We start from the raw sequence: 72,089 nt of genomic DNA, 5'->3' as shown, positions 1-72,089 counted from the left end.
TAAGCTACCCCAAAATGTTTCTGATGATTCAGTTGCGGGTATGGAATTCATAGAATGTATTTTTTAGAAGGACAAGCTAAATTACTTTATTCTCAACTATACAGCCTGGATTATGCATGTCTTAAATTTGGCTTTGACTTTCACAACAAAATTTGTATCTGAACACAATTTTTAAAAGAACAAATACTATTCCGACTACTAGTAATTAAATGTAAAAACAGCTTTCTTATGTTGCTAAAGAATCGATAGAATAGACAAATCTGGCACAGATGTTCAAAAGCTGCCACAAAGCATTAGAATAAATGTAGGGGTTATGAATATATCTAAGAGTCAAATGCTAGTAAGCAGTAGTTTGTGTTAAAAGAAAGGAGTGACATGGCATTACTCACCCAAGTAGTCCTCACTCCTTTATTGCCGTTTGCAGTTCAACAAACCACGCTGTTGCGGTGTTGTGGGGCTGAAGGGGGAAACTGCTGCGAAATGTGGTAGTCCCACACACACAGCAACTCAGTGTCGGGAAAACACAGTTCACAACTGACTTTTACTGTTTTTCTCAAGCGTTAGTAGCTAGTTGCAACTACTACATATCCAGCAGCGCACTCAGTCTGCCACAGAGCATGAGCTACCTTGGCCTCGCTGTTCCCCTCCTTCTCTCTCCTTCAGCTCATCCCAGAGAACCAACCAGTCAGGGTTTGCGAAACATACCCTGTCTCACTGTTAACTAATCTCAGATAAATATACAAACTAGTGCTGTCAATAGATTAAAAAAACAACAACTAATTAATCGCACAATTTCCTTTAATTAATCGCAATTAATCGCAATTACTTGATCAATAGCGTGGTTGCAATTACATTTTCAACTTTATATTTAAGCTTGTAACCGACATTTATGCAATATAATGAAGTAAATGCAGAATAAACACAAAGAATATATGCTTAAATTCAAAGAGAATTTGAATAGTTTTCTTCAGTCTTTTAGCACAGGTTCTCTCCTGTGAAATACAACTTTTTAAAAAACCTATATACTAACAGATCAACTGCCTATTTGCACATATGCGAAGGTAACTCTACTTGGACAAACTGCCTGAAATGCGTTGACAGAAACATTTCAGGGATTTTGAGTCATTCTGCATTCTGGATGTGTTAATTGCGTTAAAAAATTTAATTGCGTTGACCGTGATGGCGGATTATTTTGCGTTAACGCGTTAATTTTGACAGCACTAATTGAGTCACTTGTTATTAATTAACAATTTTACTGCTATTTATATACACAGCTGGGTGCTTGTTTGGCTGTTCTATATACAAAACAACATAATATAAACTGTCAGATAAAGTAAAAGTAAAAGTAAAATATAAAATAATGTGAAGCTGCAATAGAGAGATGCATAAAAGAATAGAATAAACCTTTATTATCCCGCGAATGAGAAATTTGGGTGTTACACAGCTCTTAGAGGAATATAGACATAAAGTAGTCCTATATATGTGTAAGCAACCAAAATTTGTATGTGTAAATAAAAATGTACAGTGATATATATAAAAGTGAACCTCAGCAGGTGTGCCCTTCACTTAGTTTTGTGTTGACATTGCTGTTTTATTGCATTGATTTCAGGCTGCTGTTTTATGATATTGGTCCTGGAAACATAATTTTCATCTTGCGTGGTTTGAGACCAAAGCCTTTAGCACAGTGTGGACATGTGAAATGTTTCTAAACACATACTGATTATTAGAAAAGGCATTATAAAAATAAACCTTATTTTTTTGATGAGACCACCACAGCTGTCACAGTTTTCTGTTACTAAACTTCACTTACATTGACTGTTAATTGATCTATTGTATAATACTCATATAATCTTCCAGACAAATTTAATAGTTGTAACATCAGCTAAGAAGCTTGTGATGTAATTAAGGGTCACCATCCACATCAACTAGGTCTAATGCATCTTCTGTTATTAACTTTTTTTTGCTTTCATGTACACTTTTGTATGCATTTTGTTACTGAAATTCTAGCAAAGGTGTGCACCGATAGCTTAATTAAAGTTGTTGAAATTTGGTTAAGCACCTTTAATTGATATGTGCATATTATAATTTAGTTCAGCAAGTTTTTCTTTCAGATGTGAAAACAATCTTACTCTGCAGCTGATTAAACATCAACATCCCACATAGCAAGCAGGTCTGGCCCGGATCTGGTATCAAGCCGGCACTGCTGGTTGACTTCTGGCATGATAAGACATATGTCATCCAGATATGGGGCAGGCCTGGCATAGATGGCACTGTCTATGTGATGGCATGCCACACCTGGCCCGATTGTAGTTTGGTTTATGTGGCGCAGGCCCATAGAAAGCAGGTCTGGCCCGGATCTGGCATCAAGCTGGCTCTTCTGACTGACCAATGTCAGGGCAGGGTGTATGTCAACGAGATGTGGGCCATGCATGAAGTTTTTTTTTTTTTTTTAATGTATTTCATTTAATGTTTAACGTTTTAATGTTTTCACTGTTATATTGTTTTCTTATTTATGGATATATTTGTGCTGTGATTGGGGGTCTGGCAATGACGGCGCTATTTATGTTCCTATTTTAGTTAGAAGACCCAAATGCCATGGTGCAACACTATACTGCTATGGTAGCCAACGTTTCAAATGCAGGTTTGACAGGTTTGTGAGTGTACATTTTATCTAAAACCTAGCAACGGTTTACTCATTTTTGTCAGCCGGTGGCTGTAGCTCTGGAGGTAGAGCGGCTTCTTGACAGGTTGGAAGGTTAGTGGTTCGATTCCTGGCTCGTCCAGTCTGCGTGTCGTGAATGTGTATGAATGTAGTTAGGAAGCACTCAGGTTAGAGAAAGTGTGTGATTGGGACAATGTGGCATGTTGTATAGAGCACTTTAATTAATCTGGGACAGTAGAAAAGTGCTATATGAGAATCAGTCCATTCACTGTCTGAACAGTTACTTTGCACTATTATGTTCTGGCACATGTTGTTATTACTTGATTAAGGTACACATTAGGTTGACATCTGGGGCCAGAGCTGAAACTGTTCTGGGCCAGTACAGGACCACCTGTGTGTCTGCAACTGGCCCGTGGCTGCACACAATTTACACATGACCCACATACCACAAAGAATGACGCCCCTTTGGTGGCCCAGATTAGGTTTGCTTTTTTTTTTTTTTTTGCCTGTCCCGTTTGGCTCTTTTGCCATCAGAATTATTGTCTAAAGGCAAAGAAAGATGCCCAACGGATTTACTTTACCAAATTGACCATCCCAGCCTTGCCGTAATGGTCCATTTGATTCACCTTTTATTGTTTATTTTATTTTCACTTGCTGAATACGGGACAGACTTGACTGGGGAAAGAAGGGGAGAAAGAAAGAGGGAAAGAGAAACAGCTGAGAAGAGGGACGGGGAAAAAGGACAAAAAACAAAAGAAAAAGAAAATGCATCTATCGATCACCTGGATCACCTGTTGAGAAAGAAAAAAGAAAACAAGCAGAAGAGAACAAGAGTAATAGAATAAACAACATCACAATGATATATGGGAATATGACAGTAAATACTAAATATTAAACATTATTGTGCAGCACATAAGATCAACAGAACACAGTGTGCTTTGAGGTAGGAGCCAAAAAGGGTGTAGTTTGTGGGTGTGATCACCCATGTGTACACCTGTGAGCATGGACGCGCTTGTTTTTTTAAAAGGTTCCTTCATGTAATGATCTGCTAGAGGGTGTGGGGGGCCACAGCCCCGTCCTCCAGGGCATGAAGCAGGTATGGAGGAGATCAAAACTCCAGACATCCAGAGGCCCCCAGAACACAAGAGACCAAGGAAGACCAACAGAGGGGCAGCCGCGCCACTGTCCCAGAAAGAGCTGAGGAGAGTCCCAGTGAGGGCTCACTCAGCAGCCGCGGAGCAGAAGCCAGGGGGAGTTGCAGTGACGCGCCCGTGTGCTCCGCCGGCAGCCAGCTGTGCCTGAGTGACCGAGCCCCAGGCCGAGAGGCCGGGGGCACCCCACCTCCGAAGTGGCCCGAGCGAGCCCCAGGCTCCAGGCCCCGATAAGCTGCCGCCAAGGAGTGAGCCGGTGTGTACCTGGACGCCCATCCCCAGACACAAAGAACCACCAACGCACCGATGTCTGAGGGAGTCCGCCACTGGCAGGGGAAGTGGTGGTGGGGGGAGATAGGCCTCCAAACCTTGGAGGGCCTGAGATGTCCCCAGAGAGGTGGCGTCTGATACCCAACCTGACATATAGACACAGACATACAGGCACACACAGATACAAACATCCATTCCCACCCTCATGCTCTCATATGCACTTACTCCACACTCAACCAACGTGGAGACAGACATAAAGAGACGCTGTACACACCAGATTAGGTTTGCTAAAGGTAATCCACACATGGGCCAGCACAGGACCACCAGTGTGTCTGCAACTGGCCTTGTGCTGGCCCAATTTGTGGGCCAACTCTGGTAAACCAGATCTGGGCCACCAAAGGGCCGTCATTCTTTGCAGTATGTGGGCCATGTGTAAGCACATTGTGTGGGCCACATCTGGGCCATACCAATTTTGTTACGTGGGATGATGTGAAAAGTAGCAATGCAGTGGGAGGGGACGTAAGATATGAGTAATGAGCATGTGACAAAGCCTTTTAAGATTGATATCATGAATGATTTGTCAGTGCAGGTATTCATTTCAGTACTCTGAAAGAAGTCACTTAACATTTTTAATTCTGCTGTAATTTAAATCTTAGTGTCTTTGATGATAGCTACTGTAGAAAAGGCAAACAGACAAACATGTTGGGAAGACACATTAGTAGCATTTAACTGCTATTATTAGTATTATTCTCAGTGTTTGTTCTATCATACTCATTCTCTAAGTTTCTTTATTAATTTAACTCTGTCATTTGAGTTTACTTTTTCTGGACTAGGATATTTCTGTTCTTTAAATCACGTAAATTAAAGCTGAATATTTCTATAAAACCGTAGTGATTTCGATCCAAAGCTCAGAGGAGTCAAGGTTTTCTGTGTAGTATTCGGTTTTAAGCCTTTGTTGTGTACAGGTTTGTTTTGAAAGTAAAGGAACTGTCTTTGTTGGAAGTTATGACTGCTGTATTTTTCCTTCATTTTGGCTCCAAGTGTTTATCCAGTGAGGATTGCAGGAGAGTTTATTCTCATCAGGATGCTCCAGCAGATGCTCTGCTTTGATTCTTTCCCTCCAAGAGGACACCTCTGGCCTGAACATAACATGAACTGAGCTCTTCTAATAACAGTGTTAATGGGCTTCACACTTGCAGGTGAAATGCTGCAGAGTGCTAATGAAATGCCCACACAAGCATAAAGCAGAAATTTTCAGATCATAAACAGATGGCCCTTTAAACAACTTGCAAAGCTGCCACCATGACAATATCAGAGCAGTGTAGTGGGTAACAGGTGCCACATGAGCCTCCTTTTATAATACTAAGTGCAATAATCCTTTCTGTCATCGTTGTATTTTTACTCAGTTGTATATAGTATTTGTATTTGTATTCTATTTTTATTTTTTATCTTATTGTATATTTATTTTATTTTATTCTACTGTATATAGTATTTTATTCTATTCTGTACAGTTGTGTACTGTATTTATTCTTATTGTATTCTAATTTTTGCCTCATAACTTTTGCACTGTCCACTTCCTGCTGTGACAAAACAAATTTCCCACGTGTGGGACTAATAAAGGTTATCTTATCTTATCTTATCTTTTCAATCACAGAAAACAAGGAAGCAGATTCTGCTGGGCACTATTCTTTACTTAAACAGTACATATAAGGCAAGGCAAGGCAAGTTTATTTGTATAGCACAATTCAACAACAAGGTGATTCAAAGTGCTTTACAGAGACATTAGAAACAAGAACAAATAAAAAGCATGATTTAAAATTGATTAAAACAAGCAAATAAACTAACTAACTAATTAACAAACAAACAAACAAACAAACAAACAACAGTATATAAAATCAAAACAGATAAAATCAGAACAGTAGATAAAATCAGTAGTTAAATGTAAGTTTTGAAATTTAAGCTTAAAGTGTGGATTTGGTGCTTTATTCAAATGCAGCTGAGAACAGGTGAGTCTTCAACCTGGATTTAAATAAACTGAGTGTTTCAGCTGATCTGAGGCTTTCTGGGAGTTTGTTCCAGATATAAGGAGCATAAAAGCTGAATGCAGCTTCTCCGTGTCTGGTTCTGACTCTGGAAACTGATAAAAGACCGGATCCAGATGACCTGAGGGATCTGGATGGTTCATACTGGGTCAGGAGGTCATTGATGTATTTTGGTCCTAAACCATTCAGAGCTTTATAGGCCAGCATCAGAACTTTAAAGTCTATCCTCTGATGGACAGGCAGCCAGTGTAAGGACCTCAGAGCTGGACTGATGTGGTCCACTTTTTTGGTCTTAGTGAGGACTCGAGCAGCAGAGTTCTGAATGAGCTGTAGTTGTCTGACTGATTTTTTAGGTAGACCTGTAAAGATGCTGTTACAGTAATCAAGCCTACTAAAGATGAATGCATGGACTAGTTTTTCCAGGTCCTGTTGAGACATCAGATCTTTTATCCTTGATATATTCTTGAGGTGATAGTAAGCTGACTTTGTTATTGTCTTAATGTGTTTTTCTAAGTTTAGGTCTGCATCCATCACTACACCCAAATTTCTCGCCTGGTTTGTGGTTTTTAGATGTATAGATTGAAGTTCTCTGGTGACCTGTAATCGTTTTTCTTTGGCGCCAAAGACTATTACCTCAGTTTTGTTTTTGTTTAGCTGGAGAAAATTGTGGCACAACCAGTCATTGATTTCCTCAATGCATTTACCAAGAGCCTGTACAGGGCCTCGGTCTCCTGGTGACATTGTGATATATATTTGTGTGTCATCTGCATAGCTGTGATAGTTTATTTTGTTGTTGTTTATAATCTGTGCCAGTGGGAGCATGTAGATGTTAAACAGAAGGGGTCCCAAGATGGAACCTTGGGGAACTCCACATGTGATACTTGTCTGCTCAGATGTGAAGTTACCTATTGATACAAAGTATTTCCTGTTTTCTACGTATGTTTTGAACCAGTTTAGTACAGTTCCTGAAAGACCTGTCCAGTTCTCCAGTCGTTTGAGTAATATGTTGTGGTCAACTGTATCAAATGCTGCACTGAGATCCAGTAAAACTAGGACTGACATTTTTCCACTGTCTGTATTCAGACATATGTCATTTAACACTTTGGTCAGAGCGGTTTCAGTGCTGTGGTTCTGTCTAAAACCTGACTGGAAGGCATCGTAGCAATTATTCTGTTTTAAGAAGTAACTGAGCTGTTGAGAAACTGCTTTTTCAATGATCTTACTTAAAAACGGGAAATTTGAGATCGGCCTGTAGTTGTTCATTTGTGTCTTGTCAAGATTGTCCTTTTTCAGTATAGGTTTGATTACAGCAGTTTTTAGTGATTCTGGAAACACACCTGATAATAAAGAAAAGTTGAGCATAATAATAAGCATAATATCCAACAGAATTAATTACCAGACAATGTCTCTCTCACTCCCTCACTCTCTCACACACCTACACACACATTCTCTTGTCTAAGCTTAAGATTTCTCAAGGTCAATGCTGAAGAGAAAGTGAGTGGGTGTATCTCACAGAGGCCATAGAGCAGCAGAGCAGATGATGAAGTATGCCAGTTGTTCTGCATATAATCATCTGTCGCATTTGCATACTGAGCTCATTGACTCTCACCCTTCAGTGTCTTTTTATGCATTGCACACTTATTTGAAAATATTTTTGATACATTGCAGTTTTTGAGTTTCACAGAACAGGCAGAGCGTTTTCTTCATAAGAAGAAATAATTTCAAAGGGAGTTGCAAGCAGAATGTTTTTGTAGAAATAACTCCAGACTCTGTGATCATTCATGTTATTATAAACTGCAGATGTGAGAGTTACACTATTTGGTGTTGCAGTGAAAGGTAACATTTTAATCCTGCACAAATGAACCATTCTCAAAGTTTGGGGAGCTCACCTTTAGGAATTATGTGTACTGGATCTTGGCAGTAGTGTTAGGCAAATATAATGCTAAAATATTATACTGTATAATATATTGTACTTGGAACAATAAAAAGAAAGAATGAAGAATGTGTTCATGCCTGGTTCCAGACTTGCTTCCAATATTTCAGCATCATCCTAAAACTGGATTAGGGCAAATGAATGATGAATGGTGATTGATAATTTGATTACCTTTGCTCCTCCCCTTTGTGAGTGTGGACGCTTCATCTCTTTGCTCTTGAATGCTTTGCTTCTTATATTGATTTTTATTGATTTTTATGCTGATTTTTTCCCTTTTTTCCATGTGAGCTTACCTGTGATAACTTCTGGACACTTGTAGATCATTAGGACTAGAGTGTTCTTAACAGAAACAGCAACATTTTATGGTTACCTTGTCCTCAGCGCTCCGTGTGTCTGTGGCCTAGACACAGCTGAAGCCTGATTACAGCGTCTGGGCACCGAGCAGCCTCAATAGCCTGGAAAGGTGCTAACCGCTAGGCTAACTAGCAACAAGATGCCTTCCCTCTCCACAGATGACTACCACAGCCTCCTGCAGAAGATTGCAGTACTGGAGACAAAAATTCATCGTTTAGAAGTAAACGTGGAGGTAAATGGACTGTGTGGAAATGAAACAACCTTGCCTTTGATTCAAAACAATGGCGATGAGCAAGCTAGTACACAGCTAAGGAGCACAGATAACATGACCAAGAAAGTAGACTCTGTGCATTATTATAAATCCTCAAGTGATAATCCCCCCTTAGACTGTCTTGGTGCAAAACCAAGACATAAATCATGTCTCCTGGAAGGGGGAGGACGTATCACAGGCAGGGCACAGCGAGCTGAAATCTCTGAAACCGACTGGCCTTCACTTCCTACGAGACAGAGAAGCTCTTCTACCCCTGTATACGGGAGGAAACAGGACTGGACAACCGTGAATAGGAAGGTTAACAACAAACCTCCAAAACAACTGAATGTGAAACTGCAGAACAGATTTGCTCCACTATCAAAGGACCCTGGATCTATATCGGACAACCATCCATCTAAAAGCAGCGAAATAAGGTCTGAAAATCTGTTGAAAAGTGAAAGGCCACAGAGAAAGCTAAAGGCTAGGCCTGAAACTCTGATTGTGGGTGACTCTGCCGTAAAGGATGTACAAAGGATGTGCGGTAAGAACACTAAAGTCCTCTGCTTTCCTAACGATATGGTCAACAACCTGAAGGAGAGAATTCTTCAAATTGCAGATGAATATCCAACTGTGACAAACATTGTTCTGCATACAGGGTCAAACGATGTGTCCAAACAACAGTCGGAGGTTCTGAAACGGGACTTTACTGGATTATTAAATACTGTAAACTCTCTGAATGCAGCTGTATTCATCAGTGGACCTGTACCGCCGGTCAGAGGAGGAGACGAGAGATTCAGCAGGTTGTTTACACTGAATAAATGGCTTATATCAGCATGTGCTGACCACTCAGTGCATTTTATCGACAACTTTAATATTTTTTGGGAACGCAGGCATCTGTTCAAAGCAAATGGATTTAATTTTAACAAGTCAGGGGTGAAACTGTTCACCTCCAACTTGTTTTATTCCATACGTCATCCATCCGTGCTTGGTGCCAAGGCTGAGATAAACGAGGAGTTATCTCATAAAGAGGAACAAACAGTACTCCAAGAACAGACAAAGCCCAGCAGAAACCTTGAGGAGGAGCTCCATTTGCCCCCACCCGGGAAGAGCCTCAGAAAGGAGAGACATCCATGGCATCTGAGGAAGAGCCTCAGAAAGGAGAGACATCTAAGGCAAGAAGAGGGGTCCCTATTTGCCTCCAACTCTCTCAACAACACCAACGACCAGGACAAGGGACCACGACCTTCCCCAGTCCCCCAAACCCCTGACAGGCCATCACCCTCCTCCCCCTCCCTTTCTCCCTCCTCCCCACACCTGAAATTCACTGAGGAGATGATGGAGCGGGTCAATGCTGGGCTCAGATCTACCCCCCGTCCCAATCCCTTTTTGTCCCCCATAAACCCCCCACCAGAGCGGCCAAAGGTTCGCCATCGAGCCCCACCCTCAACAGAGCAATCGAAGTCACATTGCCCAGCCTCGCCCCCCTTAGTTCCTCTTCATGCCCTGTCTCCGCAGTCTGATGCGTGATGTGTGAAGGGTCCGGGCTGTGAGGATTATGGCAGTGATGACTTTTCCCAGGAGAAGCTGGGACCCTGTTTACTAGAAGGTTTTAAAATTTCTGTACTTTTAGGTGACAGGAGACATGTGGCCTGGTCAAAACACAGAGAGCTGCACTCTAAAAGATCTTTAAACATAGTAAACATACCTTGTGTGCCACAGACTGCTCCCAAACACGAGGGGACAAGTAATACCTCTAAAACACTTAAGTTGGCTTTATTAAACATTAGATCTCTAGCTGGGAAAACATTTTTAATTAATGATTTAATCACTGAGCACAGCCTTGATTTTATGTTTTTAACTGAAACTTGGTTGGACCAAAGTAACAGTGGAGCTGTTCTCATCGAGACGACCCCTCCTAACTACAGTTTTATCAGTGAGGTCAGGGCGAGCAGGAGAGGAGGAGGGGTTGCTGTCTTATTTAATGAATCATTTCAATGTAAGCAGCTATCTCCTGGAAGTTTTCAGTCTTTTGAATATGTGGCTTTACAGCTGAAGGCCCCATCCAAAGTTGTGTTTCTTAATGTTTACAGGCCTCCCAAATACTGCACAGACTTTTTTAATGACCTCAGTGAACTGCTGTCTGTGATCTGTGTTGATTTTGACTGTGTAATTATTGCTGGGGATTTTAACATTCATGTGGACAACCCTCAGGACAAAGGGACTAAAGACCTGAGTAACACTCTGGGCAACTTTGGGCTGACTCAGCATGTAACAGAGGCCACACATAATAGAGGACACACTCTTGACCTACTGATCTCCAAAGGCCTGAGCATTTCAAAGGTTACTGTGTCTGATGTGGGCCTGTCTGATCATTACTGTGTTTTCTTTGAAAGTAAAATCTCAGCCCACACAAATATATCAACAACAGTGATCACAAAACGGTGTATAACTGAACACAGTAGTGCAATTTTTAACCAGGTCTTCCCATTAACACCTGACCTGTCCAGAGGGTCAGTCAATGAGCTCGTCAATAGCTTCAATGCTAACATGTTAAATGTAATGGACACTATTGCTCCCATTAAGGTGAAGGTTATCTCTGGAAGGAAAAAGTCTCCATGGAGAAACTCCACACTGGTGAAAAATGAAAAAAGAGAGTGTAGGAAAGCTGAGCGCAGATGGAGAAAAACAAACCTCCAGGTTCATTATGACATTTATAAAGAGAAACTTCACAATTATAATTTACAACTGAGGAATGCAAGGAGGTCCTACTTCTCTGACATCATCACTAAAAACAGCCATAATGCTCGGGTCTTATTTTCTACAGTTGACAGGCTAACGAACCCCCCTGTGTCAGTGGCAGCTGAACTTCATTCGACCATGGCCTGCAATGACTTTGCCAAATTCTTCACTGAAAAAATCCAAAAAATTAGACAAGCAATTGGTACATCAACAGCAGATCCAGGATATGTACTGTGTCCACCAAAAAACTGTTTAAACTCCATGAAACAGTTTCAACCTATTAACAGCAAAGACCTGGAGGACATCTTAGGTCAACTGAACTCCTCCTCCTGCTGTTTAGATGTCCTGCCAACAAGTTTTTTCAAAAAGGTCTCAAAGACTTTAGAGTCAGACCTGTTACAGATCGTCAACTTTTCTTTATTATCAGGTGTGTTTCCAGAATCACTAAAAACTGCTGTAATCAAACCTATACTGAAAAAGGACAATCTTGACAAGACACAAATGAACAACTACAGGCCAATCTCAAATCTCCCGTTTTTAAGTAAGATCATTGAAAAAGCAGTTTCTCAACAGCTCAGTTACTTCTTAAAACAGAATAATTGCTACGATGCCTTCCAGTCAGGTTTTAGACAGAACCACAGCACTGAAACCACTCTGACCAAAGTGTTTAATGACATATGTCTGAATACAGACAGTGGAAAAATGTCAGTCCTAGTTTTACTGGATCTCAGTGCAGCATTTGATACAGTTGACCACAACATATTACTCAAACGACTGGAGAACTGGACAGGTCTTTCAGGAACTGTACTAAACTGGTTCAAAACATACGTAGAAAACAGGAAATACTTTGTATCAATAGGTAACTTCACATCTGAGCAGACAAGTATCACATGTGGAGTTCCCCAAGGTTCCATCTTGGGACCCCTTCTGTTTAACATCTACATGCTCCCACTGGCACAGATTATAAACAACAACAAAATAAACTATCACAGCTATGCAGATGACACACAAATATATATCACAATGTCACCAGGAGACCGAGGCCCTGTACAGGCTCTTGGTAAATGCATTGAGGAAATCAATGACTGGTTGTGCCACAATTTTCTCCAGCTAAACAAAAACAAAACTGAGGTAATAGTCTTTGGCGCCAAAGAAAAACGATTACAGGTCACCAGAGAACTTCAATCTATACATCTAAAAACCACAAACCAGGCGAGAAATTTGGGTGTAGTGATGGATGCAGACCTAAACTTAGAAAAACACATTAAGACAATAACAAAGTCAGCTTACTATCACCTCAAGAATATATCAAGGATAAAAGATCTGATGTCTCAACAGGACCTGGAAAAACTAGTCCATGCATTCATCTTTAGTAGGCTTGATTACTGTAACAGCATCTTTACAGGTCTACCTAAAAAATCAGTCAGACAACTACAGCTCATTCAGAACTCTGCTGCTCGAGTCCTCACTAAGACCAAAAAAGTGGACCACATCAGTCCAGCTCTGAGGTCCTTACACTGGCTGCCTGTCCATCAGAGGATAGACTTTAAAGTTCTGATGCTGGCCTATAAAGCTCTGAATGGTTTAGGACCAAAATACATCAATGACCTCCTGACCCAGTATGAACCATCCAGATCCCTCAGGTCATCTGGATCCGGTCTTTTATCAGTTTCCAGAGTCAGAACCAGACACGGAGAAGCTGCATTCAGCTTTTATGCTCCTTATATCTGGAACAAACTCCCAGAAAGCCTCAGATCAGCTGAAACACTCAGTTTATTTAAATCCAGGTTGAAGACTCACCTGTTCTCAGCTGCATTTGAATAAAGCACCAAATCCACACTTTAAGCTTAAATTTCAAAACTTACATTTAACTACTGATTTTATCTACTGTTCTGATTTTATCTGTTTTGATTTTATATACTGTTGTTTGTTTGTTTGTTTGTTTGTTTGTTTGTTAATTAGTTAGTTAGTTTATTTGCTTGTTTTAATCAATTTTAAATCATGCTTTTTATTTGTTCTTGTTTCTAATGTCTCTGTAAAGCACTTTGAATCACCTTGTTGTTGAATTGTGCTATACAAATAAACTTGCCTTGCCTTGCCTTGCCTTGCCTTACCAATAGTATGTGGTGACAGCAAGAGAAAGAAAAGAGATGACCAAATACAGTGGGGCAAAAAAGTATTTAGTCAGCCACCGATTGTGCAAGTTCCCCCACCTAAAATGATGACAGAGGTCAGTAATTTGCACCAGAGGTACACTTCAACTGTGAGAGACAGAATGTGAAAAAAAAAATCCATGAATTCACATGGTAGGATTTGTAAAGAATTTATTCGTAAATTAGGGTGGAAAATAAGTTTTTGGTCACCTCAAACAAGGAAAATCTCTGGCTCTCACAGACCTGTAACGTCTTCTGTAAGAAGCTTTTCTGTTCCCCACTCGTTACCTGTATGAATGGCACCTGTTTGAACTCATCATCTGTATAAAAGACACCTGTCCACAGCCTCAAACAGTCAGACTCCAAACTCCGCCATGGCCAAGACCAAAGAGCTTTCGAAGGACACCAGGAAAAGTATTGTAGACCTGCACCAGACTGGGAAGAGTGAATCTACAATAGGCAAGCAGCTTGGTGTGAAAAAATCAACTGTGGGAGCAATCATCAGAAAATGGAAGACATACAAGACCACTGATAATCTCCCTCGATCTGGGGCTCCACGCAAGATCTCATCCCGTGGGGTCAAAATGATCATGAGAACGGTGAGCAAAGATCCCAGAACCACACGGGGGGACCTGGTGAATGACCTGCAGAGAGCTGGGACCAAAGTAACAAAGGTCACCATCAGTATAGAGCTGGGCGATACAACGATAACGATATGTATCGCGATATTAGATTAGATTAGATAGAATTTTATTAATCCCTCGGGTGGGTTCCTCTGGGAAATTCGATTTCCAAAAAAGCACAGCACCGACAGAAGTTACAGAGTTATACACACACACATATATATAAATACAGAGACAATATAAATAAAATATACGAAGGGGATAAATAGAATAAATAGGAATAAAAATAAAAATACAAGTGAATTGCACATTTCAAGTATTGAGTCTATTGCACCGTTGACTATTTACAAAAGTATTGCACAAAAGGTATTGCACAGTGAGGTGAAGAGGCACTACAGCTTAGTTGTTCCCCCCTCCTTTGTCCTCCTGTTTCCCCTCCCTCTCCCCTCCAGAGAGGAGTTAAACAGTCTGATGGCGTGTGGGACAAAGGAGTTTTTAAGTCTGTTAGTTCTTGTCTTTGGGAGAAGCAACCTGTCACTGAACAGACTCTTCTGGTTGTTAATGGCCGTGTGCAGAGGATGCCTGGCATTGTCCATAATGTCCATCAGTTTCTTTAATGTCCTTTTCTCTGCCACTGTCACCAGAGTGTCCAGCTTCATGCCGACCACAGAGCTAGCCCTCCTGATCAGTTTCTCCAGCCTGGATGAGTCCTTCTTTGCTGTGCTGCTCCCCCAGCACACCACAGCATAGAAAAGTACTCCAGCAACCACCGACTGGCAAAACATCCTCAGGAGTTTCCTGCAGATGTTAAAAGACCTCAGCCTCCTGAGGAAGTACAGTCGGCTTTGGGCTTTTTTATACAGGTGCTCTGTGTTGCATGACCAGTCCAGTTTATTGTCCACCCACAGCCCGAGGTACTTGTACTTGTTGACCACCTCCACCTCCTCCCCCTCTATCTGAACCGGCAGTGGACCTGCTCTAGACCTCCCGAAGTCCACAACCAGTTCCTTAGTCTTTGAGGTGTTGAGTTGCAGGTGGTTTGTGTGACTCCATGCGACAAAGTTCCTCACCAGACTTCTGTACTCCTCTTCCTGATCATCCCAGATACACCCCATGATGGCTGTGTCGTCTGCAAACTTCTGAATGTGGCATAATTCAGAGTTGTAGCAGAAGTCAGAGGTGTACAGGGTGAAGAGAAGAGGGGACAGCACAGTTCCCTGTGGTGCTCCTGTGCTGCTGACCACTGTGTCAGACGTGATGTCCTTCAGCCTGACGTACTGTGGTCTGTCGGTGAGGTAGTCGGAGATCCAAGCCACCAGGCGATATAACTTTTACTCGATAGAGAAATTAAGCTATCGCGATAGACCTCGCCGCTCTTGTCCTCTTAAAAAAAAAAAAAAAAGGTCAGCCAATCCAAATCAAGTAGCGCAGAGCCGAACCAATCACAGCCGCAGCGTCACGTTGCGTGACTTGTTACGTACAGCACAAGTGCCAAGCCGCATGTGTGTTTGTTTGGGAAGCAGCCAGCGAGTAATGGAGGAAATGAGTGTGCCGACTAGAAAAATCAACCAAGCGTGACCGAAGAGAAAACAGATGATGGTTCCAATGCCGGAGAGATTGTCGAACGGAAGAGCCATAGATGTTCCGTAGTGTGAAGGTATTTCGGCTATTTCAAGTCTGACAAAAAACAGAGTAGCGTGCACTGTAAATTATGCCGAAAGCAAGTCTGGAAATACTATAAACTGGTGCATGCGTCACACTGTGCGCCACGTTATTGTTTCGGTGAAATTAATTTCTACAATACTGTTAATTCTACTCTCTGCAGTGTTTAAATGCTTACATATACACACAGTTACTGTCCGTCCACACATACGACTGGGTTCTGCTTCTATGCCCCAGCTTTGTTTACTTTTTCCCACCGAGGCTTCTAGACTTCTGATTGGCCAACATTTCTGCACGGTTAGGAATATAGCGCCACCTGCTGCTTTGGCATGTTCATAGCAGCGTTTTCCTTCATTTCTGCATTTATGTGTGGACGGGATTATTTTTTAAAACGAAAACGGAAAATCTCCGTTTTCAAAAATACCCGTGTACGTGTGGACGTAGCCTCAGTCTCTGACTGGAAGCGCTAATTCGTCATTCGGCTTTTGTCAGACTAAAGTAACTGTTAAAACTGTTTGAAAAGCTAAGCTATACAACAAGGAGAGATTGAGAATTTCCTTTTAGTTCTCAGTTTATTTGATATTGACAAAAGTTAGTCAGTTTTGTCTGTTCTTCTGTAAAACAAACTAAGATTTATTTTTAGAATTAATATTTTGTTTCTAAGTGGAATTGACAATTTAGTAGTCTGTTTCGTTTGTTCTATTTTGAAACTTAAACGCTTTAGCGGCTGCCTTTTGTGTAGTTTGCAATATTTGCCTTTATTTATCTGAAAAAGTCTCATGTTCCTTAAGTACATCTACCCTGTTGAACTTATTATGGGAAATAAATATTTAAATAAAAACAAGCTGCTGATTATTTCACATTTTACTTGTGAGCAACGGCACATTTAAATCTTACAAATATAGTGATTTGGCTTATATCGTGATAGATATCGTTATCGCCTGAAATGAAAAAAACATATCGTGATATGAAAAAACCTCATATCGCCCAGCTCTACATCAGTAACACACTACAACGGCAGGGAATCAAATCCCGCAGTGCCAGACGTGTTCCACTGCTGAAGCCAGTGCATGTCCAGGCCCGTCTGAAGTTTGCCAGAGAGCACATGGATGATACAGCAGAGGATTGGGAGAATGTCATGTGGTCAGATGAAACCAAAGTAGAACTTTTTGGTATAAACTCAACTCGTCATGTTTGGAGGAAGAAGAATACTGAGTTGCATCCCAAGAACACCATACCTACTGTGAAACATGGGGGTGGAAACATCATGCTATGGGGCTGTTTTTCTGCCAAGGGGACAGGACGACTGATCCGTGTTAAGGACAGAATGGGGCCATGTATCGCGAGATTTTGAGCCAAAACCTCCTTCCATCAGTGAGAACTTTGAAGATGAAACGAGGCTGGGTCTTCCAACATGACAATGATCCAAAACACAACAAAGGAGTGGCTCCGTAAGAAGCATTTGAAAGTCCTGGAGTGGCCTAGCCAGTCTCCAGACCTCAACCCCATAGAAAATCTGTGACGGGAGTTGAAAGTCCGTGTTGCTCGGCGTTAGCCCCAAAACATCACTGCTCTCGAGAAGATCTGCATGGAGGAATGGGCCAAAATACCAGCTACTGTGTGTGCAAACCTGGTAAAGACCTATAGTAAACGTTTGACCTCTGTTATTGCCAACAAAGGTTATGTTACAAAGTATTGAGTTGTATTTTTGTTATTGACCAAATACTTATTTTCCACCCTGATTTACCAATAAATTCTTTACAAATCCTACCATGTGGATTCATGGATTTTTTTTCACATTCTGTCTCTCACAGTTGAAGTGTACCTCTGGTGCAAATTACTGACCTCTGTCATCATTTTAGGTGGGGGAACTTGCACAATCGGTGGCTGACTAAATACATTTTTGCCCCACTGTATACCCACAATAAGTAACAGCCCCAGAGGGTACATTTGAACTTTAAAGAATACATAAGTGTAACCATTAGGGGTAGAGGGCTAGGTATCTGTCTTTCTCCAGCTATTATAGCTGCAGAAAAGTATAACGAAGAAAAGGATGCCTAAGAAGTTGACCAAACTGTCCGTACCTGAGGCCTTAGATAGAAGCCAGGAGAATAATCCAGCTGTACAGTCCATAGCAAGCTTTCTTGAACAAGCTCCAGTAAACATCACAGTGGCAGACATGCAAGACACAGTCTCAAGCATGAAGAGTTGGACAGCACCAGGCCCAGACATGATTCACACTTTCTGGTTAAAGAAGCTAATTGCACTCTTTGAGCATCTGGCAGCACAAATGAACAAGCTGCTAGTGGATGAGATACACCTGAAATAGCTAAATAAAGGCTTGACAGTGCTGATCCCATAGGATCCCCAGTAGGAACTGGTCTCATCCAACTAATGGCTAATAATCTGGTTCAGTACCACATGGAAGCTCCTCTCAGGCATCACAGTGGTTTAAGATGAACAGGCACGTGGCTTGGTACACATGCGGGGCCCAGAAATGAGCTGGCAGAAACACAACAGGGGCAAAACACCAGCTCCTGGTAGGCAGTTCCTTGACACTGCGAGACCAGACTGAACAACCTGTGCACTGCCTGGATTGACTACAAGACAGGCTATGACTTAATGTCTCACACATGAATCCTGGAATGTCACTAGGGGTCAACTTCAAGTCAGCTGCACAAGTCACCATCAAGTGTGATATTTCCTTGCCCCCACTGCTGTTCTGCAAGACTGGCTACAGATACTGACTATCGAATGAAGCTATCATTAGCCATCTCGTCTACATGGATGATATCAAACTACAGTGGTGTGAAAACGCATTTGCCCCCTTCCTGATTTCTTATTTTTTGTATTTTTCACACTCAAATGTTTCAGATCATCAAACAGATTTAAATATTTGACAAAGATAACACAAGTAAACATAAAATCTAAATGTAGGGGTACAACTGCCATCAAGTGTTTGCCATCAGATTCAGTTCAAAACTTTATGTAGTCCACTCCAAAGTCTTCATTTTGTTTTTCTAAAGCCATTCAGAGGTGGACTTGCTGGTGTCTTTAGAATCATCGTCCTGCTGCAGAACCATCGAGCCCAGCTGTCACTTCAATTTGTTTCCTTTTCAACAGCCTTTTTTCTGTTTCACAAGTCGCCTTGCAACTACATCAAGAATTAACTGCTCTCATGCAGACATAATTTGAGCAATGGTTTACCAAAATATTCCATTCCAATTTTCCTTCTGTTTAAATGTTGCTCAATCCAAAGAAAAACTCCTTAGCAATACATTGTTGATAAAGTAAATTAAGAACACTTTTTGCCAGAAGAAGGTTTCTCTGCATTTCAGCTGTGTACTGCTTCAGTTCATTACTCTTCAGTCAGATTTTAATAATACACATCATTAACAATTCACTCCAGCTTCTGCAGGGTATGACTTTGATGTTGTCACCGCCTTCGTCGTCTATTACCAATTAGTACATTATATTTGTAGTGGAAGAGTCAATCCAGCATTGCAGCAGTCCTTTCATGCAAGCAATACAGCAGCATCCACACAAGGCAAGGATTGCTATTGTAACACCTATGGTTGCTAGGAGAGATCAGTGCATCCAATTTCCCAAACCATTTCTGCATCCAATCTCCGAATGGATCTTCAATTCCAGAATTTTCATCTTATTCTTCAGGGAGCAAAGTTATACATTCTAATGCCCTCGTAATGCCCTCAATAGGGCTTTATTATTTGGAATGAATGCAGTGAACATCTTGCACGCTCCTTACTGCTAAATGCACATTTGGCCCCAGTTGATTAGCAATGCTTTAATTGCATCCCTTGGATAATTCACACATCTCTATTGATTGTAATAAAGATAGTTAATCCAATCTAGATTTGTTTATTGTTACCCACCAAAACAAGATGGCCTCAAAGCCTGCGGCAGTCTGATTTCTGGCTTTAAATTCATCAGGGACTCAATGGGGACTCCGATCACATCAACAGTCTACTATCAAATGTTATTGCTGTATTCCCTCTGCATTTCCAATAAAGCACACCTTGAGTTCCCTTTCACCAACTTGGTGAAGCGTAGATTCGAATCTAATATTTCATGTACTAATATTATTTTTATTTTTTTATTTTAATATAGCAGAACTTCAAGTGAGCTCTGATTTTTCATTGTGACTTAACTTGAAAACAGCTGAATTAATATTAACTATTTCCCCAATTTGATTCTGTACTTGATCCTGCGGCCCTTCCATCCCTACAGTTTGCCTGCCTAGTCACTCTCTACCTCACTCTCTTTCCCTGTCCTCTCTATCCTGCCTTGGTTTTGATCTACATTTTCCGACCCAATGTCCTGGTCTACTCTTAGAGAGTGGAATTCAGAGCTCCTTGTCCTTTTTTCTTGCCTGCTTCTTGAGTGTCACTCAAGTATGCTACCGCTTCTTCTCAGATATATCTTCTTTTTGTGACTGTTTTAAAAAAATAAATAAATAAAAAATCCTATTTATTGTCAGTTTTTTTACCAATTGCTCACATTTGCTTATATCTAATTTCCTATCAAATCTTTGTCGCAGAGCCATCTTGTCTACTTTTATTCTCACTCACTCTACAAGCTCACTTGTCAGTCGCCTTCAAGTGTAGTAATAAAGTGTTTAGAAAATTGTGCTCCCATTTTATCCAAAAAGTATGCTTCTCTCCCTCCTTGACAGTCACTTTATACCGGAGTAGCTGGGCCAGATATGCCCAATATAGGCATAGTGTCGAATGTAACAAGTTCTCTGATTGGTTAGAGAGACACAGGCTGTCTGTCTGGATTTTCTACACTGCTGTGGCAATAGTTTTGCAATACTAAGAAGTATGTGTGTTGTACCACATTCAACCTTGGCATTTAGACTTTCCCCCACATGGCTATATTAAGAATATGAAGGGATGCTGCAGTGAAATCTAAGCGTGTGTGCCTGTGGACAGCCTGACCACCTGTTGAAGGTAATGTGTTACTTGGCTAATGCTAGCATCACTGCATGTAGATCCCCACTCTTTCATGATCATCTATGAAAATATTATGTCCCAGCAGTACTAGATAGTTACCATTTTTAGTATGCTAATATGAGCTTCACAAATAAAGTTCAAAGCAGCTCCAAATTTAAGAACCACCACTGAGCCCTGTTACATTTGGACACCATGTTAGAGCAATGACTCCAACCTACAGCCTTTAAATTAATGAATTTAAAGGTAATTCAAATTCAAATTCAAATTCAAATTTTATTTGTCACACACACACAACCATACACAGTATGACATGGGGGTGAAATGCTTGTAGCTGTACAATGCCCGACCATTAAATGACAGAAGAAAAGTTTTACAATATTTACAATTTACTACAAAAATTTACAAATTAACTTAGGAATTTACAGTAAAGAATGTGCAAATAGCAGAAGAGATTATAAAGATAAGGATTATAAATTATAGGAATTATAGAATTATAGGAAATGTGTGGTGGTGCGTGTGGTGACGTGTGTGAGAGTCCAGTCTTATAGTGACGTGTTTGGGAGAGTCCAGTCCTACACCTGGTTCAGGCCCCGAATAGCCTGGGGGAAGAAGCTCCTCTTCATTCTCTCTGTTTTGGCCTTAAGGGAGCGGAAGCGCTTCCCAGACCTCAACAGTGAGAAGAGTCCATTGTTGGGATGGGAGAGGTCCATCATAATCTTCCTAGCTTTGGACTTGCACCGCTTGGTGTAGATGGACAGCAGGTCAGGGAGCTCTGATTGAATGATGCGTTCTGCCGAGCGCACCACCCTTTGCAGATCTCGTCTGTCCTGCTTGGTGCTGTTCCCAAACCAGGTGCAGATGTTTGACATCAGGACGCTCTCGATGGTGCAGGAGTAGAAGTTCTTGAGCACCTTCAGTGGCAGATGGAAGTCTCTAAGTCTTCTGAGGAAGAAGAGACGCTGACGGGCTTTCTTAACCAGGGTGTTGATGTGACAGGACCATGACAGGTCCTGAGTGATGTGGACACCCAGGTATCGGAAACTGTCCACTCTCTCCACTGGCGTGCCACTGATGATGAGGGGTTTGTAATTCCTCGCCTGCTTTGTAGTGAAGTCCACGATCAGCTCCTTAGTCTTGCTGATGTTTAGGAGGAGGTTATTCTCCTGGCACCAGGTCTCCAGGTTCCTAATCTCCTCCAGGTAGGCCGTCTCGATGTTGTCGGAGATCAGGCCCACAACAGCAGTGTCGTCAGCAAACTTGACAATGGAGGTGGTGTCGGATGTGGCAACACAGTCATAAGTGTACAGTGAGTACAGCAGGGGGCTTAAAACACAGCCCTGAGGCACTCCAGTGCTGAGTGAGATGGAGGGGGAGACTTGTTTTCCTACCCTCACTGATTGGGGTCTGTCTGTGAGGAAGTTGAGGATCCACTGACACAGTGATGAGCTGAGTCCTAGATCCGTCAACTTGGTGAAAAGCTTAGAGGGAATTATTGTGTTGAATGCTGAACTGTAGTCCACGAACAGCATCCTAACATAATTCCCTCTGCCAGTGTCCAGGTGACTCAGGGATGTGTGGAGCAGGTGAGATATGGCATCGTCTGTGGAACGATTAGTCCGGTAAGCAAACTGAAGTGAGTCGATGGTGGGAGGAAGTGAAGAAGTGATGTGATCTCTCATCAGTCTTTCAAAACACTTCATCACAATTGAAGTCAGTGCTGAAGTCCTTAATTACCTGAAGTCAGGTAATTAATAAAATGCTGTCTGTAAATACATCAGTACAGATATTACCATTTAAGGTTGAGCCTAAAGAACTGAAACAGAGTTATTGCAATGGTAGCTGTCACTTCAGTCATTCCTTATATTACTGCCCTCTGCCAAGACAAAGAATAGAGATGACACTATTGATTTAAGTTAATTTGTTTAAATGGCACAAGCACACACATTTCCAGTCCCTTCAAAATCTGAGCTAAGAATTAAATTAAGAATTAAATATAAACAATGAATCAATTTAAAGCAGAAACTGCACACCAGTCATCAGAAGCGTGGTAAAATAACATGAGTATTGTATAGTTTTGTAGGGTCTAGCATATATAGCCACATTTTATATGGGCTGGGTTTGAGGGTTGAAATCATAAGCCATATAACCCAGTTATTTTTACTTACCTGTAGTTTGTCAGTAAATGAATGTGTCGCTGATAAAAGAGTGATGGATTTCATTGCAATTGTTTTTAATAAACTGTTTCTTCTTTTTGTAGAAGTCATTAGCATCTGTGGAGGAATGTATTTATGTATTTGAATACCTGCTATCACTGAACTGAACTCTGTCTCCCCACTGCCAATTTGGTGTATTCCCGATCGAAAGTTTAAGACCAGTTGAAAAATGGCAAAAAATCATATTTTACATGGTTGGATTTTAACAAGGTTAAGTGGTCTTAAAATTTTGATCGGGACTCTAAATGGTTGTTTGCATTTCTTAAAGGAGCGACACTGTAATTCAGTTTCACGCAAATGACAATAAACACATTCAAATTCAAATATCTACTGGACAGTCTCTAGGGCACCTTTGCACAGCCTGCAACTTGGGTCCTATCAACTGTATTTGGCTTGAAGCTCTATGAGCCTGGTGCTTATCACCCTAAAAAATCTTAGAAATATGGTACCAAATCAGATGCTTACTCTGGATGGCATTACTTTGGCCTCCAGTAAGGAATTTTGTGAGGAATTTTGTAGTCATTTCTGACCAGGATATGTCAATCAATGCACATATTAAACAAACATGTAGAACTGCTTTCTTCCATTTGCACAGAATCTCTAAAATTAGAAACATCCTGTCTCAGAGTGACGCTGGAAAACTAGTTCATGTATTTATTACTTCTATGCTATACTACTGCAATTCATTAATATCAGGATGCCCTAAAAAAAGCTTTTAGATGATCCAAAATGCTGCAGCAAGAGTACTGACAGGGACTAGAAAGAGAGAGCATATTTGTCTTTTATTGGCTATTCTTCATTTACTCCCTGTCAAATGCACAACCAAATCTTTCTTATCCCTTTCACCATCATGAATAATCAGGCTCAGACCTCATAGTACCATATGACCCCAATAGTGGATTTTGCTGTTATTTGCTGAATCTATGCTGAGCCCACTGCAACCTTTGCATTAATCCTCTCAGATTGTAGAGTGAAGAAGCAGTAGTGAATAGAAACCAACAATAGAAACACTCTCAAAGGCTGTTGTGAAAACTGGTCATTCTCCGTCTTCTTCTTTGCTTGTTTTGATGTTTAAGCATACTAGCATTACTCACAGTTTGAGCCAGTCAGTCAGTCATGGATACTCCTGATCTCATCTTGTTATGCGTATAAGCACATCTCTCCACAGAATCAATTTCTTATACTTACACTAAAGAGCTGTCAAAGGACACTGGGGATAAGATTATAGACCTGTACAATGCTGGAATGGTTTGTAAGATCATCAGCAAGAAACTTGGTGAGATAGGTGAAAACTGTTGGTAAGATTATTCAGAAATGATCATTAATCATTGCCACTCAGGAGCTCCAGTGGTATTCTCGAAACAACCAAGGCATAGAAATCTCCTAGTCAGATGCCCAAGCCACCTCATCTGAACTGCTCCCAAATACCTGAGCTCCTTAAATCAATAGTTTGATTTAATTTTGAATAGTTTTAGAGCAGAGACACAATCCAAAGCAAAAACAGTCCACCCCGGGGTGTGGCTAGAAAATCTGTCCACAAAAGTTATGAACTGAATCAATGACAAAAGGGCAGCCTTGGTGGAGTCTAGCTGCCACCAGGAACCAGTCTGACAGTAGCTTGCAGTAGCTGGCTGTAGCTGGCAATACACATCAAGTTGTCATTTGTGCTGTACAGGGGCTGGATGACTTATTACAGTGCACCGTTTATCCGATACTTCTAAAGCACCCCCACAGGATCCCAGATGCAGAGGAGCAGGGAATGAACCCAGATGTCTGTTAGAGATAAATCCAAAATACCAACACCAAGCTGGGGATATACAAGTATACCCACCCATGCTGGCTGCCTCTTATCCATGACAGAGTGTCACGGTTTGGCGGGGCAAGCCGTGTGGAGTTGGAGACAGGACCCAAAAGGCGGCAGCTCTGGTGCAGGTGAGTATTTATTTACAGGAGTGGGTACAAACAGCGATGGTGGGTGAACATGAAACCGGAAACCTAAACTGGGTAAACTAACAACACAAACCAGAAACGAAGATGCAGGGAGATCCGGGGAAATACATATGGAGAGATGCAGGGAGACCGAGGGGAAACAACACAGACGAACCAGCAACTACTATGACAGAAGACACAACTTAAATACACTCAGAGAACACAGGGAGATTACACACAGGTGGGGAACACAGCTGGGAGTGATTAACATGACGAGACTAGTGAGGCAACTGAAAACACTCACATAAGACGCAGACCTTCACAATAAAACAGGAACTTACACATGAAAGGACACAAACTAAGAAACGCGGACTAGATACAGGAACACACGGGCAGAACAGAATAAACACTAAACAGAGGAAGAACAGAACCAAAAATCACAAGAAGAGAAAACACAAAACGCTGGGTCAAAAGGACCCAGGATCATGACACAGAGTTGTGTAGAGTCTAGCCCCTCTCCAGAGTTCCAGAGCCCAAGATATGTTTTTTAGCCAAGTTCCAGCCTCATGTACCAGCTCAAGCTCCAATTCGACCATTAGACATCCATCCATCCATCCATTTTCATCCGCTTTGTCCGGGGCCGGGTCGCGGGGGCAGCAGCCTAAGCAAAGAGGCCCAGACCTCCCTCTCCCCAGCCACCTCCTCCAGCTTATCCGGGGGAATACCAAGGCGTTCCCAGGCCAGCCGAGAGATATAATCTCTCCAGCGTGTCCTGGGTCTGCCCCGGGGCCTCCTCCCGGTGGGACATGCCTGGAACACCTCACCCAGGAGGCGCCCAGGGGGCATCCTTGTCAGATGCCCGAACCACCTCAGCTGGCTCCTTTCGATGTGGAGCAGCAGCTGCTCCACTCTGAGCCCCTCCCGGATGGCCGAACTTCTCACCCTATCTCTAAGGGAGAGGCCAGCCACCCTTCGGAGGAAGCTCATTTCTGCCGCTTGTATCCGCGATCTCGTTCTTTCGGTCACTACCCACAGCTCGTGGCCATAGGTGAGGGTAAGGACGTAGATCGACCGGTAAATTGAGAGCTTCGCTTTTACACTCAGCTCCCTCTTCACCACGACGGACCGGTGCAGCGTCCGCATTACTGCAGCTGCAGCCCCAATCCGTCTGTCGATCTCCGGCTCCCTTCTCCCATCACTCGCGAACAAGACCCCGAGATACTTGAACTCCTCCATTTGGGGCAGGAACTCATCCCCGACCCGGAGTGGGCACTCCACCCTTTTCCGGCTGAGAACCATGGCCTCAGATTTGGAGGTGCTGATCCTCATTCCCGTTGCTTCACACTCGGCTGCGAACCGCTCCAGTGCGAGCTGGAGGCCCTCACCCGATGAAGCCAACAGAACCACATCATCTGCAAAAATCAGAGATGAGATTCTGAGGCCACCAAAGCGAAAGCCCTCCGCCACTTGGCTGCGCCTAGAAATCCTGTCCATAAAAATTATGAACAGAACCGGAGACAAAGGGCAGCCCTGGCGGAGCCCATCACCCACCGGGAACGAGTCCGACTTATTGCCGGCAATGCGAACCAAGCTCTTGCAACGGTTGTATAGGGATCGAATGGCCCGTAGCAATGGGCCAGACACCCCATATTCCCGCAACACCTCCCACAGGACACCCCGAGGGACACGGTCGAATGCCTTCTCCAAGTCCACAAAACACATGTAGACTGGTTGGGCAAACTCCCATGCACCCTCAAGTATCCTGGAGAGGATAAAGAGCTGGTCCAGTGTTCCGCGACCAGGACGAAAACCGCATTGTTCCTCCTGTATCCGAGGTTCGACTAACGGACGAACTCTCCTTTCCAGCACCCTGGCATAGACTTTCCCAGGGAGGCTGAGGAGTGTGATCCCCCTGTAGTTGGAACACACCCTCCGGTCCCCTTTCTTGAAGATGGGGACCACCACCCCGGTCTGCCAGTCCACAGGTACTGCCCCTGATCTCCACGCAACATTGCAGAGGCGTGTCAACCAGAACAGCCCTACAACGTCCAGAGCCTTCAGGAACTCGGGGCGGACCTCATCAACACCAGGGGCTCTGCCACCAAGGAGTTGTTTAACTGCCTCAGTGACCTCGCCCCCGGAAATTGGCGGGTCATTCCCCTCATCCCCAGACTCTGCTTCCTCCTCGGAAGACGTGTCAGTGGGATTAAGGAGGTCCTCAAAGTATTCCTTCCACCGCCTGACAATTTTCTCAGTCGACGTCAGCAGCGCTCCGCCAGCACTATACACAGTGCAGGTAGAGCACCGCTTTCCCCTCCTGAGACGTCTGACGGTTTGCCAGAATCTCTTCGAGGCAGCCCGAAAGTCTTTTTCCATGGCCTCTCCGAACTCCTCCCACACCCAAGTTTTTGCTTCAGCCACTGCCCGAGCCGCATTCCGCTTGGCCTGTCGATACCTGTCGGCTGCCTCCGGAGTCCCACAGGCTAACCAAGCCCGATAGGACTCCTTCTTCAGCCTGGTGGCTCCCTTCACCTCTGGTGTCCACCATTTGGTTCGGGGATTACCACCACGGCAGGCACCAACCACCTTGCGGCCGCAGCTCAATGCAGCAGCTTCGGCAATGGAGACGCTGAACATGGTCCATTCGGACTCAATGTCCCCAGTCTCCCTCGGAATGCTGTTGAAGCTCTGCCGGAGGTGTGCGTTGAAGATCTCGCGGACTGGGGCCTCTGCTAGACGTTCCCAGCACACCCTCACTACGCGTTTAGGTGCACCAGGTCTGTCCAGCGTCTTCCCCCGCCACCTGATCCAACTCACCACCAGGTGGTGATCAGTTGACAGCTCAGCCCCTCTCTTTACCTGAGTGTCCAGAACATATGGTCGCAGGTCTGCTGATATGATTACAAAATCGATCATCGACCTACGGCCTAGAGCATCCTGGTGCCACGTGCACTTATGGACACTCTTATGTTCGAACAGGGTGTTCGTTATGGCCAAACTGTGATTAGCACAGAAGTCCAATAACAGAGCACCGCTCGGGTTCAGATCAGGGAGGCCGTTCCTCCCAATCACGCCCCTCCAGGTCTCGCTGTCATTACCCACGTGAGCATTGAAGTCTCCCAGCAGGACAACAGAGTTTCCAGGTGGAGCACCCTCCAGCACCCCCCCCCCCCCCCCCCCCCCCCCAGGGACTCTAAGAAGGCTGGGTACTCTGAACTGCCACTCGGCGCATAGGCGCAGATGACAGTCAGGACCCGTTCCCCGACCCTAAGGCGCAGGGAACAAACCCTCTCGTCCACCGGGAAAAACCCCAACGTACCGGCAGCAAGCCGAGGGGATATTAGGATACCCACCCCAGCCCGCCGCCTCTCACCAGGGGCAACTCCAGACTGAGACAGAGTCCAGCCCCTCTCCAGGAGACTGGTTCCAGAGCCCAAGCCATGTGTAGAGGTGAGCCCGACTATATCTAGCCGGTACCTCTCAACCTCACGCACTAACTCAGGCTCCTTCCCCACCAGAAAGGTGACATTCCATGTCCCTATTGCCAGTCTTGGCAGCCGGGGGTCAGTCCGCCAGGGCCTCCGCTCCTGGCCGCCACCCGGCACACAATGCACCCGACCCCTATGGCGCCTCCTGCGGGTGGTGGGCCTGCGGGAGGATGGGCCCATGTCTCCTCTTCGGGCTGTGCCCGGCCGGGCCCCATGGACTAAGGCCCGGCCACCAGATGCTTGCCCTCGGGCACCCTCCCCGGGCCTGGCTCCAGGGCGGGGCCCCGGTAACCCTATCCCGGGCAGGGTAAACTGTTCCCTCGATGTCCTTTTCATAAGGGTCTTATGAATCGCTCTTTGTCTGGTCCCTCACCCAGGGCCAATTTGCCATGGGAGACCCTACCAGGGAGGCAAAAGCCCCCAGACAACATAGCCCCTGGGATCCCTGTGACACACAAACCCCTCCACCACGATAAGGTAGCGATTCAAGGAGGGGCGACCATTAGACATATTTAATGAATTACATATGAAAAATGTTTAGGATATAAATATGATATATTTTAGGCCCTAGTATATTTATATTATTGTTAATGAAATGAAACTAATCTCAAAAGCTAGATTCAACACAGACAATGAAAAATTTGAACTTTCTCCAGTAAGACAAATTATATAAAGATTTTTGCCTCCATCTCTGTCAAACAATGCAATCCAAAATCTCTCTCTTGTACTGTCTCAACAGTTAGGCAACAGGAGCTTTGCTTCATAGTTTAGACTGTCATATTTGATCTTAGTGTCCTTCATAGGATGCTGAGTCAGGATACGGCTCCTGGCTTAAAGCTCATGTTGAATACATATATTTCCACTGCCGATATTGACCATGCCACAGCTGTTGAAGCCTTTTTATTCAGCTATATTTTAACATGTTAAGGAGCATTTATTGCTGCGGTTTAAAGCAGCTACTGCTGCCTTAGTAAGTAACTGGCTGCAGACAGCAGACATTTGAAAAAAAAACACCTCTGAATTTATAAACTTATAAAACAAAAATTTTATTTTTTATAAAGAAAACTGTGCAAAAAATATTTGAGCAGATAGATGTGTGGTGTTGTCTGCAGGTCCAGGGTAGTAGACTGGAGTGATGGACCTAGCATGCAGCAGCTACAACAATGGTGTGTGTGATATAGTTATAAGACCCTTTATATTTACACAAAATAATAGCAACAAGCCAAACCATTTTCAAGATTCAAGATTTAAATTTTTATCAATTTTCAATAATTTTATCAAGCAGTAGTTCAGATCAGACAAGTGAGCTCCTTACCAAAGACAGCTTGTTACATCCTCATCTTCTGTCCAATCAACAGACTGCCTGTTCAGAGAATTTGTAATATTATCTGGTCGAACTATTACATTTACAGTGGAGCCTGATAATACATTGAGTTTAGGTCTGCAACCAGATGTGCATGGTTGTGTTTCGCTGAGTGGCCATCTGGCAGCAACATAAGGATGTTTTATAGTTGGTCATATTTTGGAAAATTAATCTTACTAAACTGACTGAAACTACTTTTATTTTTTCTTAGGAACAATACATGCTCATTGTTATGATGATTTTTTTTAACCATAAAAGCTATGTAATACTGTACAACAGATTGATGGGACAGCAATGCAGTGGACTCAGGACTAGCCTTAAAATCTTCTGATTTTAAACATTTCTTCAGCAGTAAAGTAATCCAGTGACTTTGTTACACAGCAAGCAATACGTGTTGATAATTGATGTGGCAAACTTACAATTTGTAGACAAATATACTTTAAAACAGCACTTATGTTGCTGCCATGGCATAACTCAACTTAACACAGTAACCAGAAAACTTTGAATAAATCTTTGAATAAATCCCCAACAGTGTCACCAGCAAAGCACCCCCATACTATCACACCTTCTCCTCCATGCTTCACGGTGGGAAGCATGCATGTATTTAACCATGAAGGCCCAAACCCCAATAAGAAGGCAAGAAATTCCACAAACCCCTCCTGACAAGGCACACCTGAGAAGCATTTCAAGTGACTACATCATGAAGCTCATTGAGAGAAGGCCAAGGGTTTGCAGCACTGTCAACAAAGCAATGGGTGTCTACTTTCATAAATCTAAAATAAAAGACATATTTAGTTATTGAATTATTTAACTTTTTTTCTTTGCTACATAATTTCATTAATCTTATTTCATACATTTTTTGTCTTCAGTATGTATCTACAAAGTAGAAAGTAGTAAAATAAGGAAAAAACGTTAAATGAGAAGGTGTGTCCAAACTTTTGACTGGTAGTGTAACTACCAGTATTGGGAATAACGGCGTTACAAGTAACGGCGTTACTAACGGCATTACTTTTTTCAGTAACGAGTAATCTAACTAATCACTATTCCTATCGTTGCAACACCGTTACCGTTACTAACAACAAAATACGGTGCGGTCGCGTTACTATTTTTCAACAAACATTTAGTATTTAGTATTTATTTATTTATTGTCATTGGCAAGAACAATGAAATTGCGTTTGGGGCTTCCATACAACCCAAAAAAAAAGAAGAAAATAATAAATACCCCTTAAAACCCAAGTGTACATATTTAACCCAGTGTGACTCCAATGCAATAAGACAATCCTTAGCAATAATGTTCGTAGAAATTCAGACAAAGACCTGAGAAACATGACAAAATACAACAATGCAACCCATTCAATATTATTGTACTGTGAGATATGATATCAGATATGATAGTTATCTATTTAAGAAAGAGGGGGGGGGCAGGAGGGGGAAGAGAATAAAGATATGATGCACCAATGCAGACCAGTTCATTGCTATTAAGAAGTTGGATATGGTTATTGTCCGTGAGAGGGGGGCAGAGAGTTCAGGAGCCTCACAGCCTGTGGATACAGGCTGTTGGCCAGTCTGGATGTTCTGGCCTGTATAGACCTGTACCTTCTCCCTGAGGGCAGCAGATGGAAAAGGTGCTGCTGTTTGACTGAGGAAGAATAAAGTAGTCGTGGTAAGCCAATCACATAACCACTTCAAGATTGCAAAGCAACAAGGTGATATATACCAGTTTTTAAATTGTGTTGATAGGCCACGTAAAACCAGTCATGATAAACAATATATATATGCGTGTTTTTTCCTCAATAGTTTCGTCACGTTTATTGTCTAAGGACAGCGCTAGCAAGCACTCTCTTCTTATGACCAAAAAATGTAAAAAAGAATAAAACAACAAGCAGCCCGTTCGTATTGGTGGAAAACTGTACCATGTCGACCAATCAAAAAATGATATGGCAACATGAAATTTGGTTGTTTAGGAAGAGGTTTTAGGAGTGATGGCGAGAGAGAGAGAGAGAGAGAGAGAGAGAAAGAGAGAAAGACAATTAAAAAATGTTTGTGGTTGTTACAGTTAAAAATATAACTTTTTCCACTTGGATTTTATGTTTTTTGTCTGATTTTAGATCAACTGTGTTAATACAGTATGTCAAAATGAAAACATAACTGTAAATTCAGACATTTGAGGTTGTGCTGAATAGAATGATACTAAACAAGGCAAATTACATAGTTTTTAGAGGTCGAATGTAGAGGTAAAATCAAAAGTAGTCAAAAAATGGCCAATTATAACCTGGACCCCAGACGGTTAAACGTTTTTGTTAAAGTAACGCAATAGTTACTTTTCAAGTAATTAATTACTTTTAGAATATTGTAACTCAGTTACTAACTCAGTTACTTTTTTGAAGAAGTAACTAGTAACTATAATTAATTACTTTTTCAAAGTAACTTGCCGAACACTGGTAACTACAAGTTTGTTAACCATGTCTCGGGTTCTGAAGATTGTCTAAACATTCCTTAGCATGAGTAAATGACATCCTCACTTACACCTTTTCCATTTTTACACTGCATTGTTTTAAACAAACAAAAGCACTTTGGAGACCTCACACTGTAAAATCTAATTAGTTCCCAGAACTCAAAAAAATTGAGTAAAGCTTAGCTAAAAATGACTAAATTAGGACAACTTATTTATTTTGAGTACTCTGTATGATAGGTTTGTAGCTTGAACCTATTCGCTGGAACGTTGAAGACAATATAATTACACAGCAAGCAAGACACGAAGTAGGCAAAGTTCTTCATGTTTCTCGTGCACGGGAGAGAACCGGACAAACGCCGTTCCTTCGCTTGACCCCAGTTGCTCTCGTCTGCTCCCCCGTAACACTGCTCTTTTATTGAGGTTACATGAATATGCATAGGTTCATTAACATATGACGTCTACATACACACAAAGAGTACCTTGCCTTTGTGTGTGTGTGTGTGGGGTCAGAGTGTGACCCCATAAATAACTTCCCTAAACCTGCTGGTCTGGAAATCCAACAGTTCATCAAACCAAAAGGCACTTAGACTAAGACAGATATAGCTACGTTAATCCTACCATAAAACAATAAGACAAGGTACGACCTCTCCCATGCTCCCAGAGTGCTCTCTAATGCACACAAAGTTTGCAGACTATCAAGGATCAAACCTCTACCAATCTAAAACTAATTATAAAACTCTAAGCATATATAAGTAGATATTTCTAAGCATAAATGACAATCAACAATACAAAACCTACCACTGTACAAGCTCATTAGTTCCTAGAACTCAAAAAAATTAAGGAAACTCATTGCCTCAAAAAAACTAAGTAAAGCTTACTTAAGATGACTGTTAGGACAACCTATACAGTGCAAGTCTGCAGTATTAAGAATAACTTGATATATCTGACTGTACAATACTAATTGTTTACTTACAGACAAACATTTCAAGTTCAACTAAATAAAAAAATTTTTGTGGTAACCTGAATATGATTAAAAATAATTAACAACACTTTTTTTAATGATGTTAAAATCAGCCCAACTTTTATTTTCAAATACAACAAAGTATAACAGCCAACATACTGGACACTGTTCTGCTGAACAACAAACAATTATATTGCCATCACTGTTATAATCTTACAATGAAACAAAGTCTCAGATGTAATTATTCTGAAAATAGGTTTAGGCCTACCACAATTTTGTTTTGTACTTACATTACTTATATAATCAAAATAAAATATTTGTTGTTCTGTCACAATTGCAGTCTCTAATTTAAACAACACATTCGTTTTTCATTCCAACACAGGAGCTGGAATGTTGTATTATTTTAAGGATGGCTTGTTTCCAGTCCAGGCATTACTGCCTGAATGACTATCATGGATCGAGGTGATCCAAATGTAGGTGCAGAAGAAAGTCTTTAACTTCCCTTCAGTACAGTGGCAGTGGATGTGGGTTGGAGATGCAATGACCTTGAACCTGCAGGCGATCACTGACCACACCATCTGTGACGGAGGACTCATCTCTTCTGTTGTCCTGCAAGCAAACAATCATATTTTTTGGAACATGAACTTAATTGCTTTCTTAAAACATTTTTTCTGCATTTGGTATAAAACAGACTCCAATTTACACAATATCAGGCGCCCTCCCCACCGGAGAGGTGACATTCAATGTCCCAATTGTCAGTCTGGATAGCTGTGACCACCACCCAACATACAATAATGTCATGAAAGCATCATTTTAAAAAGGGCTATGCAAACATGGCCAATAACTTTCATTCTAATGATGTGCAAAATGATTTGGGCACAAAACAAATTTTGTTGTTAGAAAACTTGCAGACTTCACTATATACAGTGTAGACCCTCTAAACTAAGTTTGGGGGATGTGATCTTTCAAGAAATGCAGACCGAACTGTTGTTGTTTGTTTACTTACACAGCATGTCTTGTAGAATTAACTGGAGTCACCAGCAACAGCATAGTGCAGTCATATCTCAAGTCTAATAACAGAAGACAGGAAAAGATCAGTAAAGAAACAACTTCCCCAAACCAAAGCACAAATAAAACAATAAGTAAAACAGGCTGATCTAATGTATGATTAAAGTTCAGCCTGATTAATATAAATGTCACTGATAGTTGCTAATATATTGGAAAACCAAAATACTTACCACTGAGTTGATGTCTTTCTGTCCAACAACAGGAGTGCTGGTCCCGAGCCTCAAAGACAGTAAGAAGCAAGCAAAGGGAGAAAAAGCAGAACATTTTTCAGAACCCGATTTGATCCTTAATGGCTGTGCAATCATTGTAGCATAGAGTTTGCTTATGTTGTTAAATAAGGGCTAGATTTGACATTAATAGATGTTCAAAAGCTGCCACAAAGCATGAAAAAAATAAACGTCTCTGAAAACTTTGGTGCATTTTTGCAAATATGTGATGTCTTGATAAATCGAGCAGATACTTGAACTTTACACAGCTGCATTCTCGCCTGAAAATATCTTAAAAGTTTATTTTGTGACCCAGAAAAAGTAATACGTTTTTTAGCCGCGCTCCTCCGCCATTGCCGCGCTTACAAGTAGGCACAGGCTCCAACAACCGTGGCCGACAAATGCGATCCTCCTTTTCCCCAGACTACCCTTTCTTGGTCACAAAATAACCTTTTACGATATTTTCAGCCGAGAATGTAGCTGTGTAATGCTCAAATATCTACTTAATTTATCAAAATATCACTTATTTGCAAAAGTGCTTCCACGTTTTCGGAGAGCTCCGTTATCCACCAGCGTGATAGCTGACCGGGAGTTCAAGGCTTGATAAGAGTCGGTGAGCACAGCTAACTCCTGGCATATTGTTTTCTCACACCCCCCCCCCTGTGGTCTTTTGCTACTCAGGTTAAACATGATATATATAATTAGTTAGTTAGTTAGTTAGTTAGTTATGGCTATGGATTGAAAATACCCCCCACACCACACCCCACCCCTAACGGCTGCACCTCCCGAAGAATTTTGTCTGGGCTCTTATCTCACTTTTTTTTTCAAATAATCAACAGAAAATTTCACAGACATAGTTTTATGTAAGGTTTTTAAGGCTGTGGTGTTAATTTTTAAGTAACATGAGCCCAGCGGCAGCAGCAACGCTAGGCTAACACTAACTAGCTAGCAAGATTATAAACCTGGTGCTAAACGAAGAGAAGCCACAAAATCAGTTTGAATAAGAGTAAACATTTACTCACCAAGTCACACTGTTAGACTTTTCATCGCCACTTTACGGTAACATACTGGCGTCACTGTTGCCAGCGTCGTACCGTGACGCCGTGTTACGGTAGCTTACTGTTCTGCAGGATGATACCGTTTTTTGCTGGTGTGGTATAATACTCTTGGACAAATTATGGTAACGCACCGTAGCCTTTTTTACGGTATCTCACTGGCGACAGCGACGCCAGTGAGATACCGTTATGTCGTTATGTCGTAAATTACGCCAACAAAGCAACATCATACTGTGATTAAAAAATTGGTATACTACCGTTTATTCACGGTATGTCACTGTAAGCCCGCTGCAAGGTAATAAACTGCAATATATTAACCAGTAACTTACCGTTATCACGCATAATCAGTACCAAAAATATTCATCTCTGCTAGAGGATACTGTGTCCCAACAGGCAGTCATTTACTGTTTAACGGGTCGTAATTTTACCGTAATTTCAGTTAACAGTAACATACTGTAAGAGACTGGAGGGTTCCAAAAAAATTGGATAGATAGATACACACACACAAAATATAATTCATGTGCTTTACACCACTTTATTTATTATCACTGATTTTTCCCTGCTGAAATACACATTTCCAAAATCAAAAACTGAAAAGAACTGAAAACATTTTCATTGAGGAAGCACTTGTTTTTACTAAACCATCCATTATTTTCTCAGATGGTTGTACAAACAATAACGATATTATGTCATATCCATATCATGGCAGACAACATATGCTCAAGTGTTGGGTTTTCTTAGTTATATTTTGTAGGGTCTTAAACCTACAGTGTGAAGTGCCTTGGCATTCATTTTGTTGGCACCATACAAATAAACTGAATTGTAATGAATATAATATCAAGCCCCACACTTCTGCCTTTATATACACTTTGTCCAAAATACTGGCTCACACCACCAAATCAATGCACAAAGCCAGGTCCACAAGGACATGGATGAGCGTGTGTGGTGTGAAGGAACTTGACTGACCTGCACTGAACCCTGATCTTGCTTTGTGGACTGAGTTCATTGATTTGTAGGGTGAGCCAATACATGTGACAATTAGAGTGTAAGTAGCTGAAGTAATTTTTAACAAACGGGTAAAAGAAGGAAAAAAAATCAAAACTGTTGCACTCAAAAAACCTATTGGACAGAGACAGCGTCTTGCAAGATGGCAAGAGAGCTTGTCTTCATTGTTGCTCGTCTTGTGTAAATGTCCAGAACACATGGGCCATGGATCATCTGTGGAGACATGGGTAACAACACATTGGTCACCTAAATTATACAAGAAATTCACTAAAAATGGCAAAAACAGTTACCTAATTTGAAGTTCTCCACTCAAATTCAGTAAGCTGCTGGAGGAAAGTTGTGACATGAGGGTTAATGTGAACAACCTTTCGCTTCACAGTGGTCCCAGTCTTTCTGCTTGTCCCAAACTTGGAGGTACATTTTGTTCCCTCTTCAGGGTTTATCCTTACAAAAAACCTTGCACACGCCGACTCCTGGTATTCCAGGTTCAATACATAGAATGAACCAAACAAGACTGATATTGCATCAGCAAAGATGTTCTCTTTGTCCAGCTCAACAATTACACGCCCCTCTGCACTCACCATCTAGCAGGTGGCGGTCATTGAACTTTGTCCTTAAATGTATAGGGGCAACATGTTGTCATTATGCAACATAAAATAATTTCAATACTTCACTTCTTCACACTGTCTAGATAGTGTTGAAATCTCCCAATTCTTTTAATCTTTGGGCTGAAGGAAGGACAATACTCGGTGTATAAATGCTCAATCAGCAATCATTTATTTCCATACAATTCAACACTTATGAGCATTAGAACCATCATGATGGGGAGACCTGCCTGCAGAGGGTCACAGCGAGTCTCAAAATGGTGACGGGTTACACAGCCTCTTATAGCTCCTAGCGGCCCCCACCTAGTCGTAAAAGCCTAAACATTCACATTCTTTCTCTCTTACGGCGCCTAAGTTATGACCTCGGCTCCTTGTTTCTCTGCTCTCTGTAAGGTGGGGGTATGGAATGTGGTCTATCTCCCCTGTCTTAGACACAGAGTCTCCTGAACAATCTTTCTTTTTATGATTCAACAGTAAAGCATGTCAAGAAAACAGTGTAACACATTCACAGCAGATCAAGGATACAGAGTGATGCACACTTATCTAATGAACTACAAAAATGATTATGTTCTTTTAACCGAAAAGTATAATGAGGACTAAACTACATACACAGCACACCATCTAAACTAAAGGATAATATATGTCCTACAGCTGTTATCATAATTCAACTACTTTGATTACATATATAAGGTAACATATGATAACAGAATAATATCACAATAGTCATAAAGCAAATAGCTACGTACTGTTAATTATTAATGGCCTTATGTACATAAGTCCGTTTTAACATATTATAATTGTACATAATTGGGAATTATTCTGCACATTAAACACACCTAACAAACAGTCAGCCCAGTTAAATTACCAGAGATGAATCAACTGTATGGTTATTTTGGAGTTCATAGTTTGTGCTGCTGTTAAACTTTACAGTATTGACTTCAGTATTTCTGCTGTTGGTGTAGCTAGACTACTACGTTGATCAGTAATATGTAATGTGAAATTTGAAATTGTTACTTGGCTGGATTCACTGAGACACTTGTCCAACAACCTTGGTTTATAGAGGAAATTACAGAAATTTGAGCTAACAAAACAGAGACTGGATACCTGTGTCCACGAAAAGCTCCTGTGCCAAACAGAAATTCTAATATGGTCTAATCAGCTCTATTTCATAAATGACTTCTTACCAAGCATAATCAGCCTTGGGGTGATGGGCAGGTTGCTCTCTGCTTCAAGGGACATCCTGGTAGATGTTTCCTGCCAGAAAAAGGACCAAGATATTTTATGTAACAAATAAAAAAATATAACAGGACAGCAAGCAACAGCATTAAACATAGAGCTGTATGAAAAAAGCTTACATCTGCTAAGACAAAGAGGGAGGCTTCATCTTCCTTGTAATACTTCATCATGAGAAGTATGGCTGCTGTGCCAACCTTGTTGTTGGCCAAAACTCCCTCACTTTCTATCTGCTGGATGAGTGTCCTTATACCAAGGTTCCATTTGAGCTTCTGGGTGGAGAAATAGTTAACAATCCTTCTGCCTTTGGTTATGAGGGCCTGACCTAAGCGCTCACAGATATCGATGCCTGTGAGTTTGTAAAAGTGGTTCGAAAAACCTTTCCGAGTAAACAAGAATGACCACTGCTCCTGAATTTCAGCTACTGAAAGTGAGGGACAACTGTTGATAAGCTGCTGCTGAGAAATATATGTGAGGCACATGAAGTCATCCACATCAGGTGTCAGGTTTCAGTTAACGGACTCAGGCGCAGACCGGGACTCCTTACAGGATTTACAGATTTTTATTCACACAACGACACCAGGTGATGCTATTTACAAAGTGCTGGAGGGAGGGGAGGGGGGTCCAGGGTTCCGGGGTATGTGAGGGAAAAGACGGGAATCTGACGTCCTCCAAAGGCTCTCTCTCTTCACTCCCCACACTGGGGAAACACCATCCACTCACTCGTCCACGGGATGACAGGCAGGCAGGGAAAGGTCCGGGATAGATCTGTACACAGAGATAATAGTTAGAGGCGAACAGACGGAACGAACTCACAGATCCTTATTTGCAATCTACTGAGCGACTGACGCTGATAACTCAACGATCCAGCGACGAGTGACACAGTGCTGCTGTCTTAAATCGGCCTTGTGATTATCCCGATCGGCAGCAGGTGCGTGGGCCAGGGGCGGGAGCCCATAATGAGCATCGCCCCGGCAGGAGAGAGAGAGAGAGAGAGTGAGAAAACATGTTGCCTAATACAGAATCAGCTGGTGAGGCACAGGGACCATGACAGTACCCCCCCCTCAACGGGAGCCCCCCGGCGACCCACCAGGCTCATCCGGATGCAGACGATGGAACGCCCGCAGCATGCGCCGGTCCAGGATGGCCGCCCGAGGGACCCAGGACCGCTCCTCCAAGCCATAGCCCTCCCAATCCACCAGGTACTGGAAGCCACGCCCCCGCCACGAGAATCCATGATACGGGTGATCGAGTAAGCCGGCAGACCGTCCACGAGCCGGGGGGGAGGAGGGGGCCTGGAAGGCGGGCACAGAGGACTGGACCGGAGAGGTTTAACCTGAGACACATGGAAAACATCGTGTATCTTCATGTTGCGAGGCAGCTTGAGCTTAACAGACACAGGGTTAACCAAAGCCGAGATCTCGAACGGGCCGATATAGGCAGGAGAGAGCTTCCTGGATTCCGCCCGGATGGGAACGAAGCGTGTGGAAAGCCATACCTTCTGCCCAACAGTATAGGCGGGAGCGGAGGACCGGCGGCGGTCAGCGAAGCGTTTGTTGCGGTCCTTGGTGCGTAACAACGCAGCCCGGGTGGCCTTCCACACCCGACGACACCTACGCAGATGCGCCCGGACGGATGGCACAGAGTGTTCACCTTCGATGGAGGGAAAAAGAGGTGGCTGGAACCCCAGAGAAGCTTCGAAAGGGGACCGGCCCGTGGCGGAGGAGGTCATGCTGTTGTGGGCGTACTCGATCCAGGGCAGTTCCTCGCTCCAGACGGCCTGGTTGGAAGAGACGACGCAGCGCAGGGTCGCCTCCAACTCCTGGTTCGCCCGTTCGGACTGGCCATTGCTCTGCGGATGATAACCAGAGGAGAGACTGACCTTAGATCCCAATGAGGTGCAGAACTCCCTCCACACACGGGACGTGAATTGAGGACCCCGGTCAGACACGATGTCATCTGGAATGCCGTGCAGGCGAAAGACATGGGTGGTGAGCAGGCGAGCAGTCTCCAATGCTGTAGGCAGCTTGGGCAGAGCAACAAAGTGAGCCGCCTTAGAAAAGCGGTCAATGATCGTGAGTATGACCGTATTACCTGCAGATGGCGGGAGGCCGGTCACAAAATCCAGAGAAACATGGGACCATGGTCTGGTAGGCGTGGGTAAGGGATGAAGCGGACCCGAGGGTGGCTGGTTTGGGGTCTTGTTTCGAGCGCAGGTTGTACACGCGGAGACGTATTCTTTGGCGTCCCGGCTCAGGGTGGGCCACCAAAAGTAGCGCCGCAGGAAAGCAATTGTGCGGTGTATTCCTGGGTGACAGGAGAAACGGGCTGTGTGTGCCCACTGTAACACCTGAGACCTGACAGGTTGGGGAACGAACAGGCGCCCCGCAGGGCCGCCTCCTGGATCCGGTTCGGCTCTCTGAGCCTCGCGAATGGCCGACTCGATTTCCCAGGAGACAGCCCCCACCACACAGGTGGCCGGGAGGATGGGAGCAGGGTCCGCCGGGTCTTCGGAGGTGGAGAACTGTCGAGACAGGGCGTCCGGCTTGACGTTGCGGGATCCTGGCCTGTAAGTGATTGAAAAGTGGAACCGCGTAAAAAACAGAGCCCACCTTGCTTGTCTGGCGTTAAGCCTCTTTGCGGTTTGCAGATATGCCAGATTCCTATGGTCCGTCCAAACGATGAACGGTTGGGCAGTGCCCTCCAGCCAGTGCCTCCACTCCTCCAAGGCGAGCTTGATGGCAAGAAGTTCCCGATCGCCAATGTCGTAGTTGCGTTCTGCGGGGGTGAGACGACGGGAGAAAAAGGCACACGGGTGGAGCTTACCATCCCTCTGTTGCGAGAGGACCGCTCCTACTCCCGTGTCGGATGCGTCCACCTCCACCACAAACTGCAGGGTTAGGTCGGGCTGGACCAGAATGGGTGCTGAGGCGAATCGCTCTTTCAGCTCCAGGAAGGCTGATTGGGCAGCATCGTTCCACTGAAAAGGAACCTTGGGAGAGGTCAATTGTGTTAAAGGCAGAGCTACCTTGCTATAGTCCCGGATGAACCTCCTATAGAAGTTAGCGAAGCCGAGGAACCGCTGCAGCTGCCGTCGGTTGGGGGGTTCAGGCCACTCCACCACGGCTTTCACCTTAGCTGGGTCAGGACGTAGGTCTCCCTGCTCGATGACGTAGCCTAAGAAGGCAACTGTGGACACGTGGAAGACACATTTCTCACCTTTTACGAACAACCGATTTTCCAGCAGGCATTGCAGGACCTGTCTGACGTGGGTCTCATGCTCTGACAGTGATTTGGAGAAGATCAGGATGTCGTCGAGGTAGACGAAGACGAACCTGTCGATGAAATCCCTCAAAACATCATTAACGAGTGCTTGAAAAACTGCAGGAGCATTAGAGAGGCCGAATGGCATAACCAAGTATTCAAAGTGTCCAAGGTGTGTATTGAAGGCGGTCTTCCACTCGTCGCCCTCTCGGATCCGAACTAAGTGATATGCGCTCCTCAAGTCCAATTTGCTGAAAACTGTCGCCCCCTGGAGCAGCTCAAAAGCAGAGGTCAGAAGTGGGAGTGGATATTTGTTTTTGATGGTTATGTTATTTAATCCACGGTAGTCGATGCACGGGCGGAGAGACTTGTCTTTTTTCTTGACGAAGAAAAACCCTGCTGCTACGGGCGATGAGGATGCGCGGATCAAGCCGGTGGCGAGGGACTCTGAGATGTATGACTCCATAGCCTCTCGCTCCGGTAGAGAGATGCTGTAGAGACGGCTAGTAGGCAATGGCGCGCCAGGGAGTAAGTCGATAGCGCAATCGTACGGTCGGTGAGGAGGCAACGACTGGGCCCGGTCCTTGCGAAACACTTCGGCGAGATCATGATAAACAGGGGGCACTCCGGACAAATCGGAGGGCGCGGTCGACTTGGTGAGGGAGGCTGGTGTGTGAGGCGGTGAGGCGGATTTAAGGCAGGTCATATGGCATTCCTCTCCCCACCCCGTAATGCGTCCCGTAAGCCAATTAATGCACGGGTTGTGTTGACGAAGCCAGGGGTGCCCGAGAACGAGCGGCGTCCGAGTGGCCTTAAACACAAAAAAACATATTTCCTCAGTATGGTTGCCAGACAGAGTAAGAATAACGGGCTCAGTGACGTGAGTAATGTCAGGTAGGCGCTGGCCGGACAAAGCAGTGACACGCAAAGTGTGGGGAAGAGGTTCCTGCCCTAGCTGAAGGCGGTCTGCTAACTCAGAGTCAATAAAATTCTGTTCCGCCCCTGAATCTATCAAAACGGAGAGAACATGACCTTTGGTGTTGACCGTGAGCTGGGCAGACAGCATTAACCGTGGAGGAGATTTGTCTTGGCTGAGACCGCCCACCAGCACTCCTACCGTCACTGGTGGGCGCGACCTTTTGCTCGAGATGGGCAAGAGGCGACCACATGTCCCTTGTGGCCGCAATAGAGGCACTCACCGGCAGAGATACGGCGCTGGCGTTCCGCGGCGGAGAGATGCGAGCCTCCAATCTGCATGGGTTGCTCTCCTCCGTCTGTGCTCTCTGCCTGCCGGGAAGAGCTGGGCTCCGAGGTGGAGCCAGCCCTCCACTGCCCCGTGGCCTCCTGGGAATTGTAGTGCCGCGGCAGACGACGAGCTCGCAGCCGGTCATCCACCTTAATACATAAAGCCATTAACTCGGTAAGAGAGTGGGGGAGATCTCGCATAATGAGTTCATCTTTCACCTCTTCACGAACATTATTGAGCAGTGCACTCCGTAAGGCCTCCGGGCCCCAGCCTGTCTCTTCAGCCAAAATCCAAAAATCAATAGAATAGTCAGACATGCTCCGCTTCCCTTGTTTGTAGTTCAGCAGACGAAGCGCGGCGACTTCAGCGCCTGAGCCTTTATTGAACACAGTCTGGAATTTAGACAGGAAATCAGCATAGGCAATCCCGGGATCCGAGCTAAGCACGACCTGAGCCCACTTTAAAGCCCGGTCCCGCAGCAACTGGACAAAAAAGGTTATTTTGGCACCGTCGTTGTTATGGAAGCGCCGCTGCTCACGGAACACAAGAGTACATTGAGCCAGAAAACCGTCCGACTCACCCGTAAAAGGTTCCGGCGTGGGCAGGGGTCCGTCCGAGGGTGGCAGAGGTGCCGGAGGTGTGCTCGCAGCGGCAGGCGCAGGCTTCTGGGGGGCGGGAGCCGCCGGCCGGGGATCACTCTCCAGAGGTGTTAAGCGAGCGACCGCCTGCGTAAGCGCCGCCATTTCGTGGTGGAGCCGCTCGAGCATTTGCTCATGTCGAGCCAGAGCAGCTCCCTGAGGGATGAGTGCCTGAGCGACAGGGTCCTGAGCGGCTGGGTCCCGACCTGCTGAGTCCATGATGGCTGGATCGTTCTGTCAGGTTTCAGTTAACGGACTCAGGCGCAGACCGGGACTCCTTACAGGATTTACAGATTTTTATTCACACAACGACACCAGGTGATGCTATTTACAAAGTGCTGGAGGGAGGGGAGGGGGGTCCAGGGTTCCGGGGTATGTGAGGGAAAAGACGGGAATCTGACGTCCTCCAAAGGCTCTCTCTCTTCACTCCCCACACTGGGGAAACACCATCCACTCACTCGTCCACGGGATGACAGGCAGGCAGGGAAAGGTCCGGGATAGATCTGTACACAGAGATAATAGTTAGAGGCGAACAGACGGAACGAACTCACAGATCCTTATTTGCAATCTACTGAGCGACTGACGCTGATAACTCAACGATCCAGCGACGAGTGACACAGTGCTGCTGTCTTAAATCGGCCTTGTGATTATCCCGATCGGCAGCAGGTGCGTGGGCCAGGGGCGGGAGCCCATAATGAGCATCGCCCCGGCAGGAGAGAGAGAGAGAGAGAGAGAAAACATGTTGCCTAATACAGAATCAGCTGGTGAGGCACAGGGACCATGACATCAGGTCTCTCCACAGCTCCAGGTCCTTCTGAATTAAAAATTGTTAACAAGATGCGTTTCTTTTCCTCTAAAGAAGCTGGCGTTTCCCCCTCAGGAAGTTCAACTGGCTGCCAATTTATACAGCCATAGCTATCCACAAGGCATCTAACTTTTTTATGTGAGGTTGCATTACTGTTGGAACTGCAGTCTTCCTCATTCCTGGTTCTCTTTGTTTGACGAAGTCTATGTGTTGTATTATCTCGATTAACATGTTCAACTCTAGATTTGATGCTTCTTAGTAGTGAATAATGTCCACAACCCAGTCTTTCTCCCTTTTCAGTAAAATCTGCAAATGTTTGAGGGTATCTGTCTACAATGATCTTAGCAACCTCTTCACAAGATGCACGTTTAATGTTTCTGCAGTTAACTTGCATGGCCTCCACAACAATTCTAATCATACTTCTTTCCTCTGGATGACCTCTGTCTCCTCTTGTGATTGCATGCGACAGTTGGAGTGGAAATCATTCCCAAGCTCCAGAGTAATGGTGTCATTCAAATTCTTTGGTCTGCCATCTAAAAAAAAGAGAGATGGTGTTAGATTCAGTGTCTACTTTTGTTACAGCTGCAAAGATCCTGAAATTCCTCTATGATGCTCTGTACAGGGAGTGCAGAATTATTAGGCAAGTTGTATTTTTGAGGAATAATGTTATTATTGAACAACAACCATGTTCTCAATGAACCCAAAAAACTCATTAATATCAAAGCTGAATGTTTTTGGAAGTAGTTTTTAGTTTGTTTTTAGTTTTAGCTATTTTAGGGGGATATCTGTGTGTGTAGGTGACTATTACTGTGCATAATTATTAGGCAACTTAACAAAAAACAAATATATACCCATTTCAATTATTTATTTTTACCAGTGAAACCAATATAACATCTCCACATTCACAAATATACATTTCTGACATTCAAAAACAAATCAGCGACCAATATAGCCACCTTTCTTTGCAAGGACACTCAAAAGCCTGCCATCCATGGATTCTGTCAGTGTTTTGATCTGTTCACCATCAACATTACGTGCAGCAGCAACCACAGCCTCCCAGACACTGTTCAGAGAGGTGTACTGTTTTCCCTCCTTGTAAATCTGACATTTGATGATTGACCACAGGTTCTCAATGGGGTTCAGATCAGGTGAACAAGGTGGCCATGTCATTAGTTTTTCTTCTTTTATACCCTTTCTTGCCAGCCACGCTGTGGAGTACTTGGACGCATGTGATGGAGCATTGTCCTGCATGAAAATCATGTTTTTCTTGAAGGATGCAGACTTCTTCCTGTACCACTGCTTGAAGAAGGTGTCTTCCAGAAACTGGCAGTAGGACTGGGAGTTGAGCTTGACTCCATCCTCAACCCGAAAAGGCCCCACAAGCTCATCTTTGATGATACCAGCCCAAACCAGTACTCCACCTCCACCTTGCTGGCGTCTGAGTCGGACTGGAGCTCTCTGCCCTTTACCAATCCAGCCACGTGGTGGTCGTCTTTCAGCCTTTCTTACCTTGGCCATGTCTCTGAGTATTGCACACCTTGTGCTTTTGGGCACTCCAGTGATGTTGCAGCTCTGAAATATGGCCAAACTGGTGGCAAGTGGCATCTTGGCAGCTGCACGCTTGACTTTTCTTAGTTCATGGGCAGTTATTTGGCGCCTTGGTTTTTCCACACGCTTCTTGCAACCCTGTTGACTATTTTGAATGAAACGCTTGATTGTTCGATGATTACGCTTCAGAAGCTTTGCAATTTTGAGACTGCTGCATCCCTCTGCAAGATATCTCACTATTTTTGACTTTTCTGAGCCTGTCAAGTCCTTCTTTTGACCCATTTTGCCAAAGGAAAGGACGTTGCCTAATAATTCTGCACACCTGATATAGGGTGTTGATGTCATTAGACCACACCCCTTCTCATTACAGAGATGCACATCACCTAATATGCTTAATTGGTAAATGGTAAATGGCCTGTATTTATATAGTGCTTTACTAGTCCCTAAGGACCCCAAAGCGCTTTACATATCCAGTCATCCACCCATTCACACACACATTCACACACTGGTGATGGCAAGCTACATTGTAGCCACAGCCACCCTGGGGTGCACTGACACCCCAGGCTTTCGAGCCTTTACAGCTTGGAGTAAGACAACATGCATGAAGAGGATGATGTGGACAAAATACTCATTTGCCTAATAATTCTGCACTCCCTGTATAGTGCTGGTTGGCAAGAGCATTTTAGCCTGCATTTTTAAATGACACAAAGTCAACTGTCTTCTAATAGATTAACTGTGTCCTGTCCTTGTATTATGGCAAATCCCCCCATTTCTTGTTGCCTTGACTGCTGAACTGTCTACTATGTTCGGACACTTAAGTATTTAGAGCAGCCTTCAAATGGACATAATACTTTCCCCCCCATCTTTGATATGAAATCTGAGAGGGGCACAAAGAGTTGTGAAGTTTTGTGCAGCATACCCACATCCAGGAACTTGACAGCCGAGGTCACCGGTGAACTTATAAAACTCCTCCTTAGTGGTCTCCCTTCTTGTTCTTTGATTCCTAGGCATATGTGAATGAAGGCAGAAAATGTTCTGAAAGTGGCAGGACAGTTCTCAGTTCCACAAGAAAGCCTATAGTTAGCTACATGTTTGTGGCTTTTAACATGCAAACTGAACAATATATATTTGCGTTCACTGAAGCCACAAAATTTAGAAATACACATAGTTGCAAAAAGTTCAGTGACCAATTACCTTTCCAAAATTACATATGCAATGCAAAAAGTAAGAGTATTGTCAATAGGGACCAATTCCCAGTTTTTACCTGATGAAAATTATTCACAAAAGGCTTCAATAAACAGAAAATGTGTGCCAACAAGAGAGCAGTGCACAAAAATGAAAAGATATTTGAGCTCGACTCTTTAATGGGTTTAACATGACTTAGTCAGCACCCCGCAACGTACAGGTAGTACAAGCACACCTGAAAACACTGACCAGCTAACAGCTTTAAGCATTTGGGCGCAACCTCGGTAGTTCACCGATTCACCTGTTGCAAACGTCCAAGTTTCTATCAAGTCTCATATATCCATTGGCAACTATTACCTAACTAGTCTTTTGAGTCTCCACATTCATAGATATTGACATTTTGTCTTAGCATTTGAATGAAAATATCCTGGTAGGGTAGCTTGAAAGTCAAAACAAACAGTACTAAGAACGCATTTCTGACTTCTCTCGAATAAGTGAAAAAAACACTTATCTTCAGACTGATTAGCTGGTGTCAAACCAACTTTAATGTGTTCCATGTCAGTCCGTTTTAGGGAAAAAGTATTAAGTGGTTTCATTTAATTTTGAGATACTCCCGCATGGACGAGCAATTTGGAGTCTTGCAGAGTTATCACGAATAGCATACGATCTTCAGATATAATCCAATCAACCTTGCATATAACCCGATTGAACATCCAGTTACCTCTGACTACTTCTAAGTTGCACATGTTAACGGTCTATTCATCAATAGTTAATGGTCATGTTGTTCTCCTGATTTGCAGCTTTGTTTGAGTCTGAGTTGCGGTTTAAACGTGCAAAACTTGAGAAGCAGATCAATAGTTTCTTCTTGTTGTTATTTAATGGTGGTTGGCAACCAGCGAAAGGAGCATTAACCACCTCGAGCAATATTTTCTATCCCCATTGTTGTTTTGAAAGTGAATACCCGACGTGTGCGTCATACGTCACGTTGTACGTCAGGTGAAGGTGTGGTGTCGGCTATCGCACCTGTCGCATTACAAAGCTTTAAAAACGTAACAATCGCTTTAAAAACACAACCCAACGCGCTAAACATGAACAAACATAAACACCCGTGTTACAATATCACGTATATCCAGGACATCTCTTCTGAACAAAGACGAAGTCGTGCTACAAAGGAATTATTTGCTTAGGAGAGTGCATTTAATAGCAGTCTGGCCTGCCACAAAATGCACCGCTAAAAATACAGTTTCTGCTTGTCCCAGAATTTATTCATTTTGAAAGTGAAGTTGTAGGACTGATGCTGGTTAGTTGTGTAGGTTTCATGGATGTGACACCTTAACTTGAGTAAAATGACGACCAGAGCATATTATTAGGTTAGTTCACTGTAGTTAGGCAGAGGTGTCTTAAAAAGTACCACCTTATACAAACCAAATGAAGGTCCAGTATAAGAAAGAATAAGAAGAGAAAAAAGGAACACCCTGCTAAATTAAGTCATTTTTAAACATTACTCTAAATGTAGCCACTAGTTTTTGTTGCTGGCCATACAAAAAATAAGTATACTTATAAGTATACTTCAATTATATTTCCCAAGTATACCTTACCTAGTACGTATACTAATAATGCTTCTTGGGACTATATTGGCCTCCGTTTTAGTACATAACAGTATTCTTGAAATTAACTTTTAGATGTACTTTTTGTTCACCAAAAATGTACTAGCATAATGTCATAATGTCTACAAGAGTATAATTAAATATACTCGACTCTATCAGAATACTAACCTCACAGTATTAATAATGTTTCACATTGTTTGAATAAACAAATACATTTATTAATATATGAGGTTCCATTGAGTTCAAGGAATTAAATTTTAGTGTGGCTGCAACTTACTCCTTAAGTTAAAAATGATGCTGTATATTGTAGTTTATATGTTATACTACTTTCACAGTGAATCGCATTTTATAGTAATACACTCTGAATGAGGATTTAAGTAATTACTCTTAGATCTACAGTGGAAAACAACAGAAATCCGGATGGTGTAATAGTATAATCTCAGTAACATCACCAATTAATACATTTGCTGTATTTTACAGCTGTTTCCATGAGTAAGGTGAGTTACCGTAAAAATAATGTAATCTCATGGAATTTTCCCACAATTACATGAAAATTACAGTACTAAACTGCTAGCATCCTTTAGAGTTTTTTTACTGTTGATTTTGCACTACTAAGCTATGGAAATTACTGCAAAGGCTAACAGTGCAGTGTATCAGGTAAAGATCCACAGCAATGACAATAATCTCTTGAGCTGACGCTTCTCCAGGTTTGCTCAACATATTCCATAACAAATGCTGGCACCATGAACATGCGGACTGATCCAGAGGGCGGAGGACGGTAGTCACGTGGCATTTTCAAAACACATCTTTCATCCTTCCGCACTGAGAAGCAAAACTTCCAGCTTATTTAGTTTTTCTAAGTAAAAATTGAGTTCAGCCTATTTAATATTTTTAATTAAACGCAATATTACATTTTACAGTGCAGAGTATCAGGCAAAGGCTAAAAGCATGAAAATCAAGATGAATTAGTATTGGCAACCCTGCGTTACTTCTTCAGAAAAGGTTTACATCCCTTCACACTTTTCCAAAGCAGTGCATGGTGATGACAGTAAAAAAAAAGCAGAAGTTGTACAGCGTGCAATGTTTGGTAGCATATGCCCCAATGAGAATAATCAGTTTGACTTGTTAAAGAAAGGGGCTAAACTTTGCCATCATGATTTTTGTTTGAGCCTGAATAAATTTATTGTTATCCTGCAGGATTTTGTTGCAATCTATAACATCTTTATACCCACAATGAAACATTCTCCTTCTTCACGTGTTAAGTGATGGTGAAACAAGGGAGATTTGCACGTTTTCTGCACAAATTCAACAGAGGAAAGACAGTTTCTGCTGCAGATATTTACAATTGTCAGAACTAGCACAGACTACATTAGTAGAAATGGCATTGTGGTCAGAGTGCTCTTTCAGTCATGATGTTACAGTGTGATGCATAAAGATTGATGGCTGAAAGATAGGTTTGGCTAGTTGGCATGCAGGGAATAACATGCCAGGGGCATCAATGGAAACACTTTTTTTCTTTTAAAAGCCTTTTCCATCACTGGTTTTTTACTAAGGTCAATGGTGCAGCAAAAGTATTTATATCCATTCAAACGAACCTGAACTATTAAAAAGGAAGAAGGCTAGGATACAGCCTTGTGGCTAAAATAAAGATACTAAAGTTGGTTATGCAGTGGCTCCTTGAATTACTTTTTCCAGATTCAATGTCAAGTTGGAGGTTTGTTTAATAGACACATTTACACTGTTAAAGCTGTGAGCTACATTGACACTGGAATGTGATAAATATTTAACATTTATTGGCATTCTCTTTAAATGTACTAATTACAATATTTCACCACTGATGACATTTCACTTCTAGGTGACGCCATCTTTTGATGCAAGTTGGTACCAGATAAAATGCCACTATTTGCTGTGGCTTTGAATGAGATAATTCGTTTTCAGTTTCAAAATTACACAGCAGTTGTCTTTGCATCCTGTGCATGGCATGAGTTCATTTTGGAAGCCTGTAAATTATTTAAATGTTCAACATTTGAAACTATGTTTATCAATCAAATAGTATGTTGATGCTAATCGTGTTTGAAAGATTTGTAGGTAGGATATGAAAACTCACCCAAACAAAAAATTTTATCTATTGTTTATCACTAAATTGCTTACTTGCTTATACCATAAGATACTGTATTTTTATGCCATCTCATACAATACCAAACATAATATTTTTCTGCATCAATGATACAGGAAAGAAGGCTTGATCTTAGAGGGGGCAAAGCAGTGCATTTAAATTTCATGTAAATGTAAAGGCATTGCTTTACCATCGTTCCTTTGGAACAAAGGTAAAGCAAGAAATAGTGCTATGAATGATTTGTGTAATCATTCTGGGGACAATGAAAATTGTATTATACTTAGAACATTTTGTAAGTTGGATTTTATGTTAATACATGCTGTTCGTCTTGCCACCTCTGACAAGAAGAAGCTGAGAGTGAGAACAAGAGTGCACAAACCTGTTCTTTTATTCATACAGTCTACATACAGAAGGAATGCTTGCTGTTTATTAGACAGCACTCTTCAGTCCCCTGCAGCTTTTTGACAGTACTGAATAAATGTTGTTTTTCTTAGGCTGCTTAACATACAGCAGGGAGAGCTGAACTTCATTAATAAAAAAAAATACATAAAAATCAAACCTGAATTTTACCATAGTTGCAGGATGTAGACAGTTATTGGCTGTCAGGATCTGACTTTGACTGGATGTTATTGGCAGTTACCAGAAACTTTGCAAAAGTTTTTGCGGTGTATTCGCAGGCTAATAGAATCATGCCTGACAAACCTGAGATTTTATATAGAACACCAGCCCCATCTTCTGTCTCTGCCAGGAAAAGGCAATGTTATATATGTTCATCACATCAATACCAACAAAACTGTCAGGGAATGTAGTAGAAAAAATGGGTGTTAGTTTGGTGTCAGGTTGGTTTGAATATTTATACGACTGAACAATAGCATATCATTTCATGAAGGCTGTAAATTGACTGAGAATGATATGTTTACATGCAACATTATCTGAACTGATAGAAAGCTGATTTGTTGATTTATTGCGTGGCAATGATGACTGTGCCACACTTCCAAGTAATTTTAATGATCACTGAACAGCTAGGATAGATATGCATATAATATAAGGACTTGATAACAACTGGTTGCAATTCCTGAAAATAGCAGTGCATGTGACTGCATTAGACTCAAGTCTATAATCAGAACTGTAATAAATATTAAAACTGTTATGAGATGAAATAACCAATCCTGGACAACAGAAGGCTGGATGAACATTGCCTGTAATATTCAAATGACAGGGTCAGAATTCACTGTAAAAACATTAAAGGATGGATCCATTATATCTTGTGCTAAAGCGTCAGGCTGCTGGTGGTGGTATAATGACATTTGTATTGGCACTGTTTGGGCTCTTTTGTACCAATTAAGTATTGTCCATCCCTTTATGACCATAGTGTAACCATCTTCTAATGAGTGTTTCCAGCAGAATAATGTCACATAGCTCAAATAATCTCAGTCGCCTGATCTCAGTGCATCTTTGGTTTATGGTTGAAGGGGAAATTTGCAACATGGATGCATAGCCGACAAATGAGCTTCCAGGTAATGAGTTTCTTTATTTACTCGTAGATATGCGTCACTATTAATTACTCTTTTCTTTTATGTTACTGTAAGCACTGGTTGTGTACGCTGCCTCAAAAAAACTAAGTAAAGTTTACTTAAGATAACTAAGTAAGAACAACTTATTCATTTCAAATACACAGTACTAAGAATAATCTGATGATTCTCGGGGCACAATATAAATTTTTTACCCACAGACAAACATTTCAAGTTTGAGTAAATTAAAAAACTATTTGTGGTAACTTACTTTTTAAAAAAATCACATTATGTTTTGTCATCCTTGACATTTCTAATACAACACCTATATTCATATAACACTGTATGCAAGTATAATTCAAAAAGAATAATTAACAGCACTTCTTGTAAAATTAAATCAGACCAACTTTTATTTTAAAATGCAAAAAAGTATATCAGCCAACATACTGGACACTGTTCTGCTTAACAACAAACAATTATATTACCATCACTGTTATAATGTTACAATGAAACTAAGTCTCAGATTTAATTATTCTGAAACTAAGTTTTGGCTTCCTTTAACATTGCATTGCAAGTTACATTACGTATATAATCAAAATAAAATTACATTTCTTTTGCATTCAAACACAGAAGCTTGGTGTGTTGTAATAATTTAAGGATGGCTTGTTTCCAATCGTGGCACTACTGCGTGAATGACTGTCATGGATTTAGGTGATCCAAATGTAAGTGCAGAAGAAAGTTCCTTAAGTACATTGGCAGTGGATGTAGGTTGGAGATACAATGACCTGCAGGTGACTGACCAACCATCTGTGACGGAGGACCCATCTCTCCTGGTGACCTGCAAGGAAACAATTATATATATATTTTTTGCTTTCATGAAACATTTTTTCTGCATTTGCTATAGACCAGACCCTAATTTAGACAATCACAGGCTCCCTCCCACCCTGGAGAGGTCACATTAAATGTCCCGTTTGTCAGTCTGGATAGCCCTGACCACCACCCGACACACATTAATGTCATGAAAGCATATTTTTAAAATGGACTATGCAAACATGGCCAATAACTTTTCATTCTGATAATCTGCAGAATAATTTGGGCACAAAACAAAATTCACTGTTCAAAAACTTCACTATATACTGTGCAGACAGGTGGACCCTCTAAACTAAGTTTGTGGGATATGATCTTTCAAGAAATGCAGACCAAACTATCATTGTTTGTATTTACTTACACAGCATGTCTTGTAGAATTAACTGGAGTCATCAGCAACAGCATAGAGCAGTCATATCTCAAGTCTAATAACAGAAAACAAGAAAAGATCAGTAAAGAAACAATTTTCCCAAACCAAAGCACAAATGAAACAATAAGTAAAAACAGGTTGATCTAAAGCAGGGGTAGGCAACCTTTCTGATGGCGAGTGCCATTTAAAATTTCCTCAGAAGTCAGTGTGCCATATGATTCATTTGCAATAAATTTAATAACACTCTATATGAACAGTTACACAATATATATAACCACTTTATAGTAGGGCTGCTCAATTAATCGAATTTTAATCACGATTACAATCTGGGCTTTCAACGATCATTAAAAATGACTGAGCTGATTATTAGCCCCTCCCTCATGCTTTACTCTCGCGCTGCTCCGTGTGGTAAATCAAGCGCACCGCTCTCCATTTCGAACATGCGTCACAACAATTAAGAGGACCCGAGGGAAGCTCGGCAAGCTAAGATGAAGTTATTTGGAGAGGAGAGTGACTGCCGTTGGTTGAAAAGAGGTAAAAAAAAAAACTTCAGTGGTGTGGAAACATTATGGGTTGGCGGAGTTAGACGTGGATCAAGTAGACAGTGTGTAAACTTTGCTACGATGTAGTAGCTGCACCACAGAGCAACACTGCAAAGTTCACTAAACATAGATGTTTACATTTTTCATTTATTTCTTATATTGCAAACATTTGCACTGTTTTCAGTATTTGCACACTATTTTATATTATTTTTTAAAGTCATTATTCAATACATTGTTATTGTTAACCCTTTAAAGCCGGTCAGAGCAGCACACTCCGTTTTGTGTAACTATTTTTAAATCCCTGTAGAACCTGAACCGCGTAAGCTAGCGCAATAATTTGTTTTGCATATGAAACCGGAGGAGTTGTACTTACATCTTGTGCCATCAGCTTGTCCTCGGTCACGGTTTCCTTCCACATATAGCTTTGCAAAAATTGCATAAAAAGCACTTGCAGGAACAAAAACATAATATTCCAGAAACACGCTTTGCCGATCCATCAGCTGTTCTTAACACTTCCCACTTTGAAAAAGACGTCAACGCGAACTATCGCATTTCCTGCCCGAAACCGGAAGTGATGTCATTTTCGCGGAAAATGTAGTTTTTTACTTGTAGGCCTTAAAAGCCTATACTAGTGTTTTTATAAGTCATGTTTGACTTTTCTGAATAGTTGCTGGGATGCTTAGAACTTGAATTGCACAGCTGGAAATAGTTTGATGCACGTGCTGTTTTCTTTGCAAATTTGCATCATAGGATTGTTTTTTTGTTTTTCCTGCAGTATATAAAAATTGCTGTATCTCTAAAATAAAACTATGAAGACACTCAAAATAAATTTCCTGTTGTTGTAAACTATTTTTTGCAACTTTTTTGTATTTAAAGTTTTGAGGGATAAACCTCTTAAATTTCTCCAAGTAGAAATATATGTAAAAAAACAAAAAAACAAAAATGATTTTCAATTTTTTTGTAGTTCATTGCACTTGTTTGCAATTAATGTAGTTACTATGGACTTAATGCATACATATTATTAAAATATGGGCTATAACAGTTGTATTGATGTATAGCAACTTGAAATGCTCCCACAAATGGCACTAAAGCATGTAAAAAAAATAATATAAGCTCTGACGGACTTGGTTCTATGGTATGTCTTAAAGGGTTAAGATAAGATAAGATAAGATAAGATAACCTTTATTAGTCCCACACGTGGGAAATTTGTTTTGTCACAGCAGGAAGTGGACAGTGCAAAAGTTATGAGGCAAAAATTAGAATACAATAAGAATAAATACAGTACACAACTGTACAGAATAGAATAAAATAAAATACTATATACAGTAGAATAAAATAAAATAAATAAATATTGTCAAATAATCGTGATCTCAATTTCAGTGAAAATAATCGTGATTATCATTTTTGCCATAATCGAGCAGCCCTACTTTATAGAATTATATTGGTTTGCAGATGTTGGCAGCTACCAGCGAATAGTTATCAGCTATTTTGAAACAAAATAGACACTTTTTATCCATAACAAGAACTCCATAACAGCAGATCAACTGTACAACGGAAAATACAAATGCTATTTATGGTCTCCTCACAACAATAATAAGAAAAATAAACTAAGCCAATATGGCATGTCTGTTAATACAGAGACACACATGTTAATGTGATCTTTGGTCCGTGTATTTCCGTGGTGCTGATGCTGTGCTGAGCGGAAAGCTCCTGAAGCTTTTGAAGTGTCAGAATGTGGAAAGCTAACAACGTCCCTCTCACCAGTAGGCTAAGTTATTTTTAGCCAATTACAAGTTGAATCTGGTAGTTGGGGTCGTTAGCTAAGATACCGTCATTAAGAAGAGGAACAACTAATGTGTGTATGCAAGCTGATTTGCGATGTGCACCGCTGGTGCGGCCATTTATTTTTTGATGCACCTTCTCAGATTAATTCACTGCATGTCGTGCCCAGGGCTGGACTGGGACAAAAAAACAGCCCGGGCATTTTGACCAAGGACCTTCCCACCAGGTATTAAAGCCATAAAGCCTTTGAATGAAAAAAAAACACTGTTGTGACAGTGATGTACAATCTTGTTGGTATATGTATGATTTCTATACATTTTATGTCAGGTAAAAACTTTGGTTGTAAGCTTCAGATAATTATTTAATAACAGCCAGACATTTTAAATAAGAATAAGAAAGTATTTCTTTGTGCCCCCCTTTCCCTGTTAATGCCCCACCTGGCCCCCCTGGCAGAACTTTGCTAGATCCACCCCTGCACAGTTACCAGCCGTCAGCTACATAGAAATGATGTTATTTGTCTCTCAGAAACAGTTCATAACTTCCCTCCAACTCATTCATGTCACCTAAAAGGTAAACCTGTTTCTCCATCACCTGTTCAGCTCTGATGATTCAGTAAGGACATCTCCTGGTTTCATCTTCATGTTTCCCTCTCACCAGATATACAAACCGATATCATGACCAGCAGCTTTACAGCTGTGGCTCCAGCAAACATCAGCTGATACTAGAAATTAATATTAAATAAATTCTAACAACAGCTGATCAAGCTTAAACATGCTGCTGTTGTTTAGCGTGACATGTGGCGCAAAGTGGGTGATGTTAAGGGTTCAATATTGAGGAAGGGTACAAGAGGTGATCGAAGAATAACCACACTGATCCGGCCGGGTGAAGTCAAACGATGATTTTAATGAATACACGCGTGGGAAGACAACTCTGTACGCAGACAGCAATTGATCTTCGACTTAATCAAAGCATACACAGATTTTTATAGCATCAGGGTTTGATTTACTGACGCCCCTTCGTGCGTCACCGACAGAATATATGCACATACGTCAAATCAACCACAATGACTTTTAACACAGTTCGAAAGAACATCGTCTTCTATTTTCATGGCCGGTACTTCCTGTCTACCTTTCAGTTCTTGTCTTGAAGTGAATTGTTCCTCTTTTACAAAGACACTTTTCGCAGTTACAACCAGACATGACTAACCTCTTTCCTATAAATACATCTAACTCATGTGTGTGTGTGTGTGTGTGTATGTCACGACCTCACTCAGCCTCTATGTCACCTCTCACTTACTGTCTTGTCCTTAAATGCTCTTTCTCAATTCACCTGTTGCACTTCTGACCTTTCACCAGAACAGAGGCTCATCCTAACTGAGACTATGTATATGTCATCTACTAAATAAATGTTTTAATCAAGAGCCTCTACCAAAAGCTTAGTAAAAGACAATTTACTAAGTAATTCACCTAGTAATTCAAATAGCCTCGTCTAGCCTGCTTCTCAGAATACTTAGACTCTGCTTTCACTTCTGCAAACTCTCCTGCAACTTCCTGTCAGCCTGCTGCACTTAGTCTTTCTAAAAGACACACTGTTTAAACCTCTGAATACAATACCAATGCTGCAAATTCTATTATTAATGCAATGGTAATGATGATTATTTAACAATAGCAGTAAAATAATTTCCCTGCTCCACAGTGATAAACAAACAAGAGAGAAAAGCCGATCAGCTGATCATTGATCAGTTTCATTATTAAACTAGCAACAGGAGAGGGAGGGGAGAGAATGAGAGGAGAAGAAAAGGCAGTTGTGCAGTGTAATGACAGAATAACTCCACATTTGTGTCTTTTTCCATCCTAGCTTAAGTCCGGGACAAACTGCGTCCCTTCTCAGCTCAACACGAAACGCGTAATAATTTCTCTGAATGCGGGACGATTTGGTCTTTTTACGGGACGGTTGACAACTCTACTAACTAACCTTATGAATAAAATAAAGTTCACTATCAGTAACATCAAAGCACCCACCCAGCTGTATAGAAACTCTGTCATGCTAGTTAGTACGCAGCACAAATTATTGTAACTGACTGTAAAAATTTAGCACAACAAAAATAAACTCCACCTAAACTGGGTTTATATCTGACCCAGATAGACTGCAGGTCATAACTTCTTGCCTGAAGTTCAGTTCACCTGACAGTCGGACCGGTGGCTGCCTCGGGTCTCTGCTCCTCCTGCCTCCCCTCTCCCTGAGCCACCTGCTGGCCTCTATGGAAGCTCCGCCATAGCCAACACCAAACAACTGAGTTATTTTTACACACCGGCCAGCATCTGGCCAATCCACCACCTTTCATTGTTTATACCGTTACAAAAAAAAAAGAAGAAAATTATCGGGCCACCGAGCATGCCCGATGGCTAGCCCAGCTATGGTCGTGCCATCAGTTAACCCTTCGCGTGCTAACTGTGGCACGCGTGCCTAGGGTTGCCAACCCCTGATCTAAAGTATGATTAAAGTTTAGCGTGATTAATATAAATGACACTGATGATTACTAATATATTGGAAAACCAAAATACTTACCACTCAGTTGATGTCTTTCTGTCCAACAGTTTCTTTTCTAGACTTTTAAGAGTTTGATGTAATGTGGGGAGTGCTGGTCTCGAGCCTCAAAGACAGTAAGAAGCAAGCAGAGAAAGAAAAAACACAAAATTAGAAGCTGATTTGATCCTTAATGGCTATGCAGCCATTAAAACTTACAACACAGAAGGTCAATGTAGACCTTATACAACCAAATTAGACTAGCACATATGGTATTAAAAACACCATCTACTACTGTGTCTGAATGTGTGGTCCTGGCACTGTCAGTTTAGGCCTGAAGAGATATGTGTTTAAAAAAAGACCACCTAATTTAAATGTGTTTGTTAAAGGCTAACGTCCCATATAAACAGACTCTAATAAGCGCAATGACCAGATAAAGCATGTGGCAGTGTTTATATGTAACATAGGCTACCGCAAAATATTGCAGATTATTTCATTTTAGAAAAATTTAATTTATTTGTTTAGAAGGATAAGCTAAATTACTTTATTTTCAACTACAAAGCCAACCTAGACTTTAACCACTGAACAGGCCACTAATCTTGTTCACAGCTTCGGACTTTCACAACAAAACTTGTGTCTAAACACAATTTTTAATAAAACAAATACTACTACTGGTGGCGGCTGTAGCTCAGGAGGTAGAGCAGGTCATCTACTGATCGGAGGGTTAGTGGTTCGTCCCTGACTCCTCCAGTCTGCATGCCAAGTATCCTTGGGCAAGATACTAACCTAAATTGCTAAATTGGAGTATGTGTATGAATGGTAGTTAGGAAGCACTAAGAACCTTAGAAGACAGTGCTTGTGTGATTGGGTAGAGCGTGCTTTGAGTACATATAAGAATCAGTCCATTTACTAAGAGCACTATTATTATTAAAGTGTAATTAAACAGAAATATTGGTTAAATGTAAAAACAGTTTGGATGCTTATGTTACTAAAAAAGGCTAGATTTGACATTAACAGCTGCCACAGATTTTCAAAAGCTGCCAAAAAACACAAGAATAAATGCAGGGGTAGGGCTGCTCAATTAATCGAATTTTCATCTAAATTACGACCTGGGCTTTCAACGATCATTATAAATGACTGAGCCGATTATTAGCACCTCCCTCGTGCTTTACTCTCGCGTTGCTCCATGTGGCAAATCGAGCGCACCTCTCTGCGTTTCGAACACGCCTCACAAAAATTAAGAGGACCCGAGGGAAGCTCGGAAAGCTAAGCAGAAGTTATTTGGGGAGAAGAGAATAATGTCATGGCTCGGCTGTGTGGCAGGCAGGAGGAGGACCCAAAATGCAAAACTCACACACACGGGGATGAACTCAAAAAGCAGCTTTATTGCTGACAAAAGATAATAGGAGATACAAAACTAAACTGGGAAAAACTAACGTAAAGCTCACCAGGAAACACGGGGGAATCACACACAGCATGAGGGAGAACGCGACGCCGAACAGAGGGAGACTCAGACAGAAATACACAGAGGGTAAACGAGGAAAGTGGGCACACACGGGGAACACAGGTGACACTGATAATCATAACGAGACAGGGCGGGGTGAACTGAACATGACATGTACAGGCACAGAGGTTCAGACAGGAGGAGAGAGAGCACGGGGAAACACAGACATAACGGGCTGGGGAAACATGAAACAACCACAAAGGGAGACGAGGGCTCATAAATACATAGAGGGCACACAGGGGGGAGAGAGAGCACGGGGAGAACTTAGACATAATGGGCAGGGGAAACATGGAATAAAGACATAAGGAGAGACGAGGGCTCACAGATACACAGAGGGGCACACAGGGGGTAAAAGCCATGAAGGGAAAACACTTAGGGAACAACACAACAGGGCAACTCAGAAAACATGGCCTAAATAAAGAACAAAATACAAAAATACATGAAAACTAAGAATACTGGGCCCACATGGCCCAGGACCATGACACCACCCCCCCCTAAAGGGCTGGCTCCCGACAGCCCAAACCCGAGAAACAAAACACAAGCGAAACAGAAAACACCCCACCCAGGGCGGGAGGCGGGGGACCAGGACGGAGGGAACAAAACGAACCAAAAACAAGGAGCACGAGAACAAAACTGAGTCCACAAATACACCAAAGAGTCCAGAACAGGAAGGCGAATGTCCAAAGAGGCCCGAAGGCCAACCCGAGAGGCGACAACACAAAAGTCCAGTCCAACCGTTCCGGAGGCCGGCCACGGGAAAGGTGGCCACGGCGGCGGAGCAGTTCAGGGGGCCGACCGCGCGGAAGGCAGCGGCGGCGGCGGAGCAGTTCAGGGGGCCGGCCGCGCGCAAGGCAGCGGCGGCGAAGCAGTTCAGGGGGCCGGCCGCGCGCAAGGCAGCGGCGGCGGCGAAGCAGTTCAGGGGGCCGGCAGCGCGCAAGGCAGCGGCGGCGGCTCTCCAGTGTCAGGCGTACTGGCCGAGGCCCGGTGGGCACAGTCAAGGCGGGACCAGGCGAAGCACAGGCTGAGGCTGGACCAGGCGAAGCACAGGCTGAGGCGGGACCAGGCGAAGCACAGGCTGAGGCTGGACCAGGCGAAGCACAGGCTGAGGCTGCGGCAGACGAAGGCTCTGAGGCTGCGGCAGACGAAGGCTCTGAGGCTGCGGCAGACGAAGCACAGGCTGGAGCTGCAGCTGACGAAGCACAGGCTGGAGCTGCAGCTGACGAAGCACAGGCTGGGCCAGGCGTAGCAGAAGGTGGCTGGATGGGCTCCTCGGGCCCTCCAGCTGATGTGGCATGGTGCTGGACGGGCTCCTCGGGCCCTCCAGCAGACGAGGCGTGAGGCCGGACGGGCTCCTCGGGCCCTCCAGCTGAGACAGGAGGCCGGACGGGCTCCTCGGGCCCTCCAGCTGAGACAGGAGGCTGAACGGGCCCCTCGGACCCTCCAGCTGACGTGGCATGAGGCTGGTGCGGTTCTCCTGAACCCCCAGCTGACGAGGAAGGTTGCTGAACGGGCCCCTCGGACCCTCCAGCGGAGACAGGAGGCTGAACGGGCCCCTCGGACCCTCCAGCGGAGACAGGAGGCTGAACGGGCCCCTCGGACCCTCCAGCTGACGAGGTAGATGGTGGCGTGGGAGCCGCGGAGTCCTGGATGAGCTCATCCGAGCTCCCAGCAGGAGCTGATGCAGAGCCAGAGAGATTTGAGACCCCTGGCTGAATGTTAAGCTGACCAGCGGACCGTACTGCTATCGGGGACTGGGCTACAGGAGCTACTGGGGCCTGCGCTACAGGCGGCACTGGAGCTACTGGGGCCTGCGCTACAGGCGGCACTGGAGCTACTGGGGCCTGCGCTACAGGCGGCACTGGAGCTACTGGAGACTGAACTGGGGGTGACACTGGAGACTGAACTGAGGGTGGCTGCGAGGGAGCTAACTGAACTGAGGGTGGCTGCGAGGGAGCTAACTGAACTGAGGGTGGCTGCGAGGGAGCTAACTGAACTGAGGGTGGCTGCGAGGGAGCTAACTGAACTGTGAAGGGCTGCGAGGGAGCTAACTGAGTTGTGAGGGGCTGCGAGGGAGCTGACTGAGCTGGCCTGGGAGGAGAAACACGAGCAGGAAAAGGAGCAGGCTCAGAAAAAACTGTCCGAGAAATGGCAGGCTCAGGGTCGACAAAAATAGCTCTATCAAAGATGAACCCGCCGTCCACTTCATGTTTTGTAGTCTTAGCATTGTCCGGTTTATGGCGGCGGGCGCGCCGCCTCCTTCGAGCAGAGGAAGCTGGCGCGATGGGCGCTGATGGCGCCAACACAGAGGGTGACGTAGTGGTGAGTTCCCCGTCGTCCGCCCCCATCCTTGCCAGAAATGAGGCAGGCGAAAAATAGCCTAAGCGGATCGGAGACGGCGAGCGGCTGGTAGGCTGTGCAGCAGGTGAGAGGTCCTCCTCCGGGATGAGCCAGGGTTTCCACCGGAGCTCGTCCTCCCGATAAGCCCGTAACACCTGCTGCCACTCTTCCTCGCCAAAGTCTATGGCTTCCGTTGTCTCCGTGCGCCACGCCGTGCGGCCAGACCGCGGTGAAGACGCGGAAGCCGGCGGGGTGCGGGCGGAAGGTGTGTCAGTGGCGAGCCTCACCGTTCCAACTCTGACCGCTACTGGCTCATGAGACAGCGGCGATGACACCCGTTCACGGGACGGAGGTGTGGGTGCTGAGGCGGCATTCAGGACCCTCTGGGCCAGCGCACGGGCACGAAGCTCCTCCTTAAGGGGGCCCAGGGAGTCAAACGCCTCGACGAGGTGGGGGAGCTGTCGCAACCGTGGCTCCCGCAACAAAACGGCGTCCACGGCCGCCAATCCTGTGGAAACCACACTTGGATCCGCGCATCCGATGATGCGATCCATAATGCGGCAGAGCCGGTTCAGCTCCTCCCCTACCTCCTCTGAAATGTCCGCTGAGTCCGACATGGTCGCGTCGTCCTGGAGGTCCGCGGAGGGGTTGTGAACTGCTGGGTCCATATCGTGGTCGCGTTCTTCTGTCATGGCTCGGCTGTGTGGCAGGCAGGAGGAGGACCCAAAATGCAAAACTCACACACACGGGGATGAACTCAAAAAGCAGCTTTATTGCTGACAAAAGATAATAGGAGATACAAAACTAAACTGGGAAAAACTGACGTAAAGCTCACCAGGAAACACGGGGGAATCACACACAGGATGAGGGAGAACGCGACGCCGAACAGAGGGAGACTCAGACAGAAATACACAGAGGGTAAACGAGGAAAGTGGGCACACACGGGGAACACAGGTGACACTGATAATCATAACGAGACAGGGCGGGGTGAACTGAACATGACATGTACAGGCACAGAGGTTCAGACAGGAGGAGAGAGAGCACGGGGAAACACAGACATAACGGGCTGGGGAAACATGAAACAACCACAAAGGGAGACGAGGGCTCATAAATACATAGAGGGCACACAGGGGGGAGAGAGAGCACGGGGAGAACTTAGACATAATGGGCAGGGGAAACATGGAATAAAGACATAAGGAGAGACGAGGGCTCACAGATACACAGAGGGGCACACAGGGGGTAAAAGCCATGAAGGGAAAACACTTAGGGAACAACACAACAGGGCAACTCAGAAAACATGGCCTAAATAAAGAACAAAATACAAAAATACATGAAAACTAAGAATACTGGGCCCACATGGCCCAGGACCATGACAAATAATGGCTGCTGAAGAAAGAATGCCGTTGGTTGAAAAGAGAGGTAAAAGAGCTTCAGTGGTGTGGAAACATTATGGGTTCGCAGAGTCAGACGGGGATCAAGTAGACATAATGTGTAAACTTTGCTACGGTGTTGTAGCTGCACCACAGAGCAACACTACAAATTTATTCAATCATTTGAAGACCGCTCACAAAGTGACATACAATCAAACAATGAAGGAGCATAGAGAAAAACTCTCGACAACACCTGCTTCTTCCTCACAGACCTCCATTCACGCACGCTACCCTGTCCAATGCGACTAAATATCCCACCAGCTCCCAGAGACACAAGGAGATAACAAACGCGGTAACGTTTTTCCTCGCCAAAGACCACTGCTCATTTCATTTATTTTTTATATTGCAAACATTTGCACTGTTATCAGTATTTGCACACTATTTTATGACAATCTTTAAAGCCATTATTCAATACATTGTTATTGATAAATAAATATCATCAAATAATCAAAATCTCAATTTCAGTGAAAATAATCGTGATTATCATTTTTTCCATAATCGAGCAGCCCTATGCAGGGGTAACAAATATTCAGTTCATATGTTCTAAAAGTTCATATGCATTGAAAGCATGCCCCCACCCCTAACAGCTGCATCAGGTTTCATGCAATAATTCACTTTTCTATTTCAAACCAATAACAGTAAATTTCACTGAGAATATGTTGTGTAAGGGTTTTAAAGCTGTGGGTTAATTTTTAAGTAACATGAGCTGAGGCAGCAGCATGCACACAGATATTCGGTGATATGAAAAGCTAACATTGGCAAACTGGACAGTAATATTTTTAATTAAGCACACTTTAACTAAAAACACGCATTTCTATTGCTGTAGATAAGATATTTCTTATACTTCTTACTTTTGGGGATAAAATTATATCAGTAGAATAGCAATGATGACAATGTGAACTAACACAGAAGTATGTGCTTACAGTAAAAGGAATGGACAGATAATGTCTTATTTTGTTCATTTTTTAAACATGTTAAGATGCAAGAAAGAAAAACGCAAACAATTAAAAGGAAAGAAAAGAAAAGAAAAAGAATAATCATAGTGAATAACTTATCATGTGCTCTCTGTGTGTACCCTTACTCTGCTTCTTTCCCTAATATACCTGGGATAGGTTTCAGCCCTTCCTTTGACTGTGAGAAGGATAAGTGGAAGAGAATGGATGGATGGAATAACTTACACTAACATGTCCAGGAGTAGCAAGAAGCACAAGGTTATTTAATCCGATCCCCTTCCAATTATTTAGCATCTAATAAGCATCACTTCTTCTTTTCATCATCAGTGTTTATGGCCTATCCTGTTCGAAATCCTTCATTATGATTTGTTGCTGTCATACTATTGTGAGTGCTAAAGGCCCTAACTTAATAACTGATATCAAGACACAACCTGATATCATGGCAAAGCATGTAATAGACACACCAGTCCACTGTGTAAATACTGTGTAATCCACATGTGAAATTATCTCCCGTGGGAGGAGACAATATACTTAAAGCCAAGAAGTCACTAGTTAGCAAGAAAGTTATGGAGTACATTTCAGGGTCTGTAATTGCCAGAAATGATTAAGCTAGCAGCTAATATGCATTTATATGTCAATGTGTGAATAATGTGTTTTTAAACACTTTCCTGTAATTATTTTCGTGGTGGCTTGAAATAAAACATCTCCCTCTGCTGGTACCACTTCACGTTTTGGTGAGACAAAGCGTGAAATGGACACGGTCTACTACATGTTTTGCTGCAATACTGGGCTGCAAGACATCATAAAATTTCACAGAAATAAAAGAAAACAAGACAAATATGCCATTAATTAGATCCTAGCAGCAGGAAGGTTGGCTCTCTAAATATTACATTCTGACTTTCACACACCCAATGGCCTCCCTACCATGTCAGCCTGGAGGCAGAAGCTCTTCCACTGCAGCTTGCCATTTTCCATACCTGAAATCACCCACACAAGGCATTTGTACACCCCCCATTGTTCACCATTATGGTTAAAGGAAGTGGAGTTAACTGAGGTTCAGCATTATCAGCCTACATGCCATAGGTGGCTGTGAGTCTATCAGCCTTGAAAGGAAAGGCTTAATAACAGTCTCATTAAGAGCATAGCCCATTACTGATAAGGGTCCACTTTAGATGCACTAATTAAAAGCAAAGGGGGGTGGCAGAGTGGGTAAATTGGACACAGTCAGTGAAACTTTAAGTTTCATGGTGAAAGTCTTTCTCTGTACCTTGACGCACCTCATCAAGGTGCTATAGACATACCTTACCACTGCTGCCAAATGATAATACGTGTGTATCAAAAACGCTGTGGTATCTGTGGGAATGCATTTTTAAAACTGAACTTGAATGTAGTTGCCCACTTGATGGCAGAAGTGTTCTACTATATTTCACATATAGGTCTTTGCCACTGTCTGTCTGTGCAGGGAGAAGAAGAACTCAGGGAAGTAGGAAGACACAGGAAATCAGTCGTGGATGTCATGAGTATCACAGCGGTGTGCAGACTGATATATACTCTTGCCTGTTTTGTGTGTGTCAAATAAGTTGATTGCGTAGGAAGACAATGAAGTGTTTCTGCTGGGATTTCATGATAAGATGTTAGAAAACTGTAGAAGCAGCGATCCAGTTTTGCCTTTTTTTTTTTAAGAGAGAATCTCTCTAATGTATGTGCTGGTGTTTTAATGATATCAAATATTAGTCTTTGATTAAGGTTTAAGGTACCATAAGTCGATAATGCTAATGCTACTTTTAAAATGAATTTTACAGCAAATACATTACAGACCTGATTGCAGGCAACAGTGGGGCTTGGCAGAGCTAAAAGTATTCCTCCATTACCAGAAGCCTCAGGTAATCTGTGTCAACCGTTAAAAGCATTTTGATCACAGAGCAGTCCCCATTTAGACCTCTGTGAAAAGACAGGAGGAAATTATTAGCCTTATAGAAACTGTGTAGCCCACCAAATTCGTTTTCTGCTCCTGGCAGCATTTTGTTGAGACACTTCAAACTTCCTCTTTGTTGTTTCACAAACAAACAAACAAAAAACCCTACATCAGTGGATTTTATGCTATGGGATACAACAGTTCTGAAATTACTTTCATCCTTGAAAAGGGGGAGAATAAGTGACAGTCAGGAAATACTGCGCTTGGCAGCCCATGTGCACGTGGCTTGCCGTCCTACTTAGAAACAAACATGCATGCCTAATAGAATGGCTCGAGCAAGCAGAAAATAAATTTCCTGCTCTATAACACTTCAGTTATCTTTGGTTTCATCCCTGTTCATTTCAGTGCTGATGCTAGTTCAGTCATCGATGGTAAGGGCAAGGACTGCTCATACACAAACCATTTCTCTTCTGTGAAGAATTGATTTAATGACAACATACAGTGGCCGCAATCAATGGAGCAAAGGAAAAGGCATATTATGAAGAAAGGAAGACGAATAATGGAGGATCACAGAGCCATTTCCATCACTTTAACTAGCATCCTTTTCCAACAGAACAAACCAGTTTCTAAACTCGAAGTATATAATCATTGACCCACTCCCTTCCCACAACCCAGTAGAGTCATATCTAGGATCATAGCATGCAGTACTAGATAATTTTACTTTAAATCCCATCTGTTTCTTCCTCTCCTATATGAGTTCACATCCACTTATCGTTCATTTGATTAGATGTCTCATCAAACTGAAAGAGCATATTTTTTTCTCAGTCACAGCAATCATGACATTGCTTTGGTGCTACAAAAGGTTTCAGAGGCTTTTATGATAATGAGTATCACTATTCAGGGCTTTTTACACTTGTCCTACATATAATGACTTCTGTTCTTGTGCCCTGTACTGCGATGATTATTTTCACATAATATTGTTTGTTTTAGCCCTTTTTATTCAGTATAAAATAATCTTCCTGCATTATAAAGTTCCAGTGCAGTGCAATGGAAATCAAATGCTTGTGAATTTGTTCAGACACAAGAAATCAGCGGTAGATGTCATGAGTATCACCATGCTTCTTTGCTAAAGCAGCAACCAAGCCCCAGACAGTCACACCATCACCACCATGTTGGACTGTTGGTATAAAGGTTTGCCATTTTTGCCCAGTCTCCTTCTTCATTTTGTGATCTGTACCAGTACCACCTTTCTGCTCTCAGCTAACATCAGCTTTATTGATGCTAGCTGCATCATTAGTGATGCTTACTGAATAATAATGATTATTTAGTGAGCACTTTTTAAAAGCCCCCCTGCAAAGAGGATCACATGCGACAAATCAAACCCCCTTCATAAAAACATCGGATCTGAAAGAAGTGTCATGGGTTGTGGTGCGTAGGAGACTCAAATGTAAACAAGTAAACTAATAAATAAATCTTGTATAAGGTGGTGCAATGTCCAGTAAATACAGATTTCCACTAATGCTTGTACTAGAACCAGTGCAAGGCAAACAAACCAGTTCAGACTGATGAAGATGTATTCATGTACAGCATGCGTAAAATTACAGTAACAGGCCGGCTGTAAAAGAAAAACTGACTTAACAATGTACATATAGGTATAAATTGTAAGGCTTGTCTTGTTTAAAAGAAAATGTGGAGAATATGGATAAGGGTGTATGTAAGACATACATGCAGTCTCGCCATGATGTAGCAAACACAATGACATTTTTTAAAGTATAGATGCTTGTGTAGGTTTTGAAGAGACTGAATGATTCCTAACTATATGTCTAGGAAAATACATGGGAGGGCACTTAGCGGTTTAGATTTGCACAAACCATGAAGTCTCCAAAAAAATATTGTTGCCAGCGCACTTCATGAGCCAGCACACTTTTTAACCATAAAGTGATATTGTTATAAACCCCCTCACATATGGAAGATCACATTGTCAGAAGAACATAATGATACAACTTAACTTAAATCCCTAAGAATCACATTAATAAAGACAAAGGTTGATGCGTTTAAATGACTTGGTTTTGCAGTTCAGTGCAGTGGAGTTAACTAAATACATCAAATGGGGTGGCTGTAGCTCAGGCGGTAGAGCAGGTCATCTACTGATTGGAAGGTTGGTGGTTCGATTCCTGGCTTCCCCTAGTATGCATACCAAATATCCTTAGATACTAACCCCAAATTGCTCTCCAATGCATCCATCGTAGTGCGTGTGTGTGAATGTTACTTAGAAAGCACCTAGAAAAATGTGCTTGGGTGAATGCACAAGTTGTGTAAAGCCCTTTGAGTGCTCAGAAGAGTAGAAGAAAAGAAAGAACCAGTCCATTTACCAGCAAAGTCAGCTACTTTTGCTGACTATTACAACTTGCACCCAGAGTGCAAGTGTTTTAGAATAAATATTTGTTAGATTAAAACTGATCCCTGTTAAAAAATAAAAGAATAAATAAAAATTACTGCTATGAGCGGTGGACTAGCATAGCTATTGCGCAGTTTGCAGTGATGATGCGCTCCACTTGGAAATAACAGTCAGTAACCACAGGTATCGTAAAATCATCCTGAACCTGAAGATAGCATTATGAGATGCTATCCTTATTTCCAGTTTCCCTCTTTTCTTTTCTGTTCATTACTTTCAGTGAAAGATGTCACTTTTATTTTCTCTCTCTCTCTATTATAAAATCATAGCATCATGGATTATACCATGAAGTATCAGTACAGGTTTAAGACTTATTACTGTACTCGGGCGCTGGTTTAGCTCACTGGAATGAGCAGGTGACCATATGCCTCACGGCTGAGAACGTTCGAACCGCGGTCCTTTGCCACATGTCTTGGTTTCCACCACTTTCCTGTAAGTCTTCATTGTCCCTGTCAAAAGTTTAAAAAAAAGCCATAAAGAGGCCCCCCCAAAAAGACTTATTAGTGTTTGTGTTACATATGCTTCTCTGTGAATTTCCTCATATTTTTCAGTGGTGGAGCTAGTATGTGATTTATAGAAGGAAAACAGCTAAATTCAACTTTTCATATACAAATGAAAAGTCAAAACAATGTATTCTAGTGCTACTGTTTCTTTTTAAAGAGTGAGCATGACTATGGAATGACTGCAGCGCCTCCTTGTCTGCCTCCTTGTCTGTTAACAAGTTGAAAATTAATGACTTCCGTTTGCCAATCGCTTACTATGTGTAATGAACCTTAATGTGAGCTCTCACACTTTCCTCTTAGTGAGATTGTGATGTATGGAAAATTGATAGTTGTATGATTATGAGTTTGCTGTGTCTGTTGAAAGGGCTATGTATGTAAGCAGCCCACATAATTAGGATTTTGTTTTGTATTTTCTCCAAAAAATACAAAATGCATTTGAACACTTCCATTTTTAAAAAAAACAAAAGAAAAGGATATCTGGGACATTATAGCTTTTTTTTCTAATATGTAATTACATCTGAGTGCTTGTCAGAAAGTACACAGTCCATCATCTGTCTCTGCTTTCAGCCTTAATAACCCCCTACAACAACTCACTGCTTTATTCTGTGTCACTTAACAGTTGAACTTTAGCCGTGCTGTTAGACAATGCAGAGCAATATTCCAAACTTTTCTCAGGTCCAGTTGGCTTGTTAAAAGCCGCTATTGGCTGCTGTTGTTGTTTCCATTCCTTTTATTCCCTGAACACTGAGGAGCCCAGGTGTTGGCAGTGAGCAGATTGCATGGCAGCAAAGTGATATTTTGATGAGGTGACAGTCAGCTAGCTTTGCAACTCCGCTGTGCAACACAGTGACTGGCCACTCCAATGGGACCAACAGATTCTTAGGTCCACACAGCTGGCAGTGGCTCTTGCCAACTGTGGCAGCTCCCAATCACAGATGTTCAGGCAGCTACCATTGGCAACATATAACCCTTTTTGTTGACCTTATTCACAAAAATAGTGAGATACATATTAAGAGTAAAATGCTGCAGCCCTTACTAAACCTATTAATGGAATATATTGAGCATATGGGAGATTAGCTTGTTGGTTAAGCATAAGCAGAAAACATAAACAACAACATAAAGACAACATAAAGAAAATGTCCTCACTAACAGATTAGCATGAAGCAGTATCTCTGATTACTGATAGGTAATTTAATCTTTTTCTTGTTGTAGTTGACAACTTTTTTAGACTGTTTTCTTATTCACAATAGAAAATAAAAAAAAAACATATCAAATGCTTATATTGATATATTTTATGATATTGTGAAAATATTATCTCATTTTGAATTTTTTGGCAGCACTGTGTCCTAGCAGAGCAACGGAGCAATTAACTCTAAGTTGTACTCAAAAGAAATAGCTGGATGAACATTTTGCAACCAATTAGGCTAAGTGACAACAGGGCAGTAACATGATTGGGTATAAAAAGGACATCTTAGAGAGGCGGAGTTCTTCAAAGGATAGAGGTTTAAAAATATTGTCTCTAGATAAGGTAAAGTAATACCTCATCATCTACAGTACATGATAGTACATATTAGTCATACTATCGTGTACAAATAGTTCGGCATGGAATGTTTTTAGTTTCACAAAGTTGCCTTTTAGTTTGTAAAGCACTTTGTGCAGCATGAGCTGTTGGAAAGGTGCTATATAAAAAAAAAACTGACCTTGACCTTGACAAGCTAAAAGAGCATTACTGTTTTATGTTGAGGAAACTGTGACATTCTAAATATAATTGATTTAAAAAAAAATATTCTCACAATGACAACACTGAGTGATCCTGTTGGTGAGCTTGGAATAAATCTGTAAACGAAGAATTTGTCAGCGTGGTGACTGAAGGGAGTAGATCATGTGCAGATAATATTGTGTTCCATGATATATGTTGGCCTAACTTAGGCAAATTTTATCCTCCATGGTCACCAGTAAGTCAATGGGTACAAGACTATCAGGAAACTCCATTGAGAAAAATAAACTGCCTGACTGGAGCTTCATCCAGGAGACACCCTGAGAGAAAACTAAAATAACTCTGTATCAGGGCATCCAGTAGTTCCTGTAGTTCGACTGGAGGCGGGGAAATTTGTGGTACACTGCTAGGTATGGTGGCGGCAATCAAGGCATTTTGTTTTGGTCACTTTGTCAATGGGGATGAATCATCCCTGTTTCCCGGTTTCTTAAAGGTGCCCAGAGGCTTACCATTTGACAGGCCTTTGGTGTAACTTAGGATCACCCTTTTTTAGCTCTTTGAGGATACTATTCCTCAAAACTTCATTCCTGATAATCATAACATCTGCCAGGACGATGAGCAAGTTCCATGCTCTGTCAGTCCACAAGAATTAATGCAGATTTTTACTGGAAAATATGGGGTTGTTCTCCGGCCGGTCTGTCAAACTATGGTTAGTTCCTACCACTGGCATGGAGAAGGTTTTTCAGACCAGATCTTTTTCTGTTTTGATAAAAATCTGAATGATCTTTATTTGGCCAGATTTGTGCACACAAGCACATTTTGGTTTTCTTTGCTCTCTGCATGCAAAAAACAAACACACTAATGTTTTGTTAAAT

The 72,089-nt window shown here is 42.7% G+C and overlaps 1 protein-coding gene, 1 long non-coding RNA gene and 1 pseudogene across 2 annotated transcripts; all 3 read right to left on the bottom strand.

The window, feature by feature from the left end:
• Positions 1-36,845: 36,845 nt before the first annotated feature.
• Positions 36,846-46,905, bottom strand: LOC146565284 (uncharacterized; annotated as a pseudogene).
• A 6,064-nt stretch (positions 46,906-52,969) lies between these two features.
• On the bottom strand, positions 52,970-54,634 carry LOC146565283 (uncharacterized). The gene is made up of 3 exons (XR_014893994.1): positions 54,466-54,634; positions 53,542-53,605; positions 52,970-53,151 (listed from the first exon to the last, which is right to left on the bottom strand). It is a non-coding gene; the product is annotated as an uncharacterized LOC146565283 (long non-coding RNA).
• A 7,314-nt stretch (positions 54,635-61,948) lies between these two features.
• Positions 61,949-62,858, bottom strand: LOC146565282 (uncharacterized). The gene is made up of 2 exons (XM_085290155.1): positions 62,099-62,858; positions 61,949-61,992 (listed from the first exon to the last, which is right to left on the bottom strand). Exons 1-2 carry the CDS (start codon positions 62,856-62,858, stop codon positions 61,949-61,951), a joined length of 804 nt encoding a protein of 267 aa, XP_085146281.1.
• Between the last annotated feature and the right edge of the window lie 9,231 nt (positions 62,859-72,089).

Source organism: Mchenga conophoros, linkage group LG10, assembly GCF_057382185.1.
Source record: "Mchenga conophoros isolate Kocher_MC1m ecotype Shallow Benthic linkage group LG10, M_conophoros_male_GT1.1, whole genome shotgun sequence".
In the NCBI taxonomy this organism is placed as follows: domain Eukaryota; kingdom Metazoa; phylum Chordata; class Actinopteri; order Cichliformes; family Cichlidae; genus Mchenga; species Mchenga conophoros.
Note: the sequence above shows the minus strand (reverse complement) of the source record. Positions and strands in the feature narration are given on the sequence as shown.

Coding starts and splice junctions, on each gene's coding strand:
- LOC146565282 (XM_085290155.1), bottom strand. CDS start 62,858: ATGTCGGACTCAGCGGACATTTCAGAGGAGGTAGGGGAGGAGCTGAAC. Junction 61,993..62,098: donor TACAAAACATGAAGTGGACG/GCGGGTTCATCT, acceptor TTCTCCTCCCAG/GCCAGCTCAGTCAGCTCCCT.